The sequence below is a fragment of the Helianthus annuus genome, chromosome 3 (assembly GCF_002127325.2).
Source record: "Helianthus annuus cultivar XRQ/B chromosome 3, HanXRQr2.0-SUNRISE, whole genome shotgun sequence".
In the NCBI taxonomy this organism is placed as follows: Eukaryota; Viridiplantae; Streptophyta; class Magnoliopsida; order Asterales; family Asteraceae; genus Helianthus; species Helianthus annuus.
In genome coordinates this window covers 159,784,189-159,856,277 of record NC_035435.2, presented here as the reverse complement: position 1 = coordinate 159,856,277, position 72,089 = coordinate 159,784,189, and the positions used below count along the sequence as shown (strand labels likewise).

At 37.8% G+C, this 72,089-nt stretch overlaps 3 protein-coding genes and 1 non-coding gene across 4 annotated transcripts; 2 read left to right on the top strand and 2 right to left on the bottom strand.

Annotated features, from left to right (window-relative positions):
* Positions 1 to 22,627: 22,627 nt before the first annotated feature.
* On the top strand, positions 22,628 to 23,368 carry LOC118490547 (secreted RxLR effector protein 161-like). Its single transcript, XM_035988242.1, has one exon. It carries the CDS (start codon positions 22,628 to 22,630, stop codon positions 23,366 to 23,368), a length of 741 nt encoding a protein of 246 aa, XP_035844135.1.
* A 21,020-nt stretch (positions 23,369 to 44,388) lies between these two features.
* TRNAV-AAC lies at positions 44,389 to 44,462 on the bottom strand. Its single transcript has one exon. It is a non-coding gene; the product is annotated as a tRNA-Val (tRNA).
* Positions 44,463 to 45,093: 631 nt separating this feature from the next.
* Positions 45,094 to 48,559, top strand: LOC110930473 (protein FAR1-RELATED SEQUENCE 5-like). Its single transcript, XM_022173774.2, has 5 exons — positions 45,094 to 45,305; positions 45,612 to 46,407; positions 46,503 to 46,761; positions 47,058 to 47,615; positions 47,774 to 48,559. Exons 1-5 carry the CDS (start codon positions 45,284 to 45,286, stop codon positions 48,401 to 48,403), a joined length of 2,265 nt encoding a protein of 754 aa, XP_022029466.2. The 5' UTR covers positions 45,094 to 45,283; the 3' UTR covers positions 48,404 to 48,559.
* Positions 48,560 to 52,925: 4,366 nt separating this feature from the next.
* LOC110930476 lies at positions 52,926 to 54,427 on the bottom strand. The gene is made up of 3 exons (XM_035987651.1): positions 54,125 to 54,427; positions 53,969 to 54,031; positions 52,926 to 53,438 (listed from the first exon to the last, which is right to left on the bottom strand). Exons 1-3 carry the CDS (start codon positions 54,135 to 54,137, stop codon positions 53,074 to 53,076), a joined length of 441 nt encoding a protein of 146 aa, XP_035843544.1. The 5' UTR covers positions 54,138 to 54,427; the 3' UTR covers positions 52,926 to 53,073.
* Positions 54,428 to 72,089: the final 17,662 nt, after the last annotated feature.

Below are 72,089 nucleotides of genomic sequence, written 5' to 3'. Positions count from 1 at the left end.
TTCTGCCCTCCCAATGAAAAGGAACAGATAGCAAATAAATTCCTAAACCTTAGAATGACTGGAGTGGATACTGGATAGTAAGGGATACACTACGTTATTGTTTGAATATGATAGAATAGTGCCAACCCTTGCATCACCTGAACCAGTATTGATCTCCCGTTACATTTGGGGATTAATCAGTGAGATTAGACATGTAGTCAAGGCAGCTAGACCCCAAACTATAGAAGAAGCTCTAGAACTAGCAAATACCTTGACTGATGAATTAGTCCGTACACGAGAAGAGGATCAACGGAGAAACCTAGCTCAAAGGCTTTCCCAAGAATTTCGCTCTGGAAATTCTAACCATGGGAAAAATGAAGGTTCTACTTCTGCACCCTATTGCAAGTATTGCAAAAGGAAGCATTCTGGAAGATGCTCCATATACTGTAACTTCTGCAAAATATCTGGACACAAGGAAGAAGACTGCAGGAAGAAACCTAACAACAGGATATGTTATAACTGTGGAGAACAAGGTCATATCAAGCCAAACTGTCCAAAGATAGCTCCAGCTACAAACAACAAGAATACCAAAAATGATAGGGCATTTGTTCTGACTGGAGAAGAAGCAAAGATAATTCCGGATGTGATAGCCGATACGTTTTTAGTTAATGATGTTTTTGCTAAAGTATTATTCGACTCTGGTGCGAACCAAAGTTTTATTAATACTTCATTTTGCAAACTTCTTAACCAATCATTAACTAAACTCCCACAAGAATGTCTATGTAACGCCCTGTGTTTTGCACTTTCTATTTATAGCTTGTCTTACTCGTGTTGCTAATTTTGGAAGCTTTGTATCATTGTACTCGTTCCTTCTAGTACTCGTTGTAAACTCGAGATTTTGATCATGAATGAAAACTTGCATTTCCTTGTTACATACTATACATACACCATAATACGATTAATCATGAGATCATTTGATACTTCTTTGTGATACTTACAAACATATGTTGAACTTGTAAATATGTGACATATACTTGTTACTTACAAACATGTTACATACTTGTACATTACACTTTTTGCCTAGTTAAATCATGTTTTATTTCATATTTCACCTTGTTACAAGTTAGGGGAAACATTGTTGCATATTATTACACAACTTAACTAATAAAATTACTCATTATAATGTTTTAAAAAAAATAAAAAACTAAAGAAACATGGCAGCCCAAATTCAGCAAAATTCAGCCCCATATAGTTGGGTTTTGTGGGCTAGTTTCAAGGTGTAACCCCTTCTAAACACTTCCAAAGCCCAACCCATTGAAACCCTAATCCTTCCCCCTATAAATACCACTTATAACCAGCCTCCCTACCACTTTTGCAACACTAAAAACTCTCAAAACATCCTCCAAACCGTAGCTGAAAGCAAAGGTTCGAGTAGATTGACACCCCTTCACGAAAATGAGCATAACTCACTCAATTCTTATCCGATTCACTCGATTCTTTTTCCTACTTGCTTGTATAATCATGGGGTTCGATTCCTAGACTTCTCCTTGGAGAAATCAGACCTGGAAATGCCCCGAAATAGTCCATAAACTTTCTGTTTGTTTTTATGTTCATCAAAAACTTGTTTAAATCTATGCAACTTGTGTCCAACACATCTCATACCTATGTCCTAATGCTTACAACTTATCCCATGGTTGGTTAAGCTTAAAAACAAGGTTGAGACATCTAAATCAGAGGTTAAAACCTCATAAACTTTCTGTTTTTAATTAGGGTTTTACCCACAAGTAATGTTCAAGTGTGAAACTTGTTGAATGTGTGATGGTTGGATTAGCTTGGGCTATCCTTCATAAGAATCCACTCATTACTTGATGTTTTGCTATAGATTAGTTGTTGTTAATACCTTGATACTTGTATGTTCATGACCCTCCTTGTTGTTTATAACAACAAGTGTAGTGGTGAACAATAGAGGTGCCTAAATGGAAGCTTGTTCTTCCTACCTCATGTATGTATTCTATGACACAAAGAGGTACCTAAATGGAGACATTAATCTCCTACCTCATGCTTGAATCATAAGACTTGTAAAATATATAATATCTAAGTTATTCTATATGTATACATCTAAGTAACTAAGACTTGATGATGACTTAATAGTTATTTGTTAAGTGGACATTACATCATCTATGACCATGCCCTTGTTACGACTCTAATGGATCTTAGAATCCATGAAATCATACCAACTCTTTTGAGTTTCAATAGTGTCAAGAACAAGAGTTATGCGTACAAGATGATTATTTTCACCTATGTTACTTTCTATATATTAAAAACTCCGAATCTATAATCTTCCGTTATACGCCAAACTCACACACCTACGTTTCCTTGTGTAGAAGGACAAGGTGCTCCGAACTAATTCATCTACAAACTTGCTCTCGGAATTTCAAGTCACCACTTGTAAACCGTGAGTATACTCGTATTTCCCCCTTTTTACTTTTACCACTTTTGGGGTGTAACATGTTTACCTATTAACTTACACATGAACACTTTGTTAAACACATGAACGTTCCTATAACATGCTTGTATACGTGATGACTTGATACTTTAAACTTGGGTTATTCTTATGTGTTGAACTTATCATTAACTTCGTACGAGCCAAACCTTGACATATGTAGCGCTATAGGATTAACGACCCGCCCGTAAACTTGAGGTTATGTCTTGAGCATATTGCGTTTTCTTGGTTTGATATGTTAGACACATGCCATATTTAAGGTTTATCTTGAATCATATGCTTGCCATGAGGAATTGATCACACTTTTTAACTTATGCTATGTACGTACCAAACTTGTATACTCGCCTTTGCTTTTGCATTGAATTGTATTTTTAAACATGTTACAGGTTGATGATGATGAAATGAAAACGGATAGCAAAGATGCCTAAATACTCACTTAGACGTTTAGGTTTAAAGTGTTGTATCAATTTTGTTTATGTTATGTTGAACAATGTTGTTATTTGCTTTTCTTGTAATGTTTTGACATTTATTTTGGAAATGAAATTTGGATTATTAAATTATTGTCACAAATAGCGTTATGATGTCTCGAGCAATCTTCACACTTCGTCTCATCCCGATGTTTCCGCCATTGGTTGGGGTGTGACAGATTGGTATCAGAGCCATAACTATAGGGAATTAGGAAAATTGCCATGCTTTTGCCCTAGTCTATAGTTTTAGGAACTTTGTCTCTTATTTGTTGTTTAAAACATTTGTGCTCTATCTTACATGCTTCCTAGCTACACTTCTTGTTAATAAATTTATGTGCCTTTCCTAAGGCTAACACGAATACACTTTTGCTATTTTATACTCTTGTAACATCAACGAGACAACTTTACCAAAATAGGCGTGAAACCCACAATTTGGTAAACGACTCTCACTCTACCTTTAATCTACTTTTGCACGAAATTTCACCATTAAGCTAGGAGTGACATCCACAACTTAATGGTAATTTCCATTTCAACTCTAGTGGACCCTTGTCAAAGTGTCAAAATTTTATTTTGGCCGACAAGTACCAACCACATTTAGGGTACGAAATCGTCAAGTTAGGGGTGAAACCCGCATCTTGTCGATTAAGTCCCATTCCTTGATTTTTTTTATTCTCGCCAAAGTCCCGAATGTTCCAATCATTTAGAGATGTGTAGTAACCGGAAGGGTAAGATACCGTTAATCGCTTCTCGACGAGAGTATCTTACTTATAGGCCAAAGCACAATATCTCTAAATCGAAAGGACTTTCGACCCACTTTGGAATTGTCGACGTTTCTCTACCCGAAACATTCCTATGTTTTATTGAGCCTCTCTTTTATGTATCTCAATTTATATGTGATTTTATACTTGAACGTTCATTCATTTCGAAATGTCGTTTTAATCATGTCGCACATTATCGCAATCACAAACAATAATAATTCTCATGAACCAACTAAATTTATATTTTCCTATTCGCAACTTATGTGCTATACATGTTGAATGTGTGTTGGAAACTTATGCTTTATGTGAACTTTACTTGGTACTTGAACATCTACTTGCTTTGCATACACAAACCTTGTTTTCAATTAATGATCAAAGTCTCATCCTTTCCCTTCTCTTTCAAATCTTTTAGATGTCTTCTAGTTCATCCAAGAAACTCAAGTCAAAGAAGGGTTCGACCTCCTCCGCCATGTCCCAAAAGGATTGTATGAAGTTTATGGCTAAACAATTTGCAAAGGTCCTACCCGACATTGTTAGCAAGATCCAAACCGATTCACCCCATGGTTCGGTCGACTCAAAGGCCGACAAACCCAAATCGACCTTCCAATTTAAGCACTTCATGGCTTGTAAACCCTTAGAATTTACCGGCAAGAATGGCGCTACCGCCATGATGAACTGGTTTGATGCCATCGAGCTTACCTTCTTGCAAAGTGGTTGCCCTGACGAACTAAGAACCTTGAATGCAACCGGTGTGTTTCGTGAAAAGGCACTTGAGTGGTGGACAACTGAGCGTAACAAGAGAGGAAACGAGGTCGCACACGCTATGCCGTGGGACGATCTCAAACAACTTATGAAGGATCACTTTTGTCCCCCTCACGAACTCCAAAAGTTGGAAAATGAATTCTGGAACCTCACGCAAAAAGGGAGTGACATGGATGGTTTGATTACACGCTTCAAGCAGCTTAGTGTTCTATGCCCTGGTCAAGTAGAAACCGCCCCCAAAACCGTGGCCAAATTCATTCGTTGTGTTGCACCTTCTTTAACAAACCATCTTGCATCTGCCAACCCTCAAACCATTGAAGACGCGTACCGCATAGCTACCGAACTTAACAACAATTGTGTTCTTCATGGAACCTTTGACAAGGTTTCAACAAAGAATGCGCACCAAGCCACCATTGACTCCCCTAATGAGTCTAAACCCTCCCAGCAATCTAAGAGAAACCAAGGCAAGAAGCGGAAGGCTTCAAGCCAAAACTGCGCGGTCGTCACTCCGCCAAACCCACAACCCCTTCAAACTGTGCCTGCTTTCGATGGTGAACGCAAGGTTTATACTGGAACGCACCCAAAGTGCGACAAATGCCGATATCATCACCCCCCAAACGCTCATTGTCGAAAGTGTGACAAGTGTGGCCGGTATGGGCATCTCTCGCCATACTGTCGTATCCCCCCACAGGCCTACCAAAACCAAGCTCTTTTGGCTCCAAATCAAGTCGCCCCTGTGCGAGCATGCTTCACGTGTGGTGATACCAACCACATGGCCAATGTGTGTCCTCAACGATATCAACCACAACAACCTCGACAGCAACAACCACAGCCACAACCCCAACAACAACAACAGGTTCAAGAACCCGCTAGGGGTCGAGCTTTCCTTCTCACCACAGCTCAGGCTCAAAATGCAAACGACGTCATCACTGGTACGTTTCTCATTAACCATGTCTATGCTTCATGCCTATTTGATACTGGTGCCGATAAAAGTTTTGTGTCGTTAGAATTCGAGTCTTTGCTCAAGTGTAAACGCTCTAAGTTGCCAAAATCTTTCGCTGTCGAAGTTGCTAATGGTAAAACCGTCAAAGTCAATTCTGTTCTCTCCAATTGTTCACTAATCCTTAACGATCATACGTTCTCAATCGATCTCATACCTATGCAAATGGGTAGTTTCGACGTCATAGTAGGTATGGACTGGCTTAGGCGAGTTCGTGCTGAAGTTGTCTGTTCTGAGAAGTTTATTCGCTTGCCTCTTCCAAATGGTGATTCTCTACACGTCTATGGTGAAAAGCCTTCTCAAGGCCTTAAGCTTATGTCATGCATCAAGGCAAACAAGTGCTTACGCAAGGGTACCTTCGCCTTTCTCGCCCACATCGTGGAAAAGAAGGATAAAGGCCCAAGCATAAGTGACGTTCCTGTTGTACGTGACTTTCCGGATGTATTTCCCGAAGACCTTCCTGGTCCTCCTCCTGCTCGTTCTGTCGATTTTCGCATCGATTTAGTGCCTGGCGCTACGCCTGTCGCTAAGTCCCCCTATCGTTTAGCACCCTCTGAGATGCAAGAGCTCTCGAGTCAACTTCAAGAGCTTCTTAACAAAGGCTTCATACGCCCTAGTACATTTTCCTTGGGGCGCTCCCGTTTTATTCGTCAAGAAGAAAGATGGGTCCTTTCGTATGTGTATTGACTATCGTGAGCTCAACAAGCTTACTATCAAGAATCGATACCCTCTTCCTCGCATTGATGACCTCTTCGATCAATTGCAAGGCGCAACCTGCTTTTCAAAGATCGATCTTCGTTCTGGGTATCATCAACTTCGAGTACTCGAAGAAGATGTGCCTAAAACCGCCTTTCGTACGCGTTATGGTCATTATGAGTTCGTGGTCATGCCCTTTGGTTTGACCAACGCACCTGCTGTCTTTATGGACTTAATGAACCGCGTGTGCAAAGCATACTTGGACCGTTTTGTGATCGTCTTCATCGACGATATCCTCATCTATTCCAAGACGCAAGCAGAGCATGAGCAACACTTGCGCCTTATTCTTGAACTCCTTCGTACTGAACACCTATATGCCAAATTCTCCAAGTGTGAATTTTGGTTACAAGAAGTTCAATTCCTTGGTCACACTGTCAACAAACTTGGTATTCACGTTGATCCCGCAAAAATCGAAGCTGTGAAAAATTGGGTCGCACCTAAATCTCCGTCCGAAATCCGTTCGTTTCTTGGTCTTGCTGGTTACTACCGTCGTTTTATCTCCAACTTTTCGAAAATCGCTGTTCCTTTGACCTCCTTGACTCAAAAAGAGAGACCTTTTGTTTGGGGTCCCGAACAAGAAGAGTCTTTTCAAACGCTCAAGGACATGCTTTGCAATGCTCCTATCCTAACGCTTCCTGATGGTAACGATGATTTTGTCGTGTATTGCGACGCTTCAAACCTTGGTCTTGGTTGTGTCCTTATGCAACGTGACAAAGTTATCGCTTACGCATCGAGGCAACTCAAAATTCATGAGAAAAACTATACTACTCACGACCTTGAACTTGGTGCGGTCGTTTTTGCATTGAAGATTTGGCGACACTACCTTTATGGTACTAAATGTGTAGTCTTCACCGACCATAAGACCCTTCAACACATCTTCAATCAAAAAGAACTAAACATGCGTCAACGTCGTTGGGTGGAATTGTTAAACGACTATGACTGCGAAATCAAATACCACCCGGGTAAGGCGAATGTAGTAGCCGACGCCCTGAGTCGTAAAACTCACGTCCAAAGTATCCGTTGTTTCCAACTCGTCCACGATCTTCAAAATCGCATACGTAACGCCCAGTATACATCCGTTAATGAGGGTAACCTCTACAACGAAATGCAATGTGGTGCTGAGAATAGTCTTGTGTCCAAACCCGATGGTATTCTATACTATCTCAATCGCATCTGGATTCCCAATCGTGACGATCTTCGCAATTTCCTGATGAAGGAGGCCCATAACACGAAATATTCTATTCACCCTGGTGCCGATAAGATGTACCATGATATGCGTACTTCCTATTGGTGGCCTGGAATGAAGAAGGATATAGCCACCTTCGTTTCTAAATGTCTTACGTGTTCCAAAGTAAAAGCCGAACATCAACGTCCCTCTGGCTTGCTCGAACAACCAATAATTCCCGTTTGGAAGTGGGAGAGCATTGCCATGGATTTCATCACTAAGCTTCCTCGCACTACAGCTGGTCATGACAGCATATGGGTCGTCGTTGACCGATTGACCAAATCAGCTCACTTCCTCCCCATTCGTGAAGACTTCAAAGTCGAGAAATTGGCTAAGGTCTACATGAAGGAAATCATCTGTCGTCATGGGACGCCCATTGATATCATTTCTGATCGTGATGCTCGTTTTACGTCTCGTCTTTGGGAAACTTTTCAATCTGCTATGGGTACTAAGCTTAACCTTAGCACCGCCTTCCATCCTCAGACTGACGGTCAAACCGAGCGTACTATCCAAACCTTAGAGGATATGCTTCGTTCATGCGTAATAGATTTTGGTGGCAACTGGGATTCATACTTGCCCTTGGCTGAATTCTCGTACAATAACAGCTATCACACGAGTATCCAAATGGCTCCTTTCGAAGCATTGTATGGTCGCAAGTGCCGTTCGCCTATTTCTTGGCACGAGATTGGTCAAGCCCAAATCACCGGTCCCGAGCTTATACAAGAGGCTACGGACAAGATTTTACAGGTTCGAGACAACTTATTGAAAGCCAGGAACCGACAGAAGAGTTACGCTGACAAAGGACGCAAACCTATGGAATTCGAGACAGGTGACAACGTGCTTCTCAAGGTATCCCCTTGGAAAGGCGTGGTTCGATTTGGCAAGAAAGGGAAACTCGCACCTCGCTACGTTGGTCCTTTCAAGATTCTCGAAAGGATTGGCAAGGTTGCGTATAGACTGGACCTGCCTGAAGGACTCAGCAATGTACACCCTGTCTTCCATGTGTCCAACTTAAAGAAATGCCTAGCTGACGAAGGACTCCACGTTCCTCTCGAAGACTTTCAAGTCAACGAAACACTTCACTTTGTAGAAAAACCGGTCGAAATCATGGACCAAGGAACCAAGCAATTGAGGCGCAGTCGAATTCCTATTGTCAAAGTTCGATGGGAAGGAAAACGTGGCGCTGAATTTACTTGGGAGCTCGAAAGCGAAATGAAATCGAAATATCCTCATCTTTTCCCTGAGTCTTCCTAAATTTCGGGACGAAATTTCCTAAAGGAGGGGAGACTGTAACGCCCTGTGTTTTGCACTTTCTATTTATAGCTTGTCTTACTCGTGTTGCTAATTTTGGAAGCTTTGTATCATTGTACTCGTTCCTTCTAGTACTCGTTGTAAACTCGAGATTTTGATCATGAATGAAAACTTGCATTTCCTTGTTACATACTATACATACACCATAATACGATTAATCATGAGATCATTTGATACTTCTTTGTGATACTTACAAACATATGTTGAACTTGTAAATATGTGACATATACTTGTTACTTACAAACATGTTACATACTTGTACATTACACTTTTTGCCTAGTTAAATCATGTTTTATTTCATATTTCACCTTGTTACAAGTTAGGGGAAACATTGTTGCATATTATTACACAACTTAACTAATAAAATTACTCATTATAATGTTTTAAAAAAAATAAAAAACTAAAGAAACATGGCAGCCCAAATTCAGCAAAATTCAGCCCCATATAGTTGGGTTTTGTGGGCTAGTTTCAAGGTGTAACCCCTTCTAAACACTTCCAAAGCCCAACCCATTGAAACCCTAATCCTTCCCCCTATAAATACCACTTATAACCAGCCTCCCTACCACTTTTGCAACACTAAAAACTCTCAAAACATCCTCCAAACCGTAGCTGAAAGCAAAGGTTCGAGTAGATTGACACCCCTTCACGAAAATGAGCATAACTCACTCAATTCTTATCCGATTCACTCGATTCTTTTTCCTACTTGCTTGTATAATCATGGGGTTCGATTCCTAGACTTCTCCTTGGAGAAATCAGACCTGGAAATGCCCCGAAATAGTCCATAAACTTTCTGTTTGTTTTTATGTTCATCAAAAACTTGTTTAAATCTATGCAACTTGTGTCCAACACATCTCATACCTATGTCCTAATGCTTACAACTTATCCCATGGTTGGTTAAGCTTAAAAACAAGGTTGAGACATCTAAATCAGAGGTTAAAACCTCATAAACTTTCTGTTTTTAATTAGGGTTTTACCCACAAGTAATGTTCAAGTGTGAAACTTGTTGAATGTGTGATGGTTGGATTAGCTTGGGCTATCCTTCATAAGAATCCACTCATTACTTGATGTTTTGCTATAGATTAGTTGTTGTTAATACCTTGATACTTGTATGTTCATGACCCTCCTTGTTGTTTATAACAACAAGTGTAGTGGTGAACAATAGAGGTGCCTAAATGGAAGCTTGTTCTTCCTACCTCATGTATGTATTCTATGACACAAAGAGGTACCTAAATGGAGACATTAATCTCCTACCTCATGCTTGAATCATAAGACTTGTAAAATATATAATATCTAAGTTATTCTATATGTATACATCTAAGTAACTAAGACTTGATGATGACTTAATAGTTATTTGTTAAGTGGACGTTACATCATCTATGACCATGCCCTTGTTACGACTCTAATGGATCTTAGAATCCATGAAATCATACCAACTCTTTTGAGTTTCAATAGTGTCAAGAACAAGAGTTATGCGTACAAGATGATTATTTTCACCTATGTTACTTTCTATATATTAAAAACTCCGAATCTATAATCTTCCGTTATACGCCAAACTCACACACCTACGTTTCCTTGTGTAGAAGGACAAGGTGCTCCGAACTAATTCATCTACAAACTTGCTCTCGGAATTTCAAGTCACCACTTGTAAACCGTGAGTATACTCGTATTTCCCCCTTTTTACTTTTACCACTTTTGGGGTGTAACATGTTTACCTATTAACTTACACATGAACACTTTGTTAAACACATGAACGTTCCTATAACATGCTTGTATACGTGATGACTTGATACTTTAAACTTGGGTTATTCTTATGTGTTGAACTTATCATTAACTTCGTACGAGCCAAACCTTGACATATGTAGCGCTATAGGATTAACGACCCGCCCGTAAACTTGAGGTTATGTCTTGAGCATATTGCGTTTTCTTGGTTTGATATGTTAGACACATGCCATATTTAAGGTTTATCTTGAATCATATGCTTGCCATGAGGAATTGATCACACTTTTTAACTTATGCTATGTACGTACCAAACTTGTATACTCGCCTTTGCTTTTGCATTGAATTGTATTTTTAAACATGTTACAGGTTGATGATGATGAAATGAAAACGGATAGCAAAGATGCCTAAATACTCACTTAGACGTTTAGGTTTAAAGTGTTGTATCAATTTTGTTTATGTTATGTTGAACAATGTTGTTATTTGCTTTTCTTGTAATGTTTTGACATTTATTTTGGAAATGAAATTTGGATTATTAAATTATTGTCACAAATAGCGTTATGATGTCTCGAGCAATCTTCACACTTCGTCTCATCCCGATGTTTCCGCCATTGGTTGGGGTGTGACAGTCTAGTAGAGACAGCAAATGGGAAAACCATTAAGATTTCTGGAATCCTGGATGGAGCAAGAATAGAATTTCTAAATCAGAAGTTTATTGCAAACCTTTACCCAATGAATCTGGTAGGATTTGATGTAGTGTTAGGAATGAATTGGTTAATAGCCAATAAAGGCAGTATTTTATGTGATCAAAAGTCAATTCAAGTAAATTCACCAAAGGGTGAAAAGATCACAATTAAAGGAGATAAGCCCTCTAGATCCACAAAATTCATCTCTGTGATGAAAATGGCAAGTTATATAAGAAAATGATCATTAGTATATTTGATTTCTATAATCATTAACACTAAAGGAAAAGAATTAATGGATATTCCAGTAGTATCCCAGTTTTCAGATGTATTTCCAGAAGAATTACCAGGACTACAGCCAGATAGAGAAGTTGAATTCAGAATTCATCTACTACTAGGGACAGCACCAATTGGAAAAGCACCTTACCGTTTGGCACCCGCAGAAATGCAGGAACTGAAGAAACAGTTAGATGAATTATTGGAAAAAGGATTCATACAGCCAAGCTCATCGCCATGGGGAGCACCGATCTTATTCGTTAAAAAGGACGGATCAATGCGTATGTGCATTGACTACCATGAATTGAACAAAGTCACGATTAAGAATCGGTATCCATTACCGATAATCGATGACCTGTTTGATCAATTGCAAGGAGCTCGATTTTTCTCTAAAATCGATTTAAGATCAGGATATCATCAATTAATGGTACAGGAAGAGGATATTCCTAAGACCGCTTTCAGGACAAGGTATGGCCATTATGAATTTACTGTCATGCCGTTTGGTTTAACCAATGCCCCAACTGCATTTATGGACATGATGAACCGAATATGTAAGCAATATTTGGATAAATTCATAATTTTCTTTATAGATGATATTCTCATTTACTCTAAGAGTAAAGAAGAACATGCAAAGCATTTGCACGCACTTTTGAGTTTTTTAAGGAAAGAAAAGCTTTATGCTAAATTTTCGAAGTGCGGGTTTTGGTTAGAACATGTACAGTTTCTTGGACATTTAGTTAATCATGAAGGAATTCATGTGGATCCTACCAAGATCGAGGCAATTACCAAATGGAAAACCCCTGAGTCACCAACTGAGGTTAGAAGTTTCTTAGGATTGGCCGGTTATTATAGAAGATTTATTCGAGATTTTTCTAGAATAGCCATTCCCTTAACTAAGTTAACCTGTAAATCTGTTAAGTTTGAATGGGGACCAAACAAGAAGAAGCATTTAGAATTCTTAAACAATGATTAACCCACACACCCATACTAGCGTTACCAGAAGGAACTGAAGACTTTGTAGTCTATTGTGACGCTTCTAAGTTAGGTTATGGATGTGTGTTGACGCAACGTCAAAAGGTTATAGCTTACGACTCTAGACAACTTAAGAATCATGAAGAGAATTATTCAACCCATGATCTAGAATTAGGAGCCATAATTTTTTCCCTTAAAATTTGGAGACATTACCTTTACGGTAGTAAGTTCACCAGTTTCACCGACCATAAAAGTTTAAGGTATGTTTTCGGACAAAAAGAGTTGAATATGAGACAAAGACGCTGGATGGAGATACTTAGTGATTATGATTGTAATATTCAGTATCATGCAGGAAAGGCAAACATAGTAGCTGATGCTTTAAGTCGAAAGTATCATGAAAAGCCAAAAAGAGTATGTTCTCTTAAATTAAATCTACAAGTAGATTTAAATGAGCAGATTAGAAAAGCACAAGAATCAGTAATCAAGGATAATACTGAGAAATTAAAAGGAATGATTAAGGAACTAGAACAAGGAACATATGGAATTTGGAGATTCCTTAAGAAAAGGATGTGGATACCTAAATCAGGAAACTTACGCCACCGTATATTAGAAGAAGCCCATAAGTCGAAGTATACGATGCATCATGGAAGTGATAAAATGTATCAGGATTTAAGAAAGAATTTCTGGTAGATAGGAATGAAAAAGGATATAGCAGCATATGTTGCAAAGTGTTTAACTTGTTCACAAGTCAAAGATGAACATCAGAAACCCTCAGGTTTGTTGCAACAGTTGGAAATGGGAATTGATAACAATGGATTTTGTTACTAAATTACCAAAAACAAGAAAAGGTAATGATACAATCTGGGTGATTGTAGACAGGCTAACTAAGTCAGCTCATTTCCTACCAATGAAGGAAACTTTCAGTATGGAACAGTTAGCTAAATTATATGTAAATGAAATAGTTTCATTACATGGAAATCCTTTATCAATTGTTTCTGATTGGGATAGCCGTTTTACCTCTCATTTTTGGGCAAGTTTCCAAAGAGCAATGGGAACCAAGTTGAATCTAAGCACAACCTATCATCCTCAAACGGACGGACAAAGTGAAAGGACAATTCAGTCAATGGAGGACATGCTTAGAGCTTGTGTAATTGATTTCGGAGGTAATTGGGACGATCACTTACCATTAATAGAATTTTCTTATAATAACAGTTATCACACAAGTATCAATACTGTACCATTCAAAGCACATTATGGGCGAAAGTGCCGGATGCCAGTCTATTGGGCAGAAATTGGAGAAAAAAGAGCTATCTGGACCTGAGATAGTACAAGAAACAACAGACAAGATCATTCAAGTCAAGGAACGACTAAAAGCAGCACGTGATCGACAAAAGAGTTATGCTGATAACAGACGAAAACCGTTGGAATTTCAGGTAGGAGATAAAGTGTTATTGAAAGTCTCTCCTTGGAAAAGAGTGGTAAGATTCATCAAAAGGGGAAAGCTAAGCCCCAGGTATGTTGGACCTTTTGAGATCATTAGAAGAATAGGAACTGTAGCCTAACAGCTACAACTGCCAGAGGAAATGGTAGGAATACATGATGTATTTCATGTATCTAATCTCATGAAATGCTTAGCTGATGAATCACTAGTAGTACCTCTTAAGGATATAGAGGTAAATGAACAACTTAAGTTTGTAGAAAGACCTCTACAGATTGAAGACAAGAAAGTCAAAAACCTCAAACATAAGAAATTAGTTCTAGTTAAAGTGAAATGGGACTCCAAAAGAGGACCAGAATATACTTGGGAGCTTGAATCAGAAATGTAAAAGAAATACCCGCACCTGTTCCAGTAGATCTCGAGGATGAGCTCTAAAACAAGGTGGGGAAGATATAACAACCCTCCTAAATATTTCCGATGCCCCTAATATATTTAAAGTGCCCCAATATGTCCTAAAATACACCCCATATACGAAAACGGGCCATGAATACCTTTATTTTAATTAAAATTAAATAAAAACAAATTTTAATGGTCTCTCGCGGGGCGCGTAGCCCTTGGCTACCACCTATGCGGGCCGCGACAGCAAGGAGATCAGGCCGAAACCCTACGCCACGTGTCAGGACGCGTGTGGAGGCTACGAGTCGAATCAACAACCCTAGGGCCTACCGTAGGTAGCCTCGCGGGCCACGAAGGCCCTGGCCGTGTTCTACGCGGGGCGCGAAGAAACCAAAATCAGGCCCTATATAAAGAGGGCATCGGCCTTCAGTTCCGATCGTTCAAATCTCTTTCTTTCTCTCGAATTTCTATATAGTCAAAGTGGTTTTCGGGTACAATAACCCCATAATTAACGAAGTTCTGCCCCGTTGTAAGTATTATAACCCCGGTTATGTATTAGATACGCTGCCCGATTGATCCAGGGTTCCGTAACGACTGTCGTGGTTCTGCCCGACGTAGTCGTTAGAATGCCATCTCAGGGAGGGTGTTACTAATGTAAATATTGGATTATTATACTAACGCGTATGCATTTGTGTAAATTATGGATAATCACCAGGAAACCCTTAAAGAAAACCTAAGACAGCAATGTGAGTAATCCTCCTTTTTGTAAACTGTTTTTACAAAACCTTAAATATTTTATAATGTGATTAAGCAGTGATTGAGTCTTTGTAATTCTTCAATTACTGCCGGTATGTTGGGGTTTTGTATACAAAATATGGAACACGTTACCATTGGACAAAGAGTTAGCCAATGGCTAATATGACCCACTAGTCAGGATTGACAGTACTGAATGAGTAATTGTGTAGATGTAAACTTTGTAATCTCTCTCAATACTTTTAAAGGATAAAACTCTTCTTGATTAAACTGGGATTCACTCACCAGTATTTTCCACTGACAAAATGTTTTTAAACGCGTTTCAGGTAACAAAATGTGAAAGCCAACTAGAAGCCAGCTGGACAACACTGAATGCTTGGAAAAGTGGCTATAAAAGTTACCTAAATAAAAGAAGATGTTTTATTCAATAAAATAGAGATTATCTCTATAAAAATGTTTGTAATGAAAACTTGGGTTTTATCCCAATATGTTTAATATTATAAAAGCGTGGTATTTACTGTGATAAAATATTTCCTAACTACGGTCCTGATGTAATTTCCGCTGCCAAAATGATAAACACCGATACCACCAAAACTGATATCTCGCGGCCGCCGTTCCCGGGACAGATAGGGGACGGGGGTTGCGACAATATCGGTGTTTATTAATTTGGCAGCGGAATACATCAGGAACGTAGTTAGGAAATATTTTTATCAGAGTTAAGCACCAAACTTTTATAATAATAAATGGGATAAAATCTAAGTTTCCATTACAATATATTTATTGGGATAAACAGTAGTTTATTGAAAACAAAACTTCTTTTTAATTAGGTAACTTTTATAGCCACTTTTCCAAGCCTTCAGTGCTCTCCAGCTGGCTTCTATGGGCTTTCACATTTTGTTACCTGAAAGGCATTTTAAAAAGGTTTTATCAGCAAGAAATACCGGCGAGTGCATCCTAGTTTAATCAAAACAGTTTTACAACTTCACAGTATTGAGGGCATCCGCAATTACATTTGTTTATATCTACTCAATTACTCATTCAGTACTGTCAACACCTGACTTGTGAGTCATATTACTCATTGGCTAACTCTTTGTCCAATGGTAACGTCTTTCACATTTTGTATACAAAACCCCAACATACCGGCAGTAATTGTAGAATCACAAATGCTCAATTACCGTTAAGTGTCTATTTAAAAAATTTGAGGTTTTGGTAAAACATTTTGACTCACAAAGTAATTTATAAAAAGGTGGCAAAAAGCAGATTTACTCACATGGTTTACTTAGGTAAATTAATGCTTCCTTGTGAATATCCTGGTTATAATCTATTAAAATTAAACAATGCACAAGTGTTAGTAAAATAACACAAATCATATTAACCATACAACACGAGAGAGAACTCCAATGACTGAGTCAGGCAGAACCTTGACATGCATTACAGAGTACTAGATCAATCGGGTGTAACACGAGACGGAACTCCAATGACTGAGTCAGGCAGATCCTTGACATGCGTTACGGAGCCCTAGATCGATCGTGTAGGGTAACAAATAGGGTTATAATACTTACAACGAGGTAGAGCTTCGCTTTATAGAGGTATAATTTCTCAAGAGTTTTAGCCTACTAGTGATTAGAGAAAAGAAAGAAATTTGAACGAGGAATAACTGAGTTCGACCACCCCTTTTATAGGCTGATCGGCCAGTCAGTCGCGCCCCGCGACCAAGTTGGCTTCGGCCTTGGCGGCCCGCGAGTGCCCATGTGGCGTTTATAGCTTCGCCGAGTCAAGGGGGTAGCCTTGCCACGTGTTTGACACGTGGCACAATTGTGTGCCGGACAAGTTTAGGCCGTCGCGCCCTGCAACAGACCCAGGGTGACTAGGTCGCGGCCCGCGAGCGACTCTAATATTTGTTTTTATTTGACTTTTTTAAATATTAGGGTATTTTGGGCTCGTTTCTCGCATACGGGGTATATAAGGAACGCTTTAGGGTTACGTTAAGGGTTCTAGGAGGGTTGTTATAATTTTGATCTAAATATACTTTAGCGTCGAATTTTTTTTTGTATCGCTATAAAGAATGTCTATACCAATTGAATTTTCGAGCGAAACGCGTGGTAATTTTGCTAGTTTCCATTATTTGTGCATGCTTTGTTATTTTATCATGCATTTTGTTATCATATCTTTTTGGAATATTGGATATTAATAATCTCAACTATTTGTCGTTGGCCGTCAGTAGTCTCAACTTCAAAAATAATCACTGACAGTCCCAACTATTGACATATTAGCCACTAATGGACCCTGACTAACAGAACCCTAAAGTCGTTAGTCTCAGGTCGCCGACAAACCGTTTTTTGGACAGAAAAAGGTTTCTAAAGGTTCGATGTAAGGTTACAAAGAGGTTTGGGACACAAATGTTGAGTTTTCTGGGCAAAAAGTTGAGTTTTCTGACAAAAAAAAAGTTTCCGGCCAAAAAGAGTTTTCCGACGACTTCAATAATTGGGGCTTTTACTAGAAAATGGTTTCTAAAGGTCCGTAATAAGATCACAAAGAGGTTTGGGACGGAAATGTTGAGTTTTCAGCCAAAAATGAGTTTTCCGGTCAAAAATGTTTTTTTCCGGCGATCGGAAACTAACGGTGTTAGGGTTCTGTTAGTCAGGGTCCATTGGATGCCAATATGTTAATAGTTGGGACTGGCAGTGGTTATTTTTGAAATCGGGACTGTTGGCAGCCAACGAATAGTTGAGATTATTAAAATCCAATTTTCGTATGTTGTTTTTACGTTGGACTTATGGTTACCAATGTTCAACAGTTAAGCAAGTGAAATCGATTAAATTAAGTCAACAAACACCACCGATTGCCTCCAACAAGAGAGCGACTCTTTTCATCGATAATAAGTTAATAAAAACAATCCAAATAGTCCAAAAGCGAAACCATAAACCTTGCGGGTTTATATACTACCGTATTACATTACAATACTAATTATTTGACACATAGTCAGATGCATTCATATTCAGAAAGCATGTAAACTTACGACTCAAGTAGATGATGCTTCAAGTTTTACAACTAGGACTTTCAATTTCTGGTACAGGAATCAAGTTATAGGACAATACAAAGCGAAGCTTTCTGACTCACCTGACCACTCGGAATCATACGGCCTGTCTTGCAATACAAAGCGAAATTCTCGCAATTGTTGAAAAGCAAATTATAATTTGCAGATCCATTCTTCAACAGACAGATGGCTCTGTTGATCACATCCTGGGGTGGATCTGATGGCACACTGGTGCATGTGCCACGTAGGAATACGTGAGAAGCCACGTCTTCGCTCACTCATACAGATAGATGTCCAGTGGACAATCTTCGATGAAACAATTCAAACAAGAGAGGGTTACACCACTCCCTGGTTGATGATATCCACAGTAGTAAGTGCATAAACACGAACCAGAACCACAACTGTGTCCACTTATAGGTTTTGAAAATTCACAGCCAGTGGAGTTCGAACCTGAAGTTGAAAATGAACCACTGGAAGACAAGTTCAATCCAGAGAAAGAACCAGCCTTTGCTTGATCGCTGGTTAAATGGATAACCTTGTTTTCACCAACATAAATACCTGTATTATGTGTTGTTTTACCATAGTTGAGGATATATTAGCTTTCACAAAATTTGATCTATATTAAGAGGGATTTTTATACAGATACAAATGATTAACAATTTTGAGTATTTGAATGGAACATTAACTTTGTGGTTTAATGTTGACTGGGTCATGAGCTGGATGGATAAACCGAAGGACCGAGTAAAAAGGAGAAGCAAACGGAAGTGGGTGGCTGACCCACTTTGTGAACGTGGGGGTGTTTTCCCATGTTCTCTACTTACTGCTTTTAGTTGTTTTCAATTTACGTAATATAGTAGTAGGTTTCTGTTTTATTTTTTATCATTCTCTGCAATTTCCTTTTGTATTGAACAGTAGAAAGCATTTCCCATTCCAGAATATAAAGTCAGAAAATTGTCCCATACCTTGTTCATTTTTGCTTTGCTGAAACTGTTTTTGTTTAGCTCACTTGGTATCAGAGCCTTGTGATTCTCTTGTTCTTATATGCCCAAGTATCTTCGTTTCAACAACATGCCTGACATAGCTACTACCTCAACAGCCCCAAAGGAAACCAGTTCCGTTTCACTCCAGATTCCGACATTAACAGCCACGAACTACACCACTTGGGCCATCAAGATGGAGGCAGTGATGGATGCTCAAGGGTTATGGGAATCGGTTGAATCGACAACCGGAACGGTGGTTGACGAGAAGAAAAACGAAACAGCCCGAGCCTTTATATTTCAAGCAATCCCCGAGGACGTCTTGTTGCAGGTCGCAAAGAAGAAGACGGCGAAGGAGATCTGGGATTCGCTGAAAGTCCGGTACATGGGTGCGGAGCGGGTTCAAAAGGCGAGGCTACACACGCTTACGAGTGAATTCAATAGGATGAAAATGAAGGAAGGAGAGTCGATAGACGAATTTGCGGGAAAGTTGTCGGGCATGGTGTCAAGATACAGCAGTCTCGGGTCGACGCTTGAAGACGGAAAACTAGTGAGAAAGTTGCTCGATTCAGTCCCTGACAAGTACTTACAACTTGTCGCCTCTATTGAGCAATACTCGGATCTTGACACGATGCCATTTGATGAAGCCATAGGCAGATTAAAGGCGTATGAAGACAGGTTAAAACTTCGCCAAAATAACCAACCAGGTGACAACAGTTTGTTGTTCTCAAAGGCATAAAACCAATCAAGTTCAAAGGGTTCGGGGAGGACTCAGTTTTCTGGGAACCGAGGAAGAGGTGACTGGGGTGGTCGAGGTGGTTCGAGAGGACGAGGTAGTAACCGGGGCAGGGGTAATCGTGGCGGATATGGTGGGCATTATGATCAGGGAAATAACTCAAAGAACAAGGATAAGAGACATATTAAATGCTTCAAATGTGATCAGTACGGTCACTATGCATCGGAGTGCAAAGAATCGAAAGAAAAGCGAGATGAAGCCAATTTAACACAAACACACAAAGAAGAAGAGCATGCGCTACTGTTAAGTGTACATGGTGAAGAGGAATCTAAAATGGTGTTATTGAATGAGAACAAGGTATTTCCAAACCAAGACGGAGGACGGGTTGGAGAGAATCGGGACGTGTGGTATCTCGATAATGGGGCTAGTAACCACATGACAGGTCGGAAGGATTTATTTGCTGTTCTGGATGAGAAGATTGCTGGCTCGGTACGGTTCGGAGATGGATCGAAAGTACAGATTAAAGGAAAGGGAACAATTTTGTTTGAATGCAAGAATGGGGAGCAGCAACCTGTCACAGAAGTGTACTATATCCCAGCTTTGAATAGCAATATATTAAGCTTGGGACAAATGACCGAAGAAGGTTATGATGTAAGGATGCGACATGCCTTCTTAACCGTACATGATGAACCAGGGCGGTTAATCATGAAAGTGCAGCGATCATCTAACAGGTTATACAAAATTGTTCTCAAAGCCTCAAAACCGATTTGCTTACTTGGACGTTTAGATGACGAGGCATGGTTATGGCACACGAGATTGGGACACGTGAATTTCCAAACTTTAGAGGCGATGACGAAGAAGGAGATGGTAAGAGGTGTACCAGTCATCAAACATCCGAAACAAGTTCGTGAAGGGTGTGTGATGGCCAAGCAGATTAGACATCCATTCCCAAAAGAAACAACATGGCGTGCAACCAAACCTCTCGAGCTTGTTCATGCGGATTTATGCGGGCCGATATCGCCACAAACCCTGGGAGGTAATCGCTATTTTATGTTGATAGTTGATGATTTCAGCCGGTTTATGTGGGTATATTTACTTAAAAGCAAAGATGAGGCATTCTCAAAATTCAAAGAATTTAGAGCAGAAGCTGAAAAGGAGAGTAAAGAAAGAAAATTAAGTGTGGGAATGTTAAGAACGGATAGGGGTGGCGAGTTCACATCAAAACAGTTTAACCAGTTTTGTGCAGAGCAGGGGATAAGACGCCAGTTAACCGCACCGTACACTCCACAGCAGAACGGTGTTGTGGAGCGACGGAATCGAATCGTAATGGAGGTAACACGGTCTCTTTTGAAGACGATGGGTGTACCTGAAACACTTTGGGGTGAAGCAGTCAGGCATTCAGTGTATCTTCTCAATCGGGTTTCGACAAGGAGTTTCAAAAATAAAACTCCATATGAAGGTTGGAAGCAAAAGAAGCCTGAATTAGACCATGTAGGGGTTTTCGGTTGTGTGGGGTATGTCAAGAAGATAGGAAAACACCTTGATAAGTTGACTGATAGAGGTGTAGCTATGGTTTACCTGGGTTCTGAGAAGGAAAGCAAAGCAAGTCGCATGTTCAATCCTAGGGATAAAAGGATCTGTGTTGCTCGTAATGGTGATATTGAATTTGTTGAAGGGAAAAGGTGGGCTTGGAATGCAAGCCCAAACAAAGAACCTATGTTGCAAACTAACTGGGCCAATGTACCAGTACATCATGGGGAGCCCACACACACTACTACAGTAAATGATGAGGAAAGTCAAAATCCCTCATCATCATTCCCAATTAACTCAGATTCAGCTTCACCACTTGCTAATTTTTCAAGCACGTATGAAGAGGAGAACTCGATTCACTCTGATTCGAGTTCAACAGAAGGCAATGGAACACAACAATCAGCGAATGAAGATGTATCACACAGTGATGCACTATTCGATCACACACCTCCCTAGGGGTTACGATCAGTTCAATCGATTTATGAAGAGACAACAGCGATGAATGATGAGCAGGTACATAACATGTATGACCAAGAGTTGTTGTTGGTGGATGATGAGCCAACAACATTCAAAGAAGCAATTCGATACGGTGATTGGAAAAGGGCAATGGAAGCAGAACTGGAATCAATTAAAAAGAACCGAACTTGGTTGTTGGTCGATTTGCCGGTCGGTCATAAGCCCATAGGTTTGAAGTGGGTTTATAAGCTCAAAAGAGATGCTGATGGTCAGATTACCAAGTGTAAAGCCCGATTAGTCGCGAAAGGGTACGTCCAAAGAAAAGGGATTGATTTTGAAGAGGTGTTCGCTCCTGTGGCCAGGTTAGAAACAATTCGGCTTATTTTATCTATGGCAGCTAAAGAAGGGTGGAAGGTACACCATTTAGATGTTAAATCCGCATTCCTCAATGGAGAATTACTGGAGGAAGTTTATGTTACCCAGCCAGAGGGTTTTACTGTGAAGGGAAAGGAAAACAAGGTGTACAGACTTAAGAAGGCTCTGTATGGATTGAGACAAGCTCCAAGAGCATGGAATTCTTGGCTCGACAAGTCACTTAAAGATCTCGGTTTCACTCGATGTGCTCAGGAACAAGCTGTGTACAAAAGTAAGTGCTCAAACTCACTTCTATTGTAGGTGTGTACGTCGATGACCTGATAGTAACTGGGTCAGATGAACTGGAAGTTAAGAGGTTCAAGGATAGGATGATGAAACTGTTTGATATGAGTGATTTGGGGTTTTTGTCTTACTACCTTGGAATTGAGGTTACTCAGGGTGTAGATGGAGTTACACTAAAACAATCTGGGTATGCTCGGAAAATATTGTAGGCAGCCGGGTTGGAAAATTGTAATCCATCGATGTGGCCGATGGACCCGAAGCCGAAGTTAACGAAAGATGATAAAGGTGAGTGCGTGGATGCAACCATGTATCGACGCCTCATTGGTAGCCTTCGTTACTTACTTCACACAAGACCCGACTTGGGATACTCGACTGGAGTGCTGAGCAGGTTTATGGAGAAGCCAAAGTTGTGTCATCTTCAAGCTTTGAAGCAAGTTTTACGGTATGTAAAAGGGACTGTTGGGTTTGGTTTAAAATATCGCAGAGGAGGTGATGGTAAACTGCTGGGGTACAGTGACAGCGGTCACGGTTTGGATGACGGCAGAAGTACTACTGGTATTGTGTTTTATCATTCAAACAATTTAATCACTTGGGCTTCGCAGAAACAAAGGACAGTGGCGTTGAGCTCTTGTGAAGCAGAATTTATGGCTGCTACCTCAGCCACTTGTCAAGCCTTGTGGCTGAGAAATTTGTTAAGTGACCTGACAGGAGAGGCACCTCAGCAGGTGAAATTGTTAGTTGATAATGAGTCAGCGATAGCCTTAATGAAAAACCCAGTGTTCCACGGACGCAGCAAGCATATCGACACGAAGTATCATTTTATTCGGGAATGTATAGAGCGGGGGCAGATTCAAGTACAACATGTTAGCGGGGAGCTTCAAAAGGCTGATACATTGACGAAGGCACTACCTCGAATCAAGTTCGGGGAGATGAGAGCACTGTTGGGGATTGAAGATCTTGGCGACCCGGTTCAACATTAACGGGGAGAGTGTGGTTTAATGTTGACTGGGTCATGAGCTGGATGGATAAACCGAAGGACCGAGTAAAAAGGAGAAGCAAACGGAAGTGGGTGGCTGACCCCACTTTGTGAACGTGGGGCTGTTTTCCCATGTTCTCTACTTACTGCTTTTAGTTGTTTTCAATTTACGTAATATAGTAGTAGGTTTCTGTTTTATTTTTTATCATTCTCTGCAATTTCCTTTTGTATTGAACAGTAGAAAGCATTTCCCATTCCAGAATATAAAGTCAGAAAATTGTCCCATACCTTGTTCATTTTTGCTTTGCTGAAACTGTTTTTGTTTAGCTCTGATTACCAACAAACTTGTCCAAACACTCATCTGATTGTAGAACACAGAATGCATATATTGTTAAAAATGTGTAAAAAAAGAGAGTACACAAAGCAAAGACAAAGGGGATACACACTTATAGGGATACCGTGGTGGGAGTAAATGAATAGAGTTCTCCAAGCGTAAATGTGGTCTCCTGGCTTGATTTCATCTCGATGAACCATTCTGAATTTCTGATTTCATCTAGATGAGCCATGCTGATTTCATCTTGATGAACCGTTCTGACTTCCGCTATACTAGTCAGTCTCTCTATCTCACATTCCCTTTACAAAGCCTTAGAATGCTTTAAATAAAAGAGTTAGTTTTGTTGTTATATAATTTAATTACTAAAACAAAATACAAGCAATAGTTAAAAGTCAAGTTTTTTTTTTTTTTCAAAAGTAAGGGGGTAGGGGTGGTTATCACTCACCATCCATTTATCACTCACAACATCCAATCAATTTCTGTCATGTCATCAACCATTATTCCATCACTCACAACCTTTTTTAGTGGAAAAGCCTATCACTCAAAACACCCAACAATAAACCCTCACACCCGCTCACATCCTTCCATTTATCACGCGTCAATTTTATCACGGAAATTAAAATTCACGCGTTAAAGTTTGTTGGTGAGGGTGGTTTGTGCCATTCTTCCACGCGTTGAAAATCTTCATTACGGACAAAAAAGCCACCGCCCCGGGTGGCCTAATGCCATTGTGAATGGCTATTCACAACTAGCGTCGGCTTGACCAAAATTTGAAAAATAATGTGATCTCTGTTTGAAATCAAAATTTGAAAAATAATGTGATCTCTGTTTGAAATGGCGATTTAGTAAATGTTGTAGGCTTGTAAGACTAGATGTCAGGGAATGTAAGAGAGCAATCGCTATTACCAATAGCAATTTCTAGCACGAAAAACTAAGGCCCCCATGTTCCCACACCCCCTATATCTTATTTTCACATCCCTAGTGTATACGGGCCGTATATAAAATATACGGCCCGTATAGAATGTTTTTGAATAGGAAAATGCGCAGAGAATGTTTTTTTGATTTTACTATATACGGCCCGTATATAGTTATACGAGCCGTATACATGTGTATACGATTTATAAAAACTATACGGCTCAAAGGATTTATTTCTGAGGTTTTTGATGTTTACCAAATGTATACGGGCCGTATAACTGTATACGGGCCGTATATATGGATGTTTTTCAATTATCATGTTTTTTCCCGTAAAAACACCATCATTCTAGGGTTTCTAAACTCTTCATCACCTTTAAACAACGTTGATCGGAACACGCCGCTTAAATCAGAGCACAAGTAGAGTAACGTTACCGATCAGTCCGTTGATCGAGTAACTAGCAGAAGAACCCGACACAATCAAGTTCTCCACAGTTTGTTATTCAGATCTCTATTCGGTCATCTTTCCAAACTACAACACATGATAACTTTAAACTTTATAGTGTGTGATTTGACCAGGAAATGTTTGGTGGTGATTGCTACTTTTAATAACCTGTCATAGTTGTCAAATTCGATTTCAACAAATCTTTTCCTTTTCCTTCAATTTCTAGAACATTCTCCGTAACATGAAGACGTGTCGGGTTCTTCTACTAGTGGTATTTTAATGAAGTAGTGAAGATTGAATGTGCAAACCCAACCGTTTTTTAATACGGAAACGGTGGCTATGCGAAATACAAACCGCAATCTTTTGTGACTATGGGAAACACAAGTTTTCTTTTTGAGCTTGATGGATGTCTATTATCTCAGTTGAGGCGGGCATTGTTTAAATCTGAATATAACTAGATGTTACGTGTAACTTCATTAAACCAAGAACAAAGCCTATTTCGAAACACATGTGTTCGTATCAGCGTTGTTTATCACCCTGTGTGAGCATTGGAAACCCGACAACAATCTTGACAACTGTGACAGCTTATCTATCTGTGTGTGTCACATCCATCCTGTTATAGCAATCGATATGATTATTTTACAGATTTTTTTCTAATTAGCGTTGTTAACATCAAAAGTGGAGTTGGTGAAAAATACCGGAGCTGTTATCTCAGTTGTTCAGTACTTTTGTGATAATAAAACAAGCAGGCATTGATTTTGCCAAGATTGAAGGAAAGAATCTGGCCATAAGCATTGTGGATTCTCAGCGTTATTCGAATGTAAGTGGATCGAGTGATACGCTTATCTATTCTGGTCAAGGTGGGCATGGTTTGTTCGGGAGTAAATCACCACCCAAAGATCAACAACTTGTGAGGGGGAATATGGCTATCAAGACGTGTCGGGTTCTGCTAGTTATTCGAAATGTTTCGAATCATCACAGAAGACGTGTCGGGTCCTGCTAGTTATTCGGAATGTTTCGAATCATAACAGAAGACGGATGCAGTTTGCATATTCAATCTTCATTGCTTCATTAAAATTACAACACACGATAAAATGCTTGGAAAATTGCATCAACTCTCCTATATCAACATACTCTTCTCTAGACGCTTAGTTGTTATGAATGACAACTTGAGGGGTCTAGTTAACTTTCAGATTCAGATTCAGGAAACAGATGATTTGTCAAAAAACCGGTTGATGAAATCAAAGCTGTTATTTCTGTAGTTCAGTACTTCCGAGATCTGAACCAACCGAAATCCACAAATTCCAACAAATTGCATCAGGAAGCTCAACTTGAACGGACGATATGTATCTTCTATCATGCAACGGACCCAATTCTTACAAGTTAAATCCACAATCAATGTATACAGGTGCAAGAGAATGGCGAGTTATTTCAGTTATTTCTATTAATCTTCATCTTCATCTTCATATTCAAATGAACCATATTTCAGGTGCAAGAGATTGGCACCAAAGGATCGTTCTAATAGATTAAAGAGAGAATAAACCAATTTTTACCATTTTTTACCCATAGTATACGAGTCGTATAACAATATACGGCCCGTATACGATCATCGTATACATAGTATACGATCATCGTATACATAGTATACGATCAGTAAAAAAAATTTCACATGCTGTATACGGCCGTATAATAGTATACGACCCGTATTTAAAGGGTAAAAAATGACCCGGTAAATTTTTTTCACATGGTGTATACGGGCCGTATAATAGTATACGGCCCGTATTCTCAGGGTAAAATGGTTTACTCTCTTTAATCTATTACAACGATCCAAAAAATGAAGAACAAAGTCAAATGTGATCAAACTTGGACATCAGACGTAAATCTTGATTCAGATCTTTATTCGGTCATCTTTCCAAACTACAGCATACGATAAGTTTACACTTTATATAGTGTGTGATGTGACCGATTGTATTCAGTTATTTCTGTTGATCCACAAATTCCAACAAATATTTCACTCCAGTAGTTGAAACTTGAGCGCAGGAATCAATTCAAAACCCTCACCCTCAAAATCAACCAGAAACCAAAGGAGAAAGGGCTGATAATGGCTGATGGTTCTTCGTTGAGGAAACCAAACGTAGACGGAGATGATAGGCCTGGTAACCGGAAGAGAAAAAACTGCAGTGACGTCGTTGACGGTTATGAACGGATTATTGGCCATTATAAATTCATGTTGTTTAACTTCAAGAAATCAGATTAAATATAAAAGTGCCGAGAAAGAACTATAAGCAGAAACTCACCTGATAATAAATAATCAGTTCAAACTTTCAACAATCGACATGTGATAATGGCTGATGGTTCTTCGTTGAGGAAACCAAACGTAGACGGAGATGATAGGCCTGGTAACCGGAAGAGTAATCAATTGTATTTTTTTAGTTGTTTCTCTTGTTAAGTTTCTGAACCAACCGAAATCCACAAATTCCAACAGTTTCTTCGTAGATTCCGTCCGGTTTCCAAACTCTTTCACTCAAAGTTAATATTCACTGTGGTGGATGCAAGCATAAAGTTAGAAAAATACTCAAGAAGATTGAAGGGTACACAACTGAAGGTTCAGTGCACGAAAAGTTAATATTCACTGTGGTGGATGCAAGCATAAAGTTAAAAAAAATACTCAAGGATTGAAGGGTACACAACTGAAGGTTCAGTGCATGAAAAGTTTCTTACGAACGATATGTATCAGGAATCTCAACTTGAACGGACGATAGGTATCAACAACTTGTGAGTGGGAATATGGCTATGAAGAATAGTATGGATAAACAATCACCGGTACGGATTTTGGTGTTTTGGTAGGTTGAAAGAGGTGAATGGTCCTTGTTTTTCCATGTATGTGACAAAACAAGGATCGTTCTAATCATCACAGAAGACGTGTCGGGTTCTTCTGCTAGTGATTCGGAATGTTTCGAATCATCATAGAAGACGTGTCGGGTTCTTCTGCTAGTAGTATGAGTCTTAGTAGTATGAGTCTGAGTCCATTGTGGTTCGTGAATGTTTTGAATCATCATAGAAGACGTGTCGGGTTCTGCTAGTAGTATGAGTCTGAGTCCATTGTGGTTCGTGAACGTATACAGGTGCAAGAGAATGGCGAGTTATTTTCAGTTATTTTTGTTGATCCACAAATTCCATTGTTTAAATCAGAATCAGGTTCTCAAGACAAGGATCGTTCTAATAGATTAAAGAGAATAAACCAATTTTTACCATTTTTTACCCATAGTATACGGGCCGTATAACAATATACAGCCCGTATACAATCATCGTATACATAGTATACGATCGGTAAAAATATTTTTTACCAATCGTATACGGCCGTATAAACCGTATACGACCCGTATACATATGGTAAAAAATGGTAAAAATTTCTTTAATCTATTAGAACGATCCAATAAACGAGGAACAAAGCCTATTTTCAAAACACAGGTTCATACAGTGCTGTAATAGGTTGTGGTTCAGCCAAAATTACATCTAGCATTACTAACGGTTCAAGTAAGTGTCTAAAATTTTGAAAATTCAGGTTTACCTTGTTAGTTTCTCAAACACTACTAAACACCTGCTTCCTGAATCTGAATCTGAATCTAAATGTTAACTCTTTCACTCATAAACCATTAATCCCAACACTTCTCTAAAAATATTTTCTTTCTTTCCTTTTCATGAGGTAAAACCGGTTTCAACATCAAGGTTGTATCGGAATCAGGCGTTGGAAGGATTGTAGTAGTAGGACATTGGTACCACTGTGAAATTTGCATCAGGAAGCTCAACTTGAACGGACCCGTTATTCGACCGAGTAATCAATTGTATTTTTTTAGTTGCTTCTCTTGTTAAGTTTTTTTGAGCCAACCGAAATCCAAAAATTCAAGTCAAGGATCGTTCTAATAGATTAAAGAGAATAAACCCTCGTTTCTTCATCTTCATCTTCATCTTCAAGAACAATGATGAACAGATGATGTTTTCTTTCCCAGAACGTGGTAGATTGCGGTGGTTTGGGTCTAGGGTTGCAAGAGAGAAAAGGAGGGGAGAGAGTCTGATACAATAAGGATGTTGGGAATTAAACGCATGTACGTGACAAAACAAGGATCGTTCTAATAGATTAAAGAGAATAAAGCAAGGATGTTGGGAATTCGCATAAACATATATTCGTTTCATAACCTCCTCCTAAATCAACCACAACTGACAAAGAGCCTGTATTAGAAACCATCCTATGTCTTTTACCAACCGAAGAGGCAGCAAGGACAGATAATACTTCATTTGTCGAGAAACCATACTGTCAAGAAACTAACATCTTTTACTCATAAACCCTTGGAATCCCAACGATTCTCTAAAAGAGCCTGTATTAGAAACCATCCTATGTCTTTTACCAATCGAAGAGGCAGTAAGGACAGATAATACTTCATTTGTCGAGAAACCATATTGTCAAGAAACTAACATCTTTTAATACTTCATTTGTAACCGTAAGGATGATGCAAATTTGTACGTAAAGATCTCTACACAAACTCTTCTACATCTTTTAACCAACTGTCCATCACTTAAGACCTTGAAAGATTTGTTGAAATCGAAGAAAAGAGTAACTAGCAGAAGACGTGTCGGGTTCTTCCAACAAATTGTGTATGTGCTTGTGCTGTAGAAACCGGTGATGAATTTGCGTATCTAAATCAGGTTCTCTGCCTTAGATCGGTCATTCCTTGTGATACATGAACGTTGTATTCTTGTCTTTAAGAAGAGTTGGTATTGAACCAAGAATACTTCAAACATTCTAAACCCTACCTGGAAACAAACCAACAAAATCCTGATACTCTTCTAGCAGAACCCGACACGTCTTCTATGATGATTCGAAACATTCACGAACCACAATGGACTCAGACTCATACTACTCACCCTCCCCTGAGGGAAAAGTTTTCCCGACGACTCAAGACAAAGCAGTTGGTTTGTGTTCATGTCAGCGTTGTTAATCACCCTGTGTAAGCATTGTAAGCCCGACCACTAGCAGAATCATTACATTACATCCCCGTTGAAAACAAGTGATTAAAACGCTTCTCCTTACAACTCTCATCAAATGCCTCACCCTTCCTTTTTATTACAGTCATACGACACATTTTTTTGTTCTTCAATCTTTGTTACTTGTTAAAGTTTTATTTTTTTCTACTTTTATAAAGATTTAACCACCTAATGACTGTAAAATGTCTCGTGTGATTGACACCTTAAATCCATCAAATACTTTAGGTAAAATCTAATTTTCTTTTCATACGGGTCGTATACAGTTATATGGCCCGTATACATCATTCGTATACATTGTATACGACCAGGCAAATTATTTACACATGGTGTATACGGGCCGTATACAGTTATACGACCCGTATGGAATGTAAAAAACTGACAAAGTATGCTGGCACAGACTTTATTAGTTTTATTTCATTCTATACGGGCCGTATAACTGTATACGGCCCGTATACACCATGTGTAAATAAGTTTTTGCCATGTATGAATATTAGGACCCAAAAGTAAATCACCATTTTGAATGGCAATTTCTGACACGAAAGACTAAATCGCCATTTTAAACGGTAATTTTTGCCAAAAAAAAAAGAAAAAGTAAAACACCATTTTGAACGGTGATTTATTGCCACGCTGAATTTTGTGTAATTTTTTAGATGCCCTTTTCATGCATAAAAGACAACTTTTTGTGTAATTCTTTTTCTTTTGTTCATGTGTATTTTGGAAATATGATGCTAAGTTGTTTGACTTCAAGGCTTTGCGGTATACTTTAAGCTTTTTTAACTTGATCTATGTGTCATATCAAGTTATCAACCATTTTTCCCTATTTTACTATGTCTTATTTCAAGGAAATGGTTTAAGACAAAATTGCACAAATCAACTTTTATGTTATACCTAAACTACATTTCATACATTTCACTATGAAATCGACCAAACTCAACCTTTAGGTTTATGTTTTGTTACATTTTATAACCTTTACAACTAACGTCGTCCAAAAACTCAGTAACTTACATCACATGTTTTGCATGTGAGGTTACTATGGTCTTTTATAACATAAAGGTTTATTTGTGCAAAAATATTATATATAACATAAAGGTTGATTTATACAAAAATATTATTATACATAAAGAGACCATTACACCTGTCGTTCCATACCCTCTTTTATTCACACATTTTTGACAATGTTTACATTGTGTGTTCTACGTTCATGAACAGGTCTGTCGTTATTTAACTGGGTATTAAATGGGCAAAGCTATCTGCTTAGTGACAATTTTTTTTGGCTGTTTTCCTTTTTGAAGAATGTAATGGCTCAAATTGAATTCTTTCATTGATAAGAACAATATATATACAAGAGACAATCCCTTAATTTAGGGAAGAGAATTAATGACAAGATCCTATTTCTATTTACACAAATATAATCTATTACACCCCCGCAGTCGAAGCAAGAGGTGGGCGAATGTTGAGACTGGAGCAGAAATCATCAAATAATACCCGTGGTAAGCCTTTGGTAAAGATATCAGCGATCTGAAGACGAGTGGGGGTATGAAGAATTCTGATCGTACCTCGTTGAACATGCTCACGCACGAAATGAATATCGATCTCTATATGTTTTGTGCGTTGATGTTGAACTGGATTGCTTGAGAGATAGATTACCCTGATATTATCACAATATACTAAGGTAGCTGTTGATACGGGGCGCCGCAACTCAAGAAGAAGGTTGCGAATCCAACAGATTTCAGCAACGACGTTGTCAACTGCACAATATTCTGCTTCGGCACTGGAACGAGAAATGGTCGACTGTCGCTTGGAGGACCAAGATAATAGATTCTGACCCATGTAAACACAGTATCCTGAGGTTGAGCGACGGGTATCCGGACACCCAGCCCAGTCCGCATCAGTATAAGCCCGAAGAGATATGTTAGAACATGAAGAGAGGGTGAGACCGTAGCTGGCAGTGCCGCGTATGTAACGAATAATACGTTTTAAAGCGTTCCAGTGATCAGAGTTGGGGTTATGCATGTGAATGCAGATCTGTTGAACTGCATAACTGATGTCAGGCCGAGTAAATGTGAGGTACTGAAGCACCCCGGCAAGGCTACGGTATAAGGTGGGGTTATCAAAGGGAACACTAGAGGTTGCACCGAGCTTTGGTTTAGTGTCCACTGGAGTTGCTACAGGGTTGCAAGTAGCCATACCTGCGCGATTGACAATGTCAAGTGCATAAGAATGTTGGGAGAGAAACATTTGATTACCGGTGCGAGAAACCGTAATTCCCAAAAAATAGCTGAGAGGTCCAAGATCTTTCATTGCAAATTCAGCCGCGAGGCTGCCCATGAGTTTCATTCGAAGAGAATCAGATGAGGTAGTGAGAATAATGTCATCGACATAAATCAACAAGTATGCAATGTCACCCCCGTGATGATATGTAAAAAGAGAATTATCGCAACGACTCTGTAAGAATCCCATAGAAGTAACAAAATCGGTGAAGCGTTGGTACCATGCCCTCGGAGCTTGTTTAAGACCATAAAGCGACTTCTTTAGACGACAAACATGATCAGGATAGTCTCTATGCCGAAAGCCCATAGGTTGGTACATATACACAGTCTCTGTAAGATTACCATGTAAAAATGCATTCGTGACATCTAACTGGTGAATGGACCATGACTGTGATAATGCCAGTGTTAGAACTGTCCGAATAGTAGCCGGTTTAACAACCGGGCTAAAAGTCTCTCCAAAATCGATACCGACCTCCTGATTTCTCCTATCACACACAAGACGAGCCTTGTACCTTTCGAACGAACCATCAGATCTGTATTTGTGGCGAAAAAGCCACATGCTGCGAATAATATGCATATCAGGTTGTCTCGGGACAAGTTCCCAAGTCTTGTTTTTAATTAAGGCATTAAATTCGGTTTGCATGGTGTTATACCATTCTGGATTAGACAAGGCGGCTTTGGGGTTGGTAGGAATGGGGACGATGGAAATGGTAGAAAGGTTAAAAATGTGTTTCGGTTTTGAAATTCCGGACATTGCACGAGTGTGTATTGTGCGAGGTGGCGGGAGTGGGGGAGGGTTCGGTATTGGGCTGGTAACGGTAACAGGGGGTGTGGGTGAGAGGGATTGGGCTGGTAATGGTATCGGGCTGGTAACAGTGGGTGCGGGTGAGAGGGATTGGGCTGGTAATGGTATCGGGCTGGAGGGGTTTATCGAGTGACTGGTTTGGGCCGAAGAGATGTGAGGGCCGGTTGGGCTGCGGTGTAGTGGTGAGGGTGTGGGTAGAGGGGATGAAGGTGTTGGGTGAGGTGAAGTGTGGGCCAAAGGGGAGGGAGTGGGCTGTTGGGAGGTATGGGCCGAATGGGTGGGAGATTTGGGCTGGGAAGGATTGGGATGAATGGTAGGAAATATGTGAAGATATGGATTAAAAGTGTTATCAAGAAATTGATAGGTGTTAGGGGATTGTTTATGAGACTTGGAAAAAGGAAAAATGGTCTCATCAAAAATTACATAGCGGTTGATGGTGATAGTTCGGGATTTGAGGTCAAGACATTTATATCTGTTAGTGCATTATCTGTCTATCGCCTTCGTCAATCTAGTCCGTAGCAGAAACCGAAGAAAACGAGATTTATATTGTTATATTAGTGATACTTAGTCAAAAAGGCAAGGTGGCATAATTGTAATTAATGAGAAATCTCATTAAAAGCCAAGACCTATAAATAGGAGACTTTATGTTAGATTAGAGACTTTTGCTACATTTGTCATTTGGAGCTTTCTAGATCTAGAGAGAGAAACTAGAGAGAGAAAGTGACATCGTGATTCAGGTTCTTGTACGTTTTCAGATTTGATCAATAGAATCACAGATTATATTACATCACGTGTGTTCGGTCGCGTTCGTGTACGGATTCCGCACGTTATACGTTCGTTTCGCAATCGTTTCGGATTCAAAACCGGTCCTACAAGTGGTATCAGAGCAGAAGCTCGATTGCACTGATCTATCACACGACTTCGCACAGGATTACATCGATTTCAGATCTGAATTTCATCTATTTCTTCATCTTTTTCATATTTTTCACGTTTTTAGCTGAAATTCGTCAAATTGAATGGGTTTTTACGGTCCAAATCGTCGGATTTTTTGATATGTTGTGCGAAAACACTTGATTTACAACCCTACCAAGTTTCAGATTCAAACTCCTAGCCGATTAGGAGATATTCGAGTTTTTAGGTTCGCTTGAAGCAGTCCTGACCGTTTGAAACTGTCTTGTCCGTTTGAACAAGCACCATACCGTTTGAAAATGCATGTGACTGTTTGAAATCCGCATCTTTCCGTTTGAAAAACTGACCTATCGTTTGAAATGTTGGTTCCGTTTGAACCTATCGTTTGAATTGATCCATCCCATTTGAACTTATCGTTTGAAGTGGTCCTCTTGTTTGAAAACTAAACCTTCCGTTTGAGAATGTATTTCGTTTGAAAAGGTCATCATTTCGGTTAAATAAAAAAAACATAGTCACGAGTATATCAGGTCATTAAATAAGATTGCCGGCCACTTACCCTGATTGGATATACAAATTTATAAAGATAATAGCATCAAATTTCTTGGTCCAATTAGATTGCATTTTCATTGAGTTTGTCGGCCACATTCAAAGGGAGGTCCAATCCGAGTAAAGTGTGTTTACTGTCCAATTTGATCGGCCCAATTGAGTTTTAAAGTGTCAGCCCATGTGATATCTCGGTCCAATATTAATTGTGTAGCTATTGATTGTGTTGTCAGTCTTCTTTATCAGCCATTCACGTGATTACGTCAGAATTTTGTCAGCTCATTGCATTGATTGTATTGATTCAAAGTATTGCATGAAAAGATGTCGGTCATTGTTTAATAAAAGAGAAAGGTTTAATTAGTGCATGTGTTGTTTAAGTTCATAAAGTTGTTAGACACATTAAAACGAATAAAATCAAATTGTCGGTCATTAATTGTCATCGAGAAGTTAACTGCCCATGTGCATGAATATTGTAGAAAATACATTGACAACCCATGTGCATGAATATTGTAGATAACCGGTCCTATCAAAGTTCATTAAATGCATTTGTGTTGCATGAGATCTGATGTCATAATAAGCAGCCCACTCACAATTTAAGCACTTAATCGGCCCAATCACAATTGTTCATTATAATCGGCCCAATCAGCTCTTTTCATTCACCTTATAACCGACCCACTTTTAAATGGTCCAATCATCAAATAAAGAATTATCAAGCGGCCCAATGAGTGTTTTAGGTGCATTAATTTTGTCGGACACTAAATTGCTTTAAGTTTTGTCAGGTTGTTTGAATTTGATCCGGGTCATAGCACTTCGTACGATTTGACAATTTAAATCTCAGTTCGCATCAAGTTCAGTCCGCACAGTGTGTCAACCTTCAGTCCGCACAGTGTGTCAACCTTCAGTCAGCACAGAATATTCACCAGTCCGAGTATTATTTTGAGTTAGTTGGTTGATAAGTGTTTAAACTAATAAGTGTTTGTTTGTTTGTTTGTTGATTCAGGTAATTCAAGATATTCAAGGTGATTCAAGAAAACATCATGGCTGAAATTAAAGAAAGAACTCGAGAAGAGATTTTGAGTGAGAAGACTTACAAAGAATGGAATGTGGTCCACAACAGAATGGATGACATGCAGGAAGAATATGAGAGTGCTGTCAGCAACAGAAGATGGGATAAGAAGAGAGAATGTTACTACAACAGAGAAGGTGAACCAGTTGTTCCAAAGAAAGACATAATCTTTGATGATGTTCTTCTCGTTGTTCCGTTGAGAGCAGAATATTATCGAAATGTGATGAAAGATGATACATATGTTAAAAGGCTTGAAAAGGATATCAGATATGCTATGTTGTCATGTTTGAGAAAAAGGGACGAGGAAAGAATGAAGAAAAATGTTGAAGAAATGGTGGATAATTTGAAGAAGGTTGCTGAAACAGTTGTTGAAGCAGAAGTTGTGAAAGAAGCTGTTACTGAAGAACAGCAAATTGAAGAAGAGACGAAGAAAGAAGAAAAAGAAGAAAAGAATGAGAATTTGGATGCTGGTAATGTTGGTGATGAAGTCAGTGTTGAACAAAAGCTGAATGATGCTGAGATGAAGCAGACAGAGGCAGCTGAAAACACCGAAGAGCCAATCACTGAGGTACATTCTGATTCTGAAGTCTTAAAACCAATTGAACAGTGCAAGAAATGCATGGAACCGTGCAGAGCTTGTACTGAAAAAGATGAGCAATTCAGAATAAGAAATCTTGAATTCACAAAAATCGAAAACATTTTCAAAGAAAAATGCAAAGAGATGTTAGAAAAAGAAAAGGTTTTTAACGAAAATGATGAAAAACTTTCAGGAAAATGTACAAAGTTAGAAAAAGAAAATGAAGTTTTGAAAGAAGATGTTTTGAAAATGAAAAATGAATGTAAACAAAAAGAAATTGCTTGTCAAGAAATGAAAAAGGAATATGACTCTATGAAATTAGCATATCATGTTATGAAAGAGTCATATGATAAAGTAAAAGATGAAATGAAATATGCTCAATCTAGAATGAATTACCTTTCTGAAACAACCAAAGAGCTTAAACGAATGTATGCTATAAAACAAGATGTTGTTAATTCCTATATTGAAGATGTTGCTAAGTTAAAGCGACAGATTGCTGATTTAGAACAGGATAACAACAAGTTAAAAAGTTACCACGTGTCGTCATATATGCTTGAACGAATTTTCAATATAAAACCGGGTGATGGTGAGTCTGAGCAGAACAAGAAAGGCATTGGCTTAGAGTTTCATCAAGTTCCACCACCGGAAAAGTCTGCATTTTATGATGAGGAAAAGGTCGAAAAAGCTTTCAACATGGTAGACCAATTGCCAGACAACATTGACATAACCTATTCCAAATCTGATGATTCTCATGATTCAGAGGTGGTAGGTAAAGTCGTTGAAAGTGTGTTGAAAGAAGAGTCGATTGTTACAGGTAAATCTGAATCACAGGATGAAGATGAAGGAAATCTTCATGATGCATATCTGAAAAACATAAAATCCGAGAAAAAATTGAATGATGATTCAAAGGGATTGGTTTATACCATGATTGGATCGGACAAATTATTCTTCGATGTTGTATTCCCGATTCAGAATGTGATTTCAGAAAAAGTTGACAAAGTTTTCAAAATGGTTGAGATTGAGAAGTCTGAGATTTCAAAGTTTGTCGGTAAGAGTCATAAAGGTTCGTATAACAAACCTGGTTTCAAAAAGAAAAACATGAAGGCTGGGTTGGGTTATAAGAAGAAACAACATCGGAACAAAAATGAGACGCCAAATTATCAGGCAAAAATAAGTTTTGTTCAAGGAATCAGTTTAGCTGAAGAAAAAGAACTCAAAATGAGACAGTCTAATGATGAGTTTGAGGCACAAAAGAGAAAGCAACATCCACAGGTCAAAGACGTGTCCATGAGAACATGTTTCAAATGTGATCAAAAAGGGCATCTTGCACGAAAGTGTCCAAATCTAAAACCTGTGGATGTTGACAAAAAGAGGATTGATGCTGAGAAACAAAAATCTGAAAATGTGAGACAAAGGTCAACCAGATTTGATTCAAAACAAACTTGGAGGTACAACACAAACAAGTTTGCTTCGAATCAAAATTGGAAATCAAACACGAACATGTTTGATTCAAGACAGACTCAGAATACTCACACACCCAGATTCAGAACAACACAAAGTTGGAAAACATCAGTTGATATGACAAAACCCCAAGAGTTTTGGAAACCAAAAGTTGTTGTTCAAAATCAAAATGTTCAAAAAGATTCACATTTTTACAAACATGGTACACCGAAAGGTTAAACATGGAGTGTTAAGAAACATGTTGATTCGGTAAAAGATAAGAAAGCTGAAGTTAAAATTGAGAAAGTTTTTTGTGAAAAATGACAATAAATTTCCAGCATTGAATGAAAATTATTGTGTTGAGATGCCTAAGGTCAAACAGACCTGGGCTAAATTGTTCAAGTAATTCAATTAGTTAATTGTGCAGGTGCTAAAGAATACTGAAGATTGTGAGATTGAAAGTTGGAGCAGCCTGGCACATGAAGAGGAAGCAGAGGCTGCTGGACCCTGTGTTGGTTGAAACAGGGAGTTTATGTGTTTTCTGTACATAAATAAACAATATTTCAAAACCCTAAAAATTTGAAAAATTAAAAACCAAAAATATGTTTGTTTTTAATTTTCGTTAAAAATAGAAAATTTCAAAAATATGTGTTGATTGAATATGCCGAAACCCTCACGGCTAAACAAACATGATTACATTCATCAGATTGAAAAACAGTTTTCAAACTGTAAAAATCAATGTGTTGTAAATCATGGGGGTACTTTATGTTAGTTTTTCTGTAATTCGGTACACCAGAAGCAGAACATGGATGGCGAGACAAAGCTATCAGTATCGGTTTGTCAAATTTCCTTTAATGGTTTTGCATTTTAGGGGGAGAAAAATTGTCAGAAAATACAAAAACATTAGAAAATTTGAAAAAGCCAAAAACATGATAAAATTCAAAAATTTGAGTTTTTGTGTAAAAAGAGGAAATGATAGTACATCAGTAGACAGTTACAATATGCTAAAGAATTGTAATGTTTAAATAGTGTTAAACAGTCTCACTGATGATATGTCGATAGGTTTTTATACATTTAGTAAACTTTTTCGGGATATAAACCTAAATTCAAACACTTGCTTATTTCGTGGGGAACACTACTTGGATATATAGGTAACCTTGAAATTTCGTTTGAAAGGTCCCTTATTCTGAGATACTAGGTCTTTATACTCAGGGATACCTGGGGTATTATTCCGGGACTTCTGCTGAATGGAAGTTCTGACCTAGTCCCCGAATAATACTTTCTGCAAATGCTTAAAACATAGCATCGCCCTCAGCAAGCTGATGAAACAATAAAATTGATAGTCGCTGCTGTTGTAATCAAAAGATCCTCTAAAGGGGACACACCGAAAAGTCGAAGCCGTCATCTCTTTGCGTATACGGAAGTATCGACCTGAGCTCTCACGGCCCTCGCATCTAACCCCTTACAGATATCATCTGTGGTATACTCACCTGTAAGACTGAATATCTGGGATTCTGGATACGGGAGTATATTCAAGAGGTGGGACACATGAATAAGTTTAAGTCTTAAAACATCTAATTCGTATTCTGAATCAGTTGAAATTTGTATGAAAATTTAAGTGGATCAGTATATCGACAATCTAAGTGAATTGTTTAATTCTTAATGTGTAATTAAGCTCAACGGTACTTGTGACTTGTCAAAAACTGGTATGATCCTCTGACGCATATTCAAACAAAAATATTTTCTGTAAATATGTTTGTATATATTTTTTTACTGCTTTATATTTTCAGAAAATACAAAAAGATTTTGATTTCTGCTTTATTTTCGATAAACCGATGTCTGAGTTGTTGAATTTCAAAATCTAAGTAAGCTGATTGTGTTTCTGAAAATAAAACAAGTTCAATAATTTGATACTTGAATTAAAATCAAAAATTTCAAAAACAGTTTGTGATATCTCCAAGGTCATTAGTTTGGACTTGGACGATTAACTGTGAGGGAGTTGGATTCTTTAACACTGCCAAATCTATAAAGATTGTTGATAGGGGGAGTGATTTAGAGAGTTGAATAGTGCATGATTACGATTTCTGGAAAATTGAATGTTCAAAACGTTGTTACTTATAAATGTCTGAGTGTTGCAGATGTTATACTAGACTACGATCCCGAAAGCCGAGTCTAAGGGGGAGTCTGAATACGAGCTCAACGCAAACAGAAGCGTGCAAAGAGTCAGGTATCATTCCTGGAAGAGCTTGTAACCAGAAAGCCAGGTGTCGATCCCAAAAGCACGGAAGCTAGACGAAAGGGGGAGCCTGAAGAGTTTACCGAAAGGGGGAGCTGAAGCTGAAAACAGATCCACGGGGATTCTGTTCAAATAAAAGAGAGTCTACATTGATGAAGATGTGTTAAAGCTTCAAGAAGACTCAAGAGAGAGAGAGAAAGAAAAGTCACTACGAGCTTGACTATGGATTGACTGCGGCAATATCCAAGGGGGAGTCTGTTAGTGCATTATCTGTCTATCGCCTCCGTCAATCTAGTCCGTAGCAGAAACCGAAGAAAACGAGATTTATATTGTTATATTAGTGATACCTAGTCAAAAAGGCAAGGTGGCATAATTGTAATTAATGAGAAATCTCATTAAAAGCCAAGACCTATAAATAGGAGACTTTATGTTAGATTAGAGACTTTTGCTACATTTGTCATTTGGAGCTTTCTAGATCTAGAGAGAGAAACTAGAGAGAGAAAGTGACATCGTGATTCAGGTTCTTGTACGTTTTCAGATTTGATCAATAGAATCACAGATTATATTACATCACGTGTGTTCGGTCGTGTTAGTGTACGGATTCCACACGTTATACGTTCGTTTCGCAATCGTTTCGGATTCAAAACCGGTCCTACAATATCCCCGGTGATTCGAAGGATAACCGAGAAAGACACATGGGTATGAACGGTAGGCAAGTTTGTGAATGGTCGTGTTTGGAATGAGGGGGTAGCAAATGCAACCGAACACGCGAAGGTGCTCGTAAGAGGGCATGCAACGGTATAAACGTTGGGTGGGTGTTTGGAAATGGTGTATTTTGGATGGAATAATATCTAAGAGGTAGGTAGCGGTCTCAAGAGCATGGTGCCAGTATATGTTCGGGGTTGAAGAGTGGGCCATAATGGTACGCATAAGATTGTTAATGGTGTGGATTTTTCGTTCGGCTTTCCCATTTTGGGATGAGGTGTGAGGGCAAGAAAACCGAAAATGCATGCCATTCATGGTGCCAAAATTATGAAACTGGTTATCAGAATATTCACGTCCGTTATCACATTGGAATTGCTTTATTTCTGTGTGAAATTGGGTTTGAATAAAGGTATTAAATTTGGTGAACATAGGAAAAACGTCAGATTTGTGAGCTATAGGGTAGGTCCATAGAAAATTGGTATAATCGTCCAAAAACAAGACATAATAACGATGTCCCCCGTTGGAAATAATGGGAGATGTCCAAACGTCACTATGTACAAGATCAAAAGGCATAAAAGTACGTGTATTAGAAGCAACAAAAGGAAGTCTAGTATGTTTCCCAAAAATACAAGCAGTGCAAACTTTATTATTTTTAGAACAACACGAAATTGAATGAGAAGTTTTCAAATTTTGTAAAATAGCTGGGCCTGGGTGACCGAGCCGTTGATGCCATATGTCTTGAGAAATAGTTGCAAAAGTGGAAGTAGTGTTGAGATTGGTGATGTTGGATGGGCTGAGAGTGTAAAGATCCCCCGAACTATTGCACCGTAGGATAGGTTTCTTGGTCTGGAGGTCCTTCACAGTAAAACCATATGGGTCAAATTCAACAGATAATTGATTATCAATGGTAAAACGACGAACAGAAATAAGGTTTTTAACAAGATTCGGGGCATATAGGACATTGTTAAGTTTAAAAGGTGGGAATGGTGGTGGGAGGGTTATGTTGCCTTGTCCAAGGACCGGAATGGTTTTGCCATTGCCAACAATAATGTTACGAATAATGCCAGAACTAAAAATAGTTGGAAACTTATCAGATTGAGGAGACATTGTACCTGAGGCGCCCGTGTCCATGGTCCATGATGAATCATTGTTCTGTAGAGCCAAGCTATATAGAGCCTGAGCGATATCTGTCGGGGAGTAGCCGGTTGAGTATGTCTGAGCCGTTGTGTGGCTGTTGGGTTGTATGCCTTGGGCCGTGGAGTTAGGTTGGGCCGTTTGGGAAGAAGAGGGGTTTGAAGGGTATGGGCATGGGGGCGGTGACCAGTGGGCCCAATTAAAAGGCTGTGGCGGTGGGGTGTTTCTAGCCCAAGGAGGTGGGTAATAATGTGACTGTTGATTACGTCCCCTGCCGTAAGAAGAACGACCGCGACCGCGGCCGCGGCCACGGCCACGTCCCCGATCAGAAGCGGTGGTGGTGTCGGACCGGTTGTTGTTTCGGGCTTCATAGGGTGCACGGTGAGCAGGCTCGGCAGTGGTGTGAAGAGCGGTGCCCGCCGTCTGAGCGGAAACCTTTGCTTGAGCGTTTTTCCTTTCTTCAACCTGACAAAGACGTGATCTGGTATTATAAAAATCTGGCAGTGGTTGAGTCTGTTGAAGTATGAGAGAGATGCTCTCATACTGATCAGTTAATCCGGTTAGAATCTGAAGCACAAGTTGGTTTTCGGATATGGTGGAGCCAAGGCTAGTAAGTTGGTCATATAGAAGCTTCATGTGCTGACAATATTCGGCCATATGGGGGAATTGGTCGAGACAGGTGTTGAAGAATTTGTTTTGAATGGATATGGTACGGGCGGCTCGGTTATCAAGAAAAAGGTTTTTAAGGCGACACCATGCGTCATACGCTGTGGTGTTGGTGATCATGATGGTGTGCATGAGGTCTTGAGAGATGGTACCGCAGAGTAGAACAATGGAATCAATCCGTTCCGATGACTCAAGATAGGTGTGTTTGGCGGCCGGTGTTTTGTCTTTTTCTTTTTCAGTGGTATCTTTGGCGGTGGAGGAGGAGGTGGCGGATTCACGTGATTGAAGGTGATCAAAGACGTCGTATGCTTTGCAGTGAAGTACGAAAAGTTCGGCCCATGTATTATAGTGCTCGGTTTGGGAGTCAAGAATCAAGGGAATGAAGTTTTTGATATTATTGACGGTGACAGTGGGGTGGATCGGTGAAGACATAGTCGGCCGAGAGAAGACAAGTCGGCGACAAAGAGAGAAGAAAAAAATAGAGGTGGGGTTTTAGGGTTTAGGCTTTGATACCATGAAGATTGTAATGGCTCAAATTGAATTCTTTCATTGATAAGAACAATATATATACAAGTGACAATCCCTTAATTTAGGGAAGAGAATTAATGATAAGATCCTATTTCTATTTACACAAATATAATCTATTACTTTTCTTCACCAGTGATCAAGAAAAGGCCAAGTCTAATGTTGGAACTGGATGGAACTGGTCTTCTAGTCTTCCAATTCCATCTTTATGGACTCCCTCAACATAATTGCGATTCCGGTTCATGTTTATGCACTTACGAATGTGGATTTCATCAACCAGAGAGTGGAATAACCATCTCAGGTTATTCACTTGAACTGGATCACTATACCACTATCAGTATGGAGTGAATAAATGGATGCATATGTCCAGAATCCGAGGTGGCATTTGAACCGTTGAACCATCGGATCCTCACCAAGATTTGATCGATAGAGCCATCTGTCTTTTTAAACAGCAAAAGGGATTTGAAGATTATAATGTGGCTAGAAACAACTGCGAGGATTTCGCTTTGTATTGCAAGACGGAGCATATGATTCGAGAAAAGCTCGCTACTGGAGGCAGTGATCAGGTGTATTCCATCCTTAAAGCATCATGGAAGCCCGCTCTTGAATCAGTGTTTCTAAAAGTTGTGTTTAGAACCCCTCTGAGTCCAGTCATGGTAGCGGTCACACTTGGGCGGTATTCTTGGGACAGATATCAAACCGACATTGGTGTTCGAGCTGATGTTATTAGGTCATGTGTAGTGGTCAAGCCCCATAATGCCTCATAAGGGGGTTATGTAACAAATGGCAAAATATGTAAGAGAGAGGGATTATACAAGTCGAGTGTGTAGTGGAAAGGGGTTTATATAACCCCTTCAATTATACATACATATGTATGTAAATATATGTGTGTGAGAGACAAACAAATCATAACGCCGTTATAATTTTCGCGAGAATTCGATTTGGGTTGTGCATATAACGCCCCCCATAATGGTGTTTCCAGGCGCCATGGGGCGCCATGTTCTCCTATGGCGTGATATACCACCCCACTATGAAGGGTCTTAAGGTTAGGGTGGAAGATGTTGGAGCGTTTAGGTTGGAGCGTGGCTATGAACAAACCTGTGGAATGTAACTAGCACATCATGTAATCGATAAGCTCATGGTTTTTTATGCTAACTGTTTACTTTTTGTAAGGACTTGGGATTTCCCAAACGTTGTAATTTGAGACGGGTTTTTCATTTTATCAGTCGCTATATTAATGTTGTTATTTTAACAATATCATTTAGTATCCGATGCCCAAAAACTTGATTCTAATTACTTCAATAAGTATATGAACAGACCATGGTTTTATATGTATCTTCTATATAAAATTGATTGAACGAAGATAAAAGCTTTAAAAGTAAACAACAGCGTAAAAGAAGAAGTTGAAAGGACTTGGCTTCGCCCGGGTTCGAACCGGAGACCTTCAGTGTGTTAGACTGACGTGATAACCAACTACACCACGAAACCATTCTTGTTAAACAAAATTATAATCCTTAGATAAATTTACCATGTTTCACCTTTGGGGGAATATAATATTTTTGTTTTAAACCCAAATCCAAAAGGATGATGTGATTTTATGAATTGGTAAGGTGTACCTGGATTTGAAGAATCTTAAAAAGAGTTTGGGTTTAGATTACAAGTCTATAAAGAAACTGTTGATTGGAAATGGAAATCTTCATGATAACAAGAAAGGTGAAACTCCTATTTTTTTTTTTTTTTTTGCATATAATATTAGTTTTGATCCAAGTCTTTTGGAGTTTTGGGTGGTCTTTCATGTCCTTCTTAGAGTTAATAAAGTGCCATCCAAAAGAGGATTCATATATTCATTCAGCTTGTTTAGGCTTGTTAAAAATATCAATTGGCTTATATTAATGATGTGTTATAATTTAACACATACATAATATATATTTAGGTAGAGGTTCAACTAAGAATTTAATCTTCCCTAAGTTTCCTAAGAAGCAATCTTGAGCTTACATGTGGCAATCTCATTAATTTAGATGAAAGGGTAATATTGGAAAATGCAAATTTCAAACAGATCTGTACTTAGTTTAATCACACGATTTTCATTCCTTCATCCATTCATTGAGCTTCATCGAGATCGTTTTCATCTAAATCAATCGCAAATCTCAATCTCAATCCTGCTGAATCGTTGATCGTTTTCATCGATTTGCCGGTACCTGCGAGATTGAGATCAATCCTGCTGAATCGTTCATCGTTTTCATCGATTTGGTGGAACCCTAGCTCCTCTGTTCATTCATTGAATTGCTGATTTATCCTCCTCTATTTTAATGATGTCTACTACTGTCGATGGTAAAATACCTTCTAGTTTTAATTTCATCTACTTTTTAGGTTTTTAGTTTTGATCTAAGTTGTGCTGGTTTTTATTTAAAAGTGTAGTTCTGAAGTTGTGCTTGTTTTTTGAAGTTGTGCTGGTTTTTGAAGTTGTGCTGGTTTTTTTATATTACATCATATTTTAAAGTGTAGGTTTGTAAGGTTGTGCTGATATCTTTATTTTGTGCTAGTTTATCTGGTAAAGTTGTGCTTGTTTTTTGTGCTGGTTTATTGTAAAGTTTGTGCTGATATCTTTTTTTTGTTCTGGTTTTTTTATTTGTTCAGGAGTTCGTATCTGTCCAACTACTGGTAATCAGTATTATACTCCTATTGTTCCAGATTCTTCCAAACCTGTCGTTGGTATGCATTTCCAGTCAATTGATTCTGCCTTTAATTTCTATAAGAAGTATGCTAAGTTATCTGGGTTTGAGGGTCGAAAGCATACTCAATCTTCAAAAAATGGTGTTGTGATTAGAAAGTACTTTGTTTGTGCGAAAGAGGGTTCAGCGACATCCTGTGCTGTTGACACGGTAAATGACAGTGTTGGTGCTGATAAAAAGTTAAATGACCGAAGGAGGAGACCTTCTAAACGTACCGGATGTAAGGCACACATCCGTTTGGCTTTAACTCCAAAAAATACTTATAGAATTTCTCATGTATTTGAGGAGCATAATCATTCTTTTGTTGATGAAGAGGATTATCATCTTTTAGCTTCGTCTAGAAAGTTGACATTCACTGAAGAGCAACTGCTTTCTGATTTTTCTGAGATGAATATTGGTCCAGTTAGGGCATTCAACCTTATGAGAAAGATTCGTGGTGGATTTGATAAGGTTGGAGTGACGTCTACTGATTGTAAAAATTTTAAAAGAGATATTAATTTGTTCATTGGAGAGTTTGATGTGGATATGGCTGTCCAACGTCTTATGAAGAAGAAGCAGTTTTTGCCGAATTTTTCTTGTGAATTTTATTGTGATGAAAAAGGTGCTCTTGCTGGATTATTTTGGGCTGATGAAGAAATGAAACTGAATTATGAGGTCTTTGGGGATGTTATGTCTTTTGATGCTACGTTCCGTACGAACAGGTATTTTATTCACTTTTTGTAGATCATTTATTCATATTTTTATTAAACTAGCACAATTCAGCAAGCAGTTGTAATATAATCAATTCAATTTTTAGGTATGACTTGGTATTTGTTCCGTTCACTGGAATCGATAATCATCATCACAATGTCACGTTTGCTGGTTCTTTGTTAGCATCTGAAACTGCTGAATCATATAAATGGCTTCTTCAAAGTTTTTTGAAGGCTTTTGGTGTTGCACCTAAGGTGGTTGTGACTGATCAGGACGCTGCAATGAAAATTGCCATCCGAGATGTTTTCCCAGATACCAGACATCGTTTGTGTATGTGGCATATAATGATCAAAGTTTCTGAAAAGGTAACTTTCTTAAACCAGCACACTTTTAGCATATAAACCAGCACACTTTAAACATCCATTTAAACCATCACACTTTAGCATATAAACCAGCACACTTTTAAACCAGCACACTTTGGCATATAACTCAGCACACTATTAAACCAGCACACTTTCTTTAAACCATAGTTTAAGCATCATAGTTTAAGCATCATAGTTTAAGTTTATACATCAACTAGCACACTTTAACATATAAACCAGCACATTTTAGGATTTGTTTGCTGTTTTAATATACTAATTTTTTTTTTTTTTTGTTATAGGTTGGTACTGAGCTATCACAAGATGAGGTTTTTAAAGATGATATATGTGATGTTGTATGGACTGATGCTCTTGAACCAGCACAGTTTGAGACACAATGGTGTGATTTAATGATTAAGTACAACCTTACTAGTAACAGCTGGCTGTCTGATATGTACAACTTGAGATCAGATTGGATTCCAGCATACTATCGTCATGAACATATGTCCGGTCTTATGCGTACAACATCTAGGTCTGAGAGTGAAAATCATTTTTTTGGTCAATTAACCAACACAAAATTGTCATTAGTTGAGTTTTTGAGCCATTTTGATACTGCAATGGAATCTCAGAGGTTTAAGCGCAGCAAACGTGATCATGATACCAGATACACACAACCTCGCATGAAAACCAATTATGAATTGGAACTGGAAGCTGCAAAGATTTATACTCGGGGGATATTTTTTGATGTTCAAGAAGAAATTCGACTTGCTTGCAAGAATTGTATGTGCAGGCGTGAAGAAGAAGTTGGTGATTCAATTAAGTTTTATATTCTACAGGTCAATCTTCCTGGCCTTCATGAGGTATTTATTTATACCTTTAGTAGCACAAACATGTTCTGCTTTTTACAATACCTTTTAAGTAGCACAGTGATTTATATTTACAATTAGAATTTTACATATATAAACCAGCACACTTTTGTTATAAACTAGCACAATATAAGCATTTGTTATTTGTGTAGGTTCTTTTTACTCCTAAGGATATGGTAATTAAATGCAGCTGCAACCGATATGAGCAGTATGGTTTGCTATGTAGGCATGCCTTTTGTGTTCTTCGTCTTTGTGGTATAAAGGAGTTCCCTAAAAAATATGTTATGGGGCGTTGGACAAGAGATGTTGTTCCAAAAAAGACAAAAGTTTCGAGTTTTGATCAAAATGCTGCTGGTAATCAAGTTGAACGTGCTTCCAGCATTGTGCGTGAGATAATGACTGCAACTGAACATATTGTTAACCGTCTTGTTACAAATATTGACCTGTTATCGTCGTATAGAGACCAAGTGATCGAGTCGAAGTTGAAGGTTGATTCTGCTGACTTTCCTGCAGAATCATTTGACAAGAATGCAAGATTAGCTAATATTCTTCATGCTGATCAGCCATGTTCATCGTCTTCTGCTACCATTCTTCCACCTAGTGGTATTAGAAACAAGGGGTGTGGTTCAAACAAACGCTTAAAGTCTTTTCGTGAGGTATCATCTTCAAGAATATCAAAGAAAACTAAAACTAGAGGTTGTTTGAAATGTGGAGGTCATGGACATAATAGTCGGACTTGTAAGATGAAGACTACTGTTGCTGATTCCCAGAAGAGCAGTTAGTTGTGTGTGTTGGAAACCAGCACAATATTAATTGTATGAAACCAGCACAATTTTAAACTTCTTCTATGATATTTGGATTTGTTATTTTTTTCATTTCAGTTTGGATTTCTTGTATTCTTATTATGTTTACAACATTCAACCAGCACATTATTAGTTTTTGTTGATTTTGTAAATACATTTGTCAAGAATTATAAAACTAGCACAATTTCATAGAAGAAGTATAAAATTGTGCTGGTTTTATAATTAAACTCTGTTCTTTAAAACCAGCACAATTATAAAACCAGCACAATTTTAAACTTCTTCTATGAAACCATCACATATTGTCATAGTGAAACCAGCACAAATATTAATTGTAAAACCAGCATAAAATTAACTTTCCTAATATAACTGTTAAAGCAGTACAATGTAATTGTTAAACCAGCACAAAATTGTCATAGTGAAACCAGCACAATATTAATTGTAAAACCAGCATAAAATTAACTTTCCTAATATAACTGTTAAAGCAGTACAATGTAATTGTTAAACCAGCACCATATTAATTGTTAAACCAGCACAAAATACTACAGACAACTACCAAACTAATGTTATATTGTTCAACCAACACAATCAATATTTCTGGTTCAGTCTGTCATTGATTTTCGTTTCCGCATTTTTCTTGCATTCCTCTTTCTTTTCAGGCTCCATCTTCTCATACTTCTCTAACAGTTCCATCATTTCACCTTTCGCTAAGTTGATGTCGGATAAAAGTATTTTGCTTAAATACTTGTATCTCAGTTCAACCAACTCTTTGTCTTGTTCCGGTGACTCTTTCGACAGCCCACTATCCCATTCCTTCTTGCTCACATGATTCCCTGTGTATGTCTCCATGTGTCTCATTGCAAAGACACCACAATCTACAAAGTTCTTTTCCGTTTGCCACGACATGTTCATTATTTCTGGTTCCAAGGGCGACATCTTTTTGTGCATTGTTGGGTATTCAACTTCAAGGTAATCACATACAATTTCTTTCTGTAATTTGAAAATTTTTCAAAATCAAAATCCCTAAGCATCACAAATATAATTAAAATAAACAGCACAGAATTAATGGGCATCAATATATTACCACTCTTTTAGCACGTGCCATTTTTTGTGCTTTTGCTTTCCCTTTCATGTTGTCTATAATCTTGATGGCTTCTCCCTTGAAATCAAAACATACAATGTAGTAGTGCTTGTGTTGTAGTATTGGAATGAACAACATGTCCACTTTCCTAATAGTTCCAAACTCGGTAGTCATCAATGTCGCGGCAATGTTTTCGCTGAAATTTTGTGCGCAGGTCTCTTTCTTCAGTTTTGGTTTGAAGTTGTTTTCTCCCTGCACAGAAACCAGCACAATGTGTTATAAACCAGCACCAGCACAATGTGTTATGAACCAGCACAATAATAGCATTTCATATATTAATAAAACATTAATTTTTCAAAACCAGCACAATGTGTAATAATCCAGCACATTTTGTTAAATGCGCTTTTTCTAATCTGTTATTAAAACCAGCACATATTAGAAAACATACCAGCATGTTGCATGGGCAGAAAACTCTTGCCGGCGAACCTTTGCTTCTGTAGACCTCTTCACTGTTTAGTACCAATGACCAAGCTGTTAGGACTTGGACATGTATGTATAAGTTCGGGTGAAGCGACTCCAGACATACCCTTGAAAGGTTTGTGTTAAATGCTGTCTCAAATATAAACACCCTGCATTGTTGTAATACACATTAGTTTAAATACTTATTTTTATCCAATTAAGATTTTGTTGGTTTTTATACTTACCAGGGGTCGTCAACTGTCGAGAACATCCATTCGGCTATCCTTACTTCAATTTTTTCAGTTTTTGTTTTTATTTGTACAACTCGCTGCATATATGGTGAACATAAAGGTTCGGCAGGGTGAGTTGTACGTTTGCTTTTCTTCTGGACTCCGGCATTTAGGTCTTCACCTATGAATTCTTGTTTTTCACTGTCTTTTTTGGGTTCCTTTTCTGGTGTTTTAAAAACCTCTCCTTGCCGTGCTGGTTGACCAGCAGCCTCATTTCCTTCTTTCTTTGCTGGTTGACCAGCAGTGTCACTTTCTCCCTTTGGTGGTTCATTAGCATCTTCACCTCCTTTCTTTGTTGTTTCCCCATCAGGTTTACCATCTTTAGCCTTTTCTCCACCTGCATCCTTTTCTTCTTCACCACCAACTCCATGATCAGCACCATCTTTTTTGCTGCTTGCTACTTGTTCTGCCTTTTCTATTTCTTTTATAACCTCTGGCCACATTGAACTGGTGATTCTGAAAGGAGTTGAATCAAATTGTGAGACCACCATTTTTTTTTGTGATTGGGTAAGTTTAACTTCATTTCCTTCTTCCTTTTCATTCCCTCCTTCTGTCTTCTCTCCACTTCCTCCTTTTTTCTTTTCTTCATTCCCTGCTTCTGATTCTTGCTTCTCGAAATTGTACTTTTCACCATATACTACCAATCTTTTTCTCCACTCATCCACAGCATCCACAACCTCATCACCTCTGTACTTTGTTAAACATTTTGTAATCATTTCGTGTGTTTCTTTGACATGCATGTCCAGCTCTTTTGTTTTGGTTTTTATCAGACAAATCCATTCCTGAAAAGATAACCAGCACAAATTGTAAAAGTAGCACATTTCAAACTAGCACAGTTTTACAATCCATTTAAACCAGCACACTTTAGCATATAAACTAGCACAATTTAACATTCCATTAAACTAGCACAATTTAACATTCCATTCCTGAAAAGATAACCAGCACATTCTTTTTATAAAGTAGCACATTTCAAACTAGCACAGTTTTACAATCCATTTAAACCAGCACACTTTAGCATATAAACTAGCACAATTTAACATTCCATTAAACTAGCACAATTTAACATTCCATTCCTGAAAAGATAACCAGCACATTCTTTTTATAAAGTAGCACATTTCAAACTAGCACAGTTTTACAATCCATTTAAACCAGCACACTTTAGCATATAAATCAGCATAATTTTTCAACAAATGTCATAAAAGTAGCACATTTTTTCAGTAATACTACAGATAAACACAATAAAATAGAATTTACCACTCCACTTGTTGGATTTGTAGGTGGAATTTGTGAGAGTTTTTCCTGGGATTGTGGAATGTCCAAACTTTGTGTAATGTTTAGAGATTCTGGGAAGTCACTAAAGTAACGATTTCTAGCTTCATCAGTTTCCTTCGAGATTTCTTGATATGTGGATAGAGGTTGTTCAGCTGGTGCTTTTTTCTTCATCTTCAGTTTTACCTTCAAATTCTTTCGTTTTTCATTTTCTTCTGTTTCACCAGTTGTTGCTGCTTTCAAACTTGTTTTCTTCTTACTCTTCACCACCATTTGAGTAGGTGTTTGTGTTGTCAAGGCGAGTTTCTGTGCTGGTTTCAAACTTGTTTTCTTCTTACTCTTCACCACATTTTCACTTCTCTTTCTTTTATTGCTTTCCACCACCGGACCAAGCTTTTTAATTGTATCATTTTTATGATACATTACAGCTGGTATCATCTTCTGTTTTGGATTTGTTCTTTGGTATGTATCATGAGCATAAACCAACTGATTGATTTACAAGTTAGTTTTTGTTATTATGTTTGATAAAAAACAATAAATATAGATCATTTTTAGATAACTACAACATACCACTAGAAATGTTATCGGCCCGATGTAATGTGCTGCTTTAGATTGGAACCAGCTTGTTGTCTTTCTGTTCAAGCAGTCGATCACGTAGCTGCACCAGTCAACATCCTTAATATCTACATCAGGTTGCAATGTTGTAAGGAATTTCATGTTGACGTTGCCACCGTGTGTGAGCTCTGCCATTATTGAGTTGAACATTACAAGAAAGTTCAGTTGAAATAGCCTTCCACTCTCCTTCTGTTCTTCCACAACATGAATAATATGATGCATTTTTGGCAGTTCATCATCAATTTCAAATTGATTTCTAAACTCTGCAACAACTGGATCACTCATTTTTGGTTTACTCAACTCCGTAACCTTCACTTTACCCATTGGTATGCCAAGAACTTCTTGTACAAGGTTAGGTGTTATCACTACATTATGTGTACCTAGATTCAGTGTGTTGATTGTAGGTTCATAATTGTTAGTGAGCCAGTATCCCAGATCAGTTGGTATATTTGTTATATCAAAGTTCTTCATGCTTTCAAATCCCATGTTATCTACTTCTGCTTTCTGTTCGTCAGATAACACTTGCATGAATTCAGCAAGGTTTTTTGGGCTGTTCCTGATTCTAATTCTTTTTTTCTTATCAAATTCCTTGAAAAGTGTTGATCGTATAGGTTCAGGGTTTGTGGCAACAGCTTTTAGTGCTGTTTTTTGTTTCTTTTCCGGGTGTTCGAAGTCACTGTCTGATGAGCCTGCAAGTAATTTCAGAAGAAACATAGTAACCAGCACAAGTTATAAAGTGTACTATATATTAAAAAAACAATAACCAGTACCATTTTGATCATTTAATACATAATAAACCATGATTTTTATAATTCAAAACATCATTGTTACATAAGGTTCAGAAAAACATGATCATAATACATAACAGCATTGATAACATTAGAAAACTAAAACAAACAACATAAACATGATGATCATAGCAGGAGCTGGCTAGATTGCTACTTCCTTCCAAAATTCTTGACTGAGATTATAGGTTTTTCCTCATCTTCTTCATGTTTAGGTTGTAGGATTGGGATCTTTTGTTTTTCATCATCTTCTTCTTTTTTGGGTTGTACAACTGAGATTTCAGGTTTCTCATCAATCTCTTCTTTTATGGGATCTGAAGGTTCACCACCAGAAGTAGGATGATTGGTATAGCTTGGCCACCAGATTGCTACTTCATTCCAAAATTTCGGACTCATATAATATTCCTTTTTTGTTGGTCTTACAACTTTTAGTGGAATGGGATGCAAAGTTTCATTATCAAAAGTAGGGATTGGTTCTCCTGGTTGTACAATTTGTAGTGGTTTGGGATTGTACAGCTCTGTTTTCACACACAAAAAACAACTGAAACTTATATTACTTATCTCCTGAATTTAAAAGTAGCACAGTCGGTAAACCAGCACAGATTTGGAACACTAAAGTAGCACTTGTGCTAGTTTCTTATAAAACACTAAAGTAGCACAGACGGTAAACCAACTAGAATTTGTGCTAGTTTACTAGAAAACACTAAACCCTTTGTGCTGGTTTCTTCTAAATCAATAAACTAGCACAGACGGTAAACCAACTAGAACTTTGTGCTAGTTTCTTAAAAAACACTAAACTAGCACATAGGTTAAACCAGCACCGATTTCAAAACCAGAAAACCAACCACAACTTTGTGCTAGATATTTCTAAATCACTAAACTAGCACATAGGTTAAACCAGCACAGAAAATAAACCAACACAAAAAATAAACCAGCATTATTTCATAAAAAACACAACGATCGATCTGTTTAATAAAATGCAGAACATGAATCAGTTTAGACATATTAAAACCCTAGAAATCTGTTCGTTTACAGATCCTTAACAAACCTTCGAAATCGTCATCATGTTTTGTTTCTTTATGCTTCTGGCTTCTTGTAGATCTCTTAGAACCTGTGTAATCGATTTGATTTCGAAGAAACTTAGAAAAACCGTACAAAATTGAAACGAATACACCAAAATGCAAAAAAAAAAAATGGAACGTACTCTCTGAATCCATCGTTGATGCTGTTTTTGTTGTTGTTTGTTCGATTTTCGTCTCTCTGATTGTCGATTTTAGGTGAAGTTTGTTAGCGATTGGGAAGTTTTGAGAGAGAGTGAAGAAGAAGTTTTTTTGAATCGTTGATAACTGCCAGTACTATTTGTTTGTTTATGGCGAAAATACCCCCGCGCGTTGTATTTTGTTTATTTATCTAGTTTAATATTAGGGATCTAATCTGGTCCATTGGTTGTTTAAACAAATGGTGTAGATTGCTTCTTAGGCAACTTAGGCAAAATAGGCTTCTTAGGGGAACCGCCCCCTTTATATTTATAGTTTATGCTTATATTATGTTGTGGCTGTAACTAATGGTGTCTTTTATTTTTGTGTGAGAATATACTTCAATATATATGGAGTTGGGCTTGGAAGTGCTGAATTGGGCTATGCTTATGCTTTGGAAGTGCTGAACTGGGCTATGCTGGAATTGACATGCTGACTTAATGCTCAGAAGGCTTGGGCCAGCTGATATAACCCTGGCCCAAGTATCCGTATGCGTATGCGTATACTATATTCTTATATATTATAAAAGGAGGTGCATCAGTTCAGAAGTCATTGTTCACTTCAATAATTCTTCTCTCTCACTTCCTTTGGCGATTAGGGTTTTCTAATCTGTTCAACAAAGATTCAGACTGAATCTGTGTGTTTAGAGGCGAGATCTGGTAGTTGTTTAGTGATGATCGTGTTGATAATCAATAGGAGTAGTGAGTGTGAATACTTAGAACCAGTATTTATAAAAGTAGGTTTTCCCTATCCTGAGTATCAAAAGAAATATGGCATTTCAACAAAAAAAAAAACATACATATTTATATAGTATAAATTTACAACATTTATTGAGCATTAGATGTTGTACTCTATGCATTTAGTGTGTGTATGGTGGTTTTTTGAGAAACTATGTGTTGGTTTTGAAAACCACCTGCTTATCTTATTTAGGTGTTAACACGTATTATGATTTTGTGTTTTTAGACTCATCATAAATAGTTTCTCTCTCCACCGCATCCAACTTCTCTCTAAATCTCTCCTGTTGCATTGTGTTTTTGGGAGTTTTCGAACCTCACCACCGGCTGTTTGTTGTTTCTATGATGTTCTTGGTTGTTTTGGGGTGTTTCAATCCACTGATCGAAGGCAAGATGATGGTTGGGTTTGAACTGAATCGTTTAGGGTTTTGATTTTGAGATTTTGAGATCTGTGGTGGCGATGATGGTTGCCTACTACTTGGCATGGCAGCTCCGGTTGCAGCCATGGCGGTATCTGAGCCCCTTTTTTTCGATGATGATGATTATTGCAGATCTGAGTCGTTTATTTTATTTATTTTTGTTTATTTGCTTTCTTTTGTTAATGTGACGATGGTGTTGGCGGTAGTTGTTTTTGTAGTTATGGTTATGGCGGTGGCCGGAATCCATAAACACCGTCGCCACCGTACGTGGTGGCCGTCTATCTATCTATCTATCCCCGTTTCTCATACACACGCACATTTCTCTCTCTATGATATCATACGAAATGGGGTTGTAGCCAATAAACACCCTCACCACTATGATCGGCAGATCTGGTATGCGTGTGTATGTTTCGGGGGTTATAGAAAGAGATTATGGTGCCTGAATGGTTTGTAAAGCTGTTGAAGAATAAGATCGGATCCATGGCGGCGTTGCGTGATGTGTTGAGAGCGGAGGTAGCGGTGGCCGGAGGCCCAGAGTGATGGTGGTGAGGCATTTAGGTTTCAAGGGTTTTAGAGAGATTGTTGAGTGAGAGAGAGAGATGGGGGGATGGAGAGAGTTTAAGAGTTTATGTGTGTTTTATTTATAAATATAAAAGGGTAAAATTACTATTGTACCCTCATGTGCAATGCATATGCCATACTTAGCTGGTAAATTTAACTAGGTTAGTGCTAAAGGATGTACGGTGTAATGGTTTTTACAAATAAAGGACTATGACTGTAATCATTAAAGTTAAAGGTTATCCATTGTAATCCGATACAAACATAAAGGACGAAAAATGTAATTTACCCAAAATCAAATTTGTTAAACTTTCCGAACTTCAAGATTACATTAGATAGTCAGTTCATTGGATATCAAAGAAAGAAAAAAATGAAACGAATGGATTTTTATGAAGAAGGAAGTATACCAAACAAGATGATTTGAGCGTCGGGTTTCGAGAGTCTTCGGCCGCGTCGGGTTCTCCGGCGAAGTGCAATGGTAATCGAAAAGTGTTGTGAGGTTGTCGAGATGACTGTTGGTATGGATTTTATAGCCTGGTTTCATCCGTGTTTCGGAAACGCCTAAGAGTTCGGAAATCAACGAAATGGTAAGGTGATAGTCGATGTATAAGGACAGGATTTATGATAGTCAAAATTAGACAAAGAGGACATGTATCAAAGAGTAAAAGATATCTATTGCACAAATGGTTCTTAAGACATAAAAAGACGAATTTACCCTTATGTGCAATGTACATGACTGGATTTAACCAAAAATTTTAACCTGGTTAGTGCTAAAGGACGTAAGATGTAATAAGTTTTACAAATAAAGGATTATGACTGTAATTATTAAAGTTAAAGGCTATCCATTGCAATCTCATACAAACATAAAGGACGAAAAGTGTAATTTATCCTTTGATTTTTGATAACAATCAGTGTTGTTTTCTAATGTTTTAATATCTTTCCACCAAATAAACCAAGTCGCTGAAAACGCACACGTCTCCGGAGACTCAAGACATCGTCGGAAAATCCAAGCATTTCACCGGAGACGACGCCGGAGAACCCGAAGCCGCCGACAAAACTCACTAGTTCTTTCGTTCGGTATATCTTTTAACTCAATCATAAAAATCCATTTCGAAACCCGAAACCCATGTAGTTATGGTTATGGCGGTGGCCGGAACCCATTTCGTATGATATCAAATAAAAGAAAATGATTGATTTTATGCCACTAAAAGTTTTCATAAAAGAGAGAATTTGTATACAATATAATTATTTTTATACACAATGTAATGTTCAGTGTTTTCCAAATTATTTTTTTTATATAAACCGAATTTAATTTATGAAGATATTCTATATTGTAAATGCGAATGATAAACTACTCAAAATAAACTCACTAAAAACCTTTTTTTTTGGATTTTTATTACAATTCCAGTTTATTTTTTTTTTCTTTTCATCCAAAAATACTCTAGTATTGATTTTTTTTCTTTATCATGCATTTTGTTATCTTATCTTTTACGCAATAGTAATGGTTATTAAATTAAGCCAATAAACACCACCGATTGCCTTCAACAAGAGAGCGACTCTTTTCATTGATAATAAATTAATAAAAACAATCCAAATAGTCCAAAGCGAAACCATAAAACTTGCGGGTTTATATACTACCGGATTACAATACTAATTTGACACTAACTCAGACGCACTCAAATTCAGAAAACATAAAGTAGATGATGCTTCAAGTTTTACAACCAGGCTTACAATTTCTGGTATAGGAATCAACATAAACGATTAAAAATAGTGGATGGAAGATATGCAACAATCTTTGATACACCAAAGATCGCCATCACCTGACCACTAGGAATCATTCGGCCTGTCTTGCAATGCAAAGCGAAATCCTCGCAGTTATTGCTAAGCAAATTATAATTTCCAGATCCCTTGGCTATCTCAACAGATTGATGGCTCTGTTGATCACATCTTGGGGTGGATCTGATGGCGCAGTGGTGCATGTGCCACCTTGGAGTTTGGACCAAAGCATCCATCTGCTCGCTCCATACTCATAGAGGTACAGTGATTCTTTTTTGAGGAAACAATTCAAACAAGAGAGGCAAAGAGCATTCGTCAGTTAGCATTGTGTACTAAAAAATTACTTTATGCACGTTATATATGACCAAGTTAGTGGAAGAAGCAAAGGTTTTGGCTTTGTTACAATGTCATCAGTTGAGTAAGCTGTTCATAAATTCAACGGATATGTAAGTTTGTATAAAGTTCAATTAGGATATAAAAAGTTGAAAGCTTTATCACTTTCAGGGTTGTTTAATGCGTGCCAAGTGAACTTTGTTTAGATTTTGTATTTGAGTTTTGAACCTTTGGAAACTTGCCGGAGCTTGATGGGAGAGCACTGAGGGTGAATGTAGGTCCTCCACCGCCAAGGTTGGAGGAATCGTCGTATGTTGGGCCAAGAGAAGGCAGCGGTGAACGAAGTTTTGACAACACGAACAGGGTTTATGTTGGAAATCTAGATTGGAGTGCTCTCGAAACTTTGTTTAGAGAGCAAGGAAATGTTTTGGATGCTAAGGAAGTTTATGATAGGTCGGGTTTGGTTCACATTTGTTTGTCTCATTTGCCGTTTCTTATTGTATTAACAATTTGTTGGTATTTTAACGCATATATTTCAGACGTTTTTAGTAAATCAGAAAGCCAGTCGGCTAGATTAGATCATCAGATGCTCCTAAAGACCCGTCTTTGGTAGAATCAGAGCAAGGTAACGTTGAGCACAACGCCTTTGAGGTCAATGCAGTAAAAGATTAAAAAAATCGATCACCGAAATCTCAGGCTAATGAAGCAGCAATCCCAAAAATTACCAGCTTTAACACAATGGACACATCGCTACTACTCTCTTAAGAAAGCTGATGAATGAAGTAGCAATTGCAAAAGTTACCAGCTGGAACACAGTGGACACATATCGCTACTACTTCCTTAAGAAAAGTGATGAATGAAGTAGCAATTGTGAAAAATTGGGATGTTGTGGCAAGTAGTCAACCTGACCAAAATCTACTTGGTTACTAGTGAAACAGTGGTTAACCAGGGGAGGTTAATTCACTAGTCTCGTCAAGTAGGGTTAATCCCTTCTTTTCGAGAATCGGTGGCTGGATCGTCCGCTGATCTGTCTCCTGAACAAGGAAAATACACCGTGACTCGTAACAAGGAGGATGGGGTGAGGGGTGCTCCTTGTTACCACTCTCCGGCGTGAGAATCAGTAAATTGCTTGAGAGTATAGTGTGTGATAGTAGTAAGAGTAAGAGAGTTTAATAAGCGATACCTCAACCCTGGTCCGAGATGGGTATTTATAACCGAGGAGTAAGGAGGGTACTTGAGTGGCTAGACTGACAACGCGCAGTCCCTTGCAGGTGTGTCAGGCTTGTCGGTCACGAAGGTGATGCCACGTCCCACTGTGGTGTCAGTCTGTGCGCCAGTGTCGTTTACGTATGGGCTGACAGATGATGGTCATCAGTGCCACTTGCTTTTTTGGCTATCTAAGTCAAAGTGTCAGTCCCACTTGTGTCGTCAATAGGATGCGGTGCTAGGCCGCATCGCTGCCCGCAGTAACTGCGGTTGTTTCCGCGTCCCTTGGCTTGACGTAGATGTTCATGGGATGCGGTGCAGAGCTGCATCGCCATACTAGGTAATTGCTTTTCCTATATCCCTTGTCGTGACGAAAATGTTCATAGGATGCAGTGCTAAGCCGCATCGCTATGTGCAACACCCATTTTCATATACAAGGTAAGTCTTCCCATCACTTGACAGATTGGATTCGACCGTTGTGTTCGCGCGTGCCCACACAGACGCAGATAAGTTCTTGACGGTGGGAGTATTTGATAAGGGTAATGGTCACTCGCGACCATGTTGGTGCGAGATTTGGGACCATACCCCTTCAATTACATTTTAGTATGTTTTGCATAGTTATACACTCAGATATGTAAAACTTGATCTCCAAAGAATGACTTAACATAGTTTTGTGTACATGCTTTCTGGTCATTGCCTATATAAAGGGTACAAGTGATAGATTATTTCTCTATTGTCGTGGTCTTCCTACATCACGTTTACTTTAGTAGATTCTTTAACCAAAAATGATTACATCTAAATATCGCAACCTGCGGCGAAGCATGGTGTGCATTTTACTAGTTTGTTTTAATTTAAACTTTCATTCACTTATACAAGTTCAGCCCTTCTAGTTCTAAATGTTGTTTATTAACACACAATCATTCATTCTTTCTATACTAACATTACATTTCTTTAACTTAGTTGATATTACATACTTAGACATTTAAGGTAAAATAATAAATTACGCATTTTTTGGGTGTTACATGGGCTGATCCGTTTTATGGATTGAGGTGATAAGAACACCGTCATAGTTAAAATTGTCATCCAAAGTATTTTATATCTATAACATGTAGGAACTTGGATGAATAATAGATTTATTTAACTGGAACATGTATTGCTTGCATATCGGGCCAAGTTTTTTTTTGTTTGTTTTGGACTAATTAGACTAGACGCCCCTGCATCCAAGCCAACGCCATCTGTCTCCACTACGCGCTACCAACCTTGAGCACCATAAAGAACCTTGAGCGGTAACCGCAAGTACCCTCTGGCGGCACTCCATATTCAAACAGACAAAAACCATGATGTAAGTAAGAAAAAAATTAGTCTGAATCAAGCAAAAAAAAAAAAAAAAAAAAAAGAAAATTGAAAGAAGATTTATTGTGGCGCATCTACAACTCCATTTGGTATTAGGTCAGCAATGGACTTGCTGGATCTTGAGTTTGCGAGAGGTGCAAAAATATAGTCGTCTGAAAACATGATTGTGGGCCCTTCAAATATCATGGCCGATTGGGTGTAGTTTTGTGGCGGCGGCGTACTTTATTGACGATGACAGGGATATTTTTTCTTTTGAAATGTAACTTTTATAAAAAACAACTTACAACATATACAAAGGAAATTTACGCCATTCGACCCATAATATATCTTTATATTTCGATCTATTCCTTAACCAAAGATAACCTAAAGACTTTATATCCCCCATTATATCTTCACTCCTACCTAAACCGTTTGAGAAGATCTTGTCGTTCCTCACCTTCCATATACACCAACAACCTATCATAATCAAACCTTTAACCATCACCTTCTCCTCCTTATTGAGATTGCAAACAATATGGAATTCAGCCACATCACTTCAAAGATTAAATCACAAAACAAGATAAAATGCAGTTTTATTAATAGGCTTCTTCGAATAACAGTACAAGAACACTAGCCAGTCATCACAGATTGACAGGCTTTATAAATGAATCAAAGGATTTGAAACAAGAACAAAGGATTCCTCACGAATGTACGTGTGAGGGATCAGTAGATAATAGGGTTTTGAGAAGGAGAAACAATGAGAGGCGGTGTGTGTAATCCCAAGATAACACCCCTCTTTTATAATGAAGCAATCGAGAAACCCTTAGCCCAATGAGCAGCCCACGAACATAAGCCCAGCAGGAACAAGAGACCAAAGGAAAAGAGCCCAGCACCATTGGATCACACCTCAAAAGAAACAAGATAAAAGGAAATATTAGAAACATTAAAACTGAAATAAAATACATATGATATTTTTAACACCCCCCTTCAGTTTTAATGTTTAAAAAGATTTATGAGACCAAGATACTTACACATTTCTTCATGATGCCTTGGTAACAGCCCTTTTGTAAACACATCTACAAGCTTGAACTCAGACTTTATACCAGACGTTTTTATGATACCTGCTGCTAATTTTTCCCGAAGGAAAAATAAATCAACCTCAAAATGTTTTGTTTTGTCATGAAATAACGGATTTGCAGCTATTGAGATGGCTGCACTGTTGTCACAACTCAGTGTCACTGGTAAGGCAACATTGACCCCTAGTTCCCTTAGAACATTTATCAGCCACAAGATTTCGCAAGAGGCACTGCACATGGATCTATATTCTGCTTCAGCAGAGGAACGAGAGACAACGCTTTGTTTCTTGCTTTTCCAAGAAACCAAAGAGTTTCCGAGAAAGATACAATACCCTGTGACAGACCTTCTGCTGTCAACACACTTAGCCCAATCTGAATCAGCATAGGCAGATAATTGAAATGAATCGCTTTGTTTAAACATGATGCCACAACCAGGAGCATTTTTTAAATACCTCAGCAGCCTAAAGGCTATCTGAGAATGGGCTTCGGTTGGTTTATGCATATATTGGGACATATAATGAACGGCGTAGGCAATATCAGGACGAGTGTGAGAAAGATAAATAAGTTTGCCTACAAGTTTTTGATATTCAGTGATACTAACATCTTTTAATTCCTCATTTTTACTCATTTTTGTCAAAATGTGGTTTTGTTCTATGGGACAGCTAACCGGCTTACACTCGCTCATCCCATATTCATTCAAAAGATCCATACAATATTTTCTTTGGGTAAGGCAAATACCCTCACTGTTTTTAATGACTTCAATACCAAGAAAGTATTTTAAAGAACCAATATCTTTAATTTGGAACTCCTTTTTTAAAAAGGATTTCACTTTATTAATTTCATCAACATTGTTTACTGTTAACACAATGTCATCAACATAGACTAACAAGGAAATAAACACAGATTTATCAAACTTAACAAACATAGAATGGTCACACTTGGACTGAACAAAGCCAATTTTAACAAGAACTTGAACAAGATTTTCATTCCACATACGAGGGGCCTGCTTTAAGCCATACAGGGACCTTTTTAACTTGCAGACTTTGTTTTTTGTTACTAACATTTAAACCATCAGGAGGAGTTATATAGACTTCCTCCTTTAGATTTCCATAAAGGAAGGCATTATTGACGTCCAATTGATAGATGGGCCAGTTATTTTGCACGGACAGACTGATGATGCATCTGACCGTGACCATTTTGACAACGGGAGAAAAGGTCTCCTCAAAATCTATGCCCTCAACTTGACTAAAGCCTTTGGCAACAAGCCTGGCCTTAAACCTATCTATTTCACCATTTGATTTGTATTTGACTTTGTAAACCATTTATTTACTCCCAATGGTTTTCTTCCCATTTGGAAGATCAACTATATCCCAAGTGTCATTACTATATAAGTCAGAAAGTTCATCATTCATGGCGTCTATCCACCTTTTATCCCTACATGCTTCTTTATAGTTAACAGGTTCAGAAGTTTTATTTAAGTTGGCAGCAAAGCGCATATTTTCACTAGATAGATTAGCATAGTTAACAACTTTATCATAGTTGTATTTAGCATTTCCAACAATGAAGTCACTAAATCTTTTAGGGGCAGACACATATCTAGTGGACTTTCTAAGATTAGGTTGGTTACCCTCAGGAAGGAGACTGATTCATCATTTGTACCACTTGACTCAACCCTCACAGACTTAATTTGAGACTCACTATGATGCTGAACATTAGCCATGTCACCTGGCGCAAATGACTGTGAGTGTCAGCAACATCAACTGGCTCATTTGAGCTACTGTGTTGCTGTGTTTAAGGTATAGAATCAGGAGACTCCTTCTCTTCATCATTGGGATTTGTATCACTTGAAGATTCATAGATATCAAAAAAATTGGAATGATTCAAAACATTTGTTTTGTCAAGATCAAGTTCAGAAAAAAGCTTGGTTTTAAAAGGGAAAATGGTTTCATAAAAACTGACATCTCGTGAGAAGGAGAATGTCCTTTGATCCAAATTACAAAGTTTGTATCCTTTTTTTTTTTAAATTTGAGTATCCCATAAAGACACATCGTTGAGCTCTTTCTTCAAGTTTATCGGTATTAGTTAAGACAGTAAAATAACATAGACATCCAAAAACTTTCAAGTGATAAAGAGAAGGTTCAAAACCATAAAGAAATTCATAAGGGGTTCTACCACCTAACACAGAAGAGGGTGTCCTGTTAATCAGATAAGCAGCAGTGAGTACACATTCAGACCAGAATCTTAAAGGAATACCAGATTGAAATAATAAAGCTCTTATAACATTCAGGAGGTGCCTATGTTTTCTTTCAGCAATCCCGTTTTGTTGGGGAGTGTAGGTGCACGAAGTTTGATGAAGTATGCCATGAATTTTAACAAAGTTTTCCATTTGAGTGTTAATAAATTCAGACCCATTATCACTTCTAAAGGTTTTGAGTTTTGTTTCAAATTGAGTGAGGATCAGATCATAGAAGTTTTTAATATTTTCAAACACTTCAGTTTTGGATTTCATTAGGTAGACCCAGACAGCTCTAGAGTAGTCGCCTACAATGGTGAGAAAAAATGTATACCCATCAAGACTGGGTCGTTTATACGGACCCCAAACATCAAGGTGAACAACGTCACCCACATTTTTAGACTTATGGTCACTTAAGGGAAAGGGAATTCTATGCTGTTTAGCCTTGTGACACGTGTCACACGGCTCAGCTTGTCCTGATTCATTTTTAAGTTTTAGAACATGTAGGACTTGGTCTACAGGATGACCAAGTCTTGAATGCCAGAGCTTTATTGTTTCAGTTTTATTAAAGCAAGCAATCACAGGTTTACTAGAATTACCACAGAAATAAAGACCATCCATATGCCTACCAATCATCAGGTTTCTCTTTAAGGATACATCCTGAATATAACAATTATGCTCATCAAAAACAACTTTAAGTTTGTTATCTTTAGCAAGTTTGTGAACAAAGATAAGATTCACATAATATTCAGGGATAACAAAGACATCTTTCAAGATCACATCTTCAGAGAGTTTAAAGCATCCTATTTGTTTAACTTTAGCATCAGTTTCATTTGGATGTTTGATAGTAATATCATACTCAGACACATCAACCAGATTAAACATGTTTTCATTGTTCATGACCATATGTTGATTAGCCTCCGAATCAACAATCCATTTTAGTTTATTTTGATGGAAAAAACTGGAGTTAAAGCAATAAGTGTTTTTATAAGATCCTAGAGAAGTGAAAGCACTATAGCACTTACCACTCATGTTAGATTTGGGAGAATCTTCCAGCTTATTTTCATTTAGAAGGCCTAGCAGCTTAGAAAACTGACCAGCAGTTAAAGCATTCAATGAAGAATTAGCAGATTGATCATTCATAGCATTGGCAACAGAACTATTAGCAGACACATTTGTCTTAGACCATTGAGAATTGTTTTGATTTGACTTATTTCTATAGTTTGGAGGATAACCATGAAGTTCAAAACATTTTTCAATCACATGACCAACCTTATTGCAGTGAGTACATTTTAAGTTGGGATTAGGACCTTTGTTAAAACGTTTTCTATTTTCATTATATTGTGTTGCCTTGGCAACAAAACCAACATTGGGAATTTTTGAGGATTTATTTGAATCTCTGTGTGATTCTTCTCTAGAAATGATAGAAAAAGCAGTTTTGACAGTAGGTAAAGGAACCCTAGTTAACAGGTTGATAAATGTCATCTAATCCCATTAAGAACTGTATAAGTTTAATCAGTTGACTGAATTCATTGTATTTAGTTGAAGCATCACAAGTACAGGAAGGTAGTTGAACCATGGCATCAAATTGTTTCCACATAGTATTGAGTTTATTATAATATTCAGAAACACTAGTGTCACACCCCAACCAATGGCGGAAACATCGGGATGAGACGAAGTGTGAAGATTGCTCGAGACATCATAACGCTAATAATCGTGACAAGTATTTAAATAATCGTTTCATTTCATTTCTAAAGAATCAAGTACAAGGTTTTGAAACAAAGTACAACAACATGAATAATAAAATGATACAATACAAATACAATTCTTTCTAAGTGTGTATCTAAGCATCCTACTAGATTCCATGCATCGTCAACATCCACCTGTAACATGTTAAAATAAAGTTCAATGCAAAAGCAAAGGCGAGTATACAAGTTTGATACATACATAGCAAAAGATAAGTTTTTTGAACAATTCCTCATAGCAAGCATGTGATTCAAGATAAGCCTTTAAATATGGTATGTGTCTAACATATCAAACCAAGGAAACGCAATATGCTCATGACATAACCGAGATAAAGGGGCGGGTCGTTAATCCTATAGCGCTACATATGTCACGGTTTGGCTCGTACGAAGTTAATGATAAATTCAACACATAAGATAAATCCAAGTTTAAAGCATCAAGCCATCACGTATACAAGCATGTTATAGGGATGTTCATGTGTTTAAGCAAAATGTTCATGTGTAAGTTTGTTGGTAGATAAACATGTTACACCCCAAAAGTGGTAAAAGTAAAAAGGGGAATACGAGCATACTCACAAAGTTTGCATATGTTTTCCGACTATCCAATGTGACAAAGTTGACGAGGTTGGAAGGTTGAATGCGTAAAGGTTTAAGTTCAAGCATGTTTAGAGTCGAGATTCAGAATGAAAGTGACATGAAAATATTATATCAAAATATTCATTTTCACACATAACACTTGTATGACACTTGGTAACCACAAGGGTTATAATGATTTCATGAGTTGAACACCCATAAGAATCATAACAAGGTTTAGGTCCTTAGATGATAACCTACTACTTTGACAAATGAATATGATTTCAACATCAAAGATTCGAGTGTACATAGATAGTATTTAGGTTGTATAATATACACATATTATTAAGTCCAAATGTTTAAGTATTCAAGTAAGAGGTAGAAGATTACATCTTCATTTAGGTACCTTAAGTTGAGTCATGGGTGTCATGGATGGGTAGGAAGACAAGGCTTCCATTTAGGTACCCCTTTGATGTTCACCACTACACTTGATGTAAAAACAACCAAGGAGGGTCATGAACTAAGGTCATTACATGTATGTAAAGTAAACTAACTAATAGAAATCATCAAATCATGTGAGGATTGTATGTTTGGACAACCCAAGTTGTTCCATAATCACTCATGTATCAAAGACTATGTTTGACATGATTTGTGGGTTGAAACCCTAGACAAAACACCAAGTTTATGAGGTTTAATCCTCTGATTTCAAATGTCTCAACCTTGTTTTTAAGCTTAACCAACCATGGGATAAGTTGTAAGCATTAGGACAAAGGTATGAGATGTGTTGAACACAAGTTACATAGGTTTAAACAAGTTTTTGATGAACATAAAAACAAACAGAAAGTTTATGGACGATTTCGGGGCATTTCCAGGTCTGATTTCTCCAAGGAGAAGTCTAGGAATCGAACCCCATGATTATCCAAGTAAGTAGGAAAAAGAATCAAGTGATTTCGTTAAGAAATGAGTGAGTTATGCTCATTTTCGTGAAGGGGTGTCAATCTGCTCGAACCTTTGCTTTCAGCTACGGTTTGGAGGATGTTTTGAGAGTTTTTAGTGTTGCAAAAGTGGTAGGGAGGCTGGTTATAAGTGGTATTTATAGGGGGAAGGATTAGGGTTTCAATGGGTTGGGCTTTGGAAGTGTTTAGAAGGGGTTACACCTTGAAACTAGCCCACAAAACCCAACTATATGGGGCTGAATCTTGCTGAATTGGGCTGCCATATTTCTTTATTTTTTTTTTATTTTTTTTTAAAAACATTATAATGAGTAATTTTGTTAGTTAAGTTGTGTAATAATATGCAACAATGTTTCCCCTAACTTGTAACAAGGTGAAATATGAAATAAAACATGATTTAACTAGGTAAAAAGTGTAATGCACAAGTATGTAACATGTTTGTAAGTGACAAGTATATATCACATATTAGATGATTAACCGTTGTATAAATAAGCATATTATTAGGGGTTTTAGGTATCAACAATATAAGGACAAGCATGGACATGCATCGTGAATAAGTATCGTATAAGTATGAATTACAAATAAGGATTCGATGTACAATGAATTCGAACGTATGAACATGTATGAATATGTAGATGGTGAATTTAAAGAAATACGAATTTTATTATTGATATAAGTCTCGGATTTTACAACGGATACAACGAATAGACGACTACAAGAATGTAATACTTAAAAAAAATAGAAATACAAATAAGACTTTCTATTTATGGAAAGTACGTAGAAGCAGGGCGTTACAACTAGCTCCATTTTGATTAACAGAGTTAATCTTTTGGTATAACCCAAACACTACTGACCCATCAACCCTGTCATTAGTGTCCTTTAAGTCACTCCAGACTTCACTAGCAAGCCTAGAGTAAACTTGACCAACATATAATTCTTCAGAAACAGAATTGAGAATCCAAGTTAAAACAACAGAATTGCATCTATCCCAATGACTTGCTAGAACATCATCTTTAGTTGATTTGGTACAAGTACCATTAATAAACCCTAGCTTATTCTTAGCAGTTAAAGCAAGTTTCATAGCATTTTACCATACCACATAATTCTCAGTTCCTTTCAATTTGATATTAATAATAGTAAGACTACTAGAGTCACTAGTATGCAGGTATAACGGGTCACTTGCATCTAATTTACTGACCAAGGTGACAGAGGATTCACCTTGATTCTCTATATCAGGCATTATAGCACACAGTCACAATAAAGCAGATAATCACAAGTGTAGTAACAGCAAAGGAAACAGCCACACACACAAAAAAAAAACAGATAAACACAGAATCAGTAACAGCACAGCAAAAAGCAAGCAGAAGCAAAGGACAATAGGTCAGGGACGAAGCGAAGCCTGAACAAAGGTCCGATCAGAGGTTCATCACTCAAAAGGTGCCTCCGCAGACAATATTCAGGGAGCTTAAAGACACAGACAAATGTAACAGAGTGGACCCTCTCTGTATCCCAAATCAAACCGGTCTCACCTAAAAACCCGGTATCAATATGCCTAGACACAACAGTATAGAATAATGCAAACAACAAAAAAGAAGAAGGAATGGAAAGATCTCACAGTGTGTGCGTGCAAAGTCCAAAGGATCAAGACTTGTAACCTTCACTTAGGGTTACAAGAACTTGATCAGAAGACAGAAGACCAGATCTGTTGGTTTGCCCTAAAAGGGACCAACAAGAAGTTCTTCAAACAATTCGATGAGAAAACCCTAAAAATTAGGGTTTGGTATTTCCAACAGCGGCGCAGCAACCACGATCAAAAAATGGATCCAGGAAATAGATACGGCGGACCACCAAAGAACCACCACCAAAAAACAACCTTTAATTCAGAGTCCTTGGACTGAAACAACCGGAGAAACAGGCAACGAAGAGTGCAGCGGAAGATCACCAGAGCACCAAATTAACTTTGGGGCTCTGATACCATGTCAGAACTTCAAAGATTAAATTACAAAACAAGATAAAATGCAGTTTTATTAATAGGCTTCTTCGAATAACAGTACAAGAACACTAGCGAATCATCACATATTGACAGGCTTTACAAATGAATCAAAGGATTTGAAACAAGAACAAAGGATTCCTCCCGAATGTACGTGTGAGGGATCAGTAGATAATAGGGCTTTGAGAAGGAGAAACAATGAGATGCGGTGTGTGTAATCCCGAGACAACACCCCTCTTTTATAATGAAGCAATCGAGAAACCCTTAGCCCAATGAGCAGCCCACGAACATAAGCCCAGTTGGAACAAGAGACCAAAGGAAAAGAGCCTAGCACCATTGAATCACACCTCAAAGGAAACAAGATAAAAGGAAATATTAGAAACATTAAAACTGAAATAAAATATATATGATATTTTTAACAACCCATATACTCTTTTATTTATTTAGAAATTTCAAAAGTATTATATGTATCAACTTTTATATTGTTTATCATATTTAGAATATTTATTATGAGAATCCACAACATATATTCTTTGATAAAATATATTATGCTAAAGGAGAATCCACAACATATATTATTCCATAAAATATATTATGCTAAGAGAGAATCTACGCACAACATATATTTTTCTATAAAATATCTTATGCTAAGGGAACATATCACATATTTACTTAAAAACAATAATTATAAAAGTAGATTTTCACTACCCTACGTCATTATACATTTTATTAAGGGGGGCAGAGGTGTTTAAGATTGAATTATCCGGTTTTCGGTTATACAAAAATTCGATATCCGAAAATTTCAGATAGTGAATATCAAAATCCAATCCGTATCCGAAATTTCAGATATCCGAAAATCGTATATCCGAATTTTTGGATACAGATTCGGATATCCAAACGAATATCCGAATGCATGAAATATAAAAAAATGTTTTTTTTTTAAACTAAACCTATATCCGATATCCCAAATTTCCGACATTAAAAACTAAAAACATTCATGAATCCACGTCCGAATCCGATTATTTACAATATTTTTACTATATTTCAAATAAATATAAAGCTCGTATACTATATATAATTATAAAAAGTTAGTCTGCAGATATCGGATAATCGGATTATCCGAAAATTTTGAAATTTATATCCGAATTTGAATTCGAAAATTCGGATTATCTGAGTTTTGGATATCCGAGATATCTGAAATTTTAGATACTGATTTTCGAATATTTAGGATTCGTTTTTGGATCCAGATTTTTTTGTACATCCATATGAGGGGGAGGGGGAGGGGGTTGTTTCAGCGACAAAGTCTTTAAGGTTAGCGTAGAGCTCTCGTTAAAAGTCAAGGGGATTTTCGAAAGAAATATCGCATTTAAAAAAAAACGTACATATTTTTATTATTTAGTTTACAGAAACTTTGAGTGTATGTCCTATTTCATATATTAATGCTAATGTTAAATAGGGTTAGGATATAATAGGAAATTTATTTGGCTAAGAAGGCTAGGAAGTAATCTTAACCATCCATTTAGTTAATCAATGGCTAAGATTAAATAAGGGAAATTGAAGGGAAGAAAAGCGGCGCGTGGGTTTGTTTAGGGGCATTCTAGTCAATTCAAGGCAATAGTTTCTCTCTCCTCCAATTCTCCCCATTTTTTAAAAGTTAATACTCTTTCATACAACATTATTTTTTATAAAAACTGCACCAAAAAACGAGTGTTTTTTAATCTTTAAAACGAGTATACTATTGCTATATTTTCGGAAAAAAAAATTAAAACCCAGTTGCGTAAAACGCAATGGAAAAAACCCAGTTGCGTAAAACGCAATGAAAAAAAAACCTAAAATTGACATTTTTCTAAAACGCAATGCACAAAAAACACAAAGAAATGTCTTATTTGTAAAACGCAATGGCCAGAAAACACAAAGAAATGTCTTATTCCTAAAACACAATGGCCACAAAACACTTAAAATGTCTGTTTTCTAAAATGAAATGGACTGAAAACACATAAAAATATGTTTTACCTAAAACGCAATGCACAAAAAACACAAAGAAATGTCTTATTTATAAAACGCAATGGCCAGAAAACACTTAAAAATGTCTCCTTTCTAAAACGCAATGGCCTAAAAAAACATAAGAAAGTGTTCTCTCTAAAATGCAATGGACTGAAAACACCTAAAAATGTGTTTTACCTAAAACGCAATGACTAAAAACACTTCAAAAATGTGTTTTTCTAAAACGCAATGGCCAGAAAACACATAAAAATGTCTTAGTTCTAAAACGCAACGGCCTAAAAACACCAAAGAAAGTGTTTTCTCTCTAAAACACATTGAACCAGGACAATAGTTTTGTCTGTGAATTGTCTGAACTAGGAAGTAGGAGATCAAAAAGACTGTCTACGAATACAGTTTTCCAGAGACAATTTACAGAAAATTAAATATTCTGAAGCCCCGGACCCCGCCAAGATCGTAAAACGCATTGACTAAATCAAAAACCCAGATAATAAAAATGAAATTAAAGAATTTCTCACATGGATCGAAGTCGGTTTCTTCAACGATTGATGAAATTTGAATGATTGAAACACTTATCAGAGATCGAATCGAACAGATCGAATGATTATCTTCAAAATCACTAGAAAAAACGAGATTTTGTATGAAATTAAACTGGATTTTCTTCAAAAAAAAAAAAAGCTGAAGAACACGTTGATCGGGTGTTTGAATCATTGATTGGTGACGAAAATCGCACTATAATGTAGTGATTATTGAGATAGAAAGTGAAGAAATGGTTGAAGATGGTGGGTTTTGAAAATGGTGGGTTTTGATGTTACTGGGAAGAAGAAGGAAGAAAAAAAATGATAAGATTGACTAAAATACCCTTCTTCTTTGTTTTAAACTTTGCCACATGTCCTAATCCTATTGCTTCCTATACTTTCTAGGCAAAATAAACTTCCTATTTAATCGTCACCCATATTAAATATACTTAATAGATACATATATTTC

What these genes read in the sequence shown, in the direction of transcription:
- LOC110930473 (XM_022173774.2), top strand. Translation starts at nt 45,284, where the DNA reads ATGATGTCTACTACTGTCGATG. An exon ending in GATGTCTACTACTGTCGATG is followed by an intron (nt 45,306 to 45,611) that starts GTAAAATACCTT and finishes TTATTTGTTCAG; the next exon opens with GAGTTCGTATCTGTCCAACT. An exon ending in GCTACGTTCCGTACGAACAG is followed by an intron (nt 46,408 to 46,502) that starts GTATTTTATTCA and finishes TTCAATTTTTAG; the next exon opens with GTATGACTTGGTATTTGTTC.
- LOC110930476 (XM_035987651.1), bottom strand. An exon ending in ACATGATGACGATTTCGAAG is followed by an intron (nt 53,439 to 53,968) that starts GTTTGTTAAGGA and finishes GTGTGAAAACAG; the next exon opens with AGCTGTACAATCCCAAACCA.
- LOC118490547 (XM_035988242.1), top strand. Translation starts at nt 22,628, where the DNA reads ATGTGGCCGATGGACCCGAAGCCGAAGTTAACGAAAGATGATAAAGGT.